This window comes from Coregonus lavaretus (assembly GCF_964263955.1).
Source record: "Coregonus lavaretus genome assembly, chromosome: 23".
Lineage (NCBI taxonomy): Eukaryota > Metazoa > Chordata > Actinopteri > Salmoniformes > Salmonidae > Coregonus > Coregonus lavaretus.
Window position 1 is genome coordinate 36982185 of NC_140010.1, and position 72089 is coordinate 37054273.

Genomic DNA, 72089 nt, shown 5'->3' on the forward strand with positions numbered 1-72089 from the left:
TGTCTCGTTGTCAAAATAAATACAAATCATAAGTACATCTGTACCCCATGTTTCTTGGAGATCCTTTAAATGGTTAAGTTTTGTGATACTCTCAACTCATCCTGTGGTATAAACACATTCATCACTGTTTTATATTACCTGAAATGAATGTCACTTTACTTAAAGTGTCTGTGCACACTCTATAAGGGTATATGACATGGTTATGACGCCCATCATTCCATTCAATGTAAAATATAACACAGAGGTTGGTAAATGAAATATGACCTTGTTATAACATCTTGTATGTAGACTCTTATGTAGCATGTAATAACATATGACATAAGTTGTCATGCAGACTATGTAATAGCAGTTGTTTTTAAAAGTTGCCCTTAGAGCATATGACAACAGTATGAACAGTCATCTATAACACCAATTATAACTAGTTTTATAACATAATGTGGGGTTTCTCATAACTAGTTACGACAATTTATGATAGCTTATGACAAATGTTATGCTTTCTATAGCTGTTATAAAGGCATTATGAATGCATGCATAAGGACACCTGCAGTGAAGTGTTACTGAAGTTATCTTACATTATTGCGTTATTTGCTATCTTGCATTATGCAATGCATACTCAATAACTCAAATTCTTCACTTAGATGATCATAAGGATGCAATGCATAATTCCACCGGGCAATACAGTACAGTCATCTCCTACGAATGACATTCAGCCCAGATTATTTTGATTCTTAGAATCATATGATTGATTCTTAGAACTAGAACTCATTGTAAGTGTTCAAAACCACCAGCTCTCTGTGTCCACTCACCAGATAGCGATTTTGCTCCTTATATAAACGTCTTATTGACAGAGGCCTTCCTTACCTGTTTAGGTGGGGTTTGACCAGAGTGATCCCAACCAGAAAGTACATGAGTACAGAGAAGGCCATCATAGTGAAGCCCAGGAGCATGGCTCTGTCCTCCCCCACACTGGAGGCTGTCACCTGGGCCTTGGCCCTTTCCCCTCCGCACCCGTAATCTCCCAGCCGCCACACCTGCTCCCTCGCCGCCGACGGGTGGAAGATCTCCCTTTGTCATAGGCACACACATACACGCACATGAATGAATGCACACACAAATGAACACACACACACTCATAAATTAACACACATATATGGATGCCCTGAAGGCCAAAGCAATATTTTTTAAAGTAGACTCTTGAAATTATCTCATTCGAACGACTTAGTATGTCAACAAGATCTCATGTTGTGTACGGCTTAAAGTGGTCCTATGGACAGATACTCCAATCTCCGCTGTGGAGCTTTGCAGCTCCTTCAGGGTTATCTTTGGTCTCTTTGTTGCCTCTCTGATAAATGCCCTCCTTGCGTCCGTGAGTTTTGGTGGGCGGCCCTCTCTTGGCAGGTTTGTTGTGGTGCCATATTCTTTCTATTTTTTAATAATGGATTTAATGGTGCTCCGTGGGATGTTCAAAGTTTCTGATATTTTCTTATAAACCAACCCTGATCTGTACTTCTCCACAACTTTGTCCCTGACCTGTTTGGAGAGCTCCTTGGTCTTCATGGTGCCGCTTGCTTGGTGGTGCCCCTTGCTTAGTGGTGTTGCAGACTCTGGGGCCTTTCAGAACAGGTGTATATATACTGAGATCATGTGACAGATCATGTGAGACTTAGATTGCACACAGGTGGACTTTATTTAACTAATTATGTGACTTCTGAAGGTAATTGGTTACACCAGATCTTATTTAGGGGCTTCATAGCAAAGGGGGTGAATACATATGCACACAGCACTTTTCCGTTATTTATTTTTTAGAATTATTTGAAACAAGTTTTTTTTTTCATTTCACTTCACCAATTTGGACTATTTTGTGTATGTCCATTACATGAAATCAACAAAAAAAAAAATACAGGTTGTAATGCAACAAAATAGGAAAAACGCCAAGGGGGATGAATACTTTTGCAAGGCACTGTAAAGGGAAAACCAGCCGCTTCATAGACACTGATGCCTCACTCACAGATAAGCTGAACACCTTCTTCGCCCGCATCCCAATCTGCGTCCTCATGCGCAATCTCTCCCTATCCCAGTCTGTCGTCCCCACTTGCTTCAAGCTGTCCACCATTGTTCCGATACCCAAGCAAAGGTAACTGAGCTAAATGACTATGCCCTGTAGCACTCACTTCGGTCACCATGAAGTGCTTTGAGAGGCTAATCAAGGAACATATCACCTCCACCTTACCTGACACCCTCTATCCACTACAATTCGCATACTGCCCCAACAGATCCATGGATGATGCAATAGCCACTGCACTGTACATCGCCTTATCCCACCTGGACAAGAGGAATACTTATGTGAGGATGCTGTTCATCGACTAGAGCTTTCAACACCATAGTGCGCCCCAAGCTCATTATTAAGCTCAGGGCCCTGGGACTGAACCCCTCCATGTGCAACCCTCCTGTACTCCCTGTTCACCCATGACTGTGTGACTATGCACGACTGCAACTCTATCATCAAGTTTGCTGATGACACAACAGTGGTAGGCCTGATCACTAACAGTGACAAGACAACCTCTCCCTCAACAAAACGAAGGAGCTGATCATGGACTACAGGAGACAGCAGAGAGAGCAAGCCCCCATCCACATCGACGGAGCCGCAATGGAGAGGGTCAAAAGCTTCAAGTTCCTTGGCGTGCGCATCACCAAGGACCTGAAATGGTCTCACCACACCGACACCATGGTGAAGAAGATGCAACAGCACCTCTTCAACCTCAGGAGGCTAAAGAAATTCAACATGGCCCCTAAGACCCTAACAAACTTCTACAGATGCACCATCGAGAGCATTCTGTCAGTCTGCATCACCGCCTGGTATGGCAATTGCACCGCCAGCAACCGCATGGCTCTCCAGAGGGTGGTGCGTAGTCATAACCGCAGTCAAATTCCTCGTGACCGTTGAAAAATTTAAACATGAACTCACTCATATAAAAAGCTCTTTCCTGTATTCGTTGACAGTCTCTCTCTAGTCATGGTTTTAAAAGTTTTGAAATCTCACAGTCTCAACTTTGCTGAAGCTTTATTTTACGCCTGCTATGTTACTGCAGATACAGTCATCTGAGTCATCCGATTGGCCAGTGGTAGGCCTATAGTGCACTTGATTTGCTCCCCCCAGAAAGGCAGAGTTTGTACCTTCAGACATATGAAATGGTTCAAAATGGGAACACGTTGCCTACCCGGCTCGCAGGGCAGTGGAATCGGGTGCACCTACCGCCAACAGCGAGGCTTTTTGAACGCAAGGCTTATCGTTGGGTTTTTTACAGAAATGTTTGGCGATCGACTAGGAATGCTTTGGAGATCGACCAGTTGATCGTGATTGACCAGTTGGTGACCACTGGTGTAGGCTATATTCAATAGATGTATTATACTTTTTAAAATGTAGCCTAGGGATTCCAAAGGTCTGCATCAGTGGCTTGTAGGCTATGCGTGGAAGCCCGGAGATGCTAAACGTGTTTATGGTTGTGTTAACAGTCAATTACTGTGAGACCGACAGTTACCAGCTGACAAAATGTAATGACCGCCAGAGTCCTAGTGGTGTGGTCAGCCCAATGCATCACTGGGGGCACACTGCCTTCCCTCCAGGACATCTACAGCACCCGGTGTCATAGGACAGCACCCGAGCCACGGGCTGTTCACCCTGCTACCACTTAGAAGGCGGAGATGGTACAGGTGTATCAGAGCCGGGACAGAGAGACTGAAAAACAGATTCTATCTCCAGGCCTTCAGACTGTTGAACAAACATCACTAGCCGGCCACCGCCTGGTACTCTGCCCGACACCTTAGACACTGTCACTAGCCGGTCACCGCCTGGTACTCTGCCCGGCACCTTAGACACTGTCACTAGCCGGCCACCGCCTGGTACTCTGCCCGGCACCTTAGACACTGTCACTAGCCGGCCACCGCCTGGTACTCTGCCCGGCACCTTAGACACTGTCACTAGCCGGCCACCGCCTTGTACTCTGCCCGGCACCTTAGACACTGTCACTAGCCGGCCACCGCCTGGTACTCTGCCCGACACCTTAGACACTGTCACTAGCCGGCCACCGCCTGGTACTCTGCCCGGCACCTTAGACACTGTCACTAGCCGGCCACCGCCTGGTACTCTGCCCGACACGTTAGACACTGTCACTAGCCGGCCACCGCCTGGTACTCTGCCCGGCACCTTAGACACTCTCACTAGCCGGCCACCGCCTGGTACTCTGCACTGCACTTTAGAGACTGCTGTCTCATGTACAGTATATAGAGACATTGAACACTGATCACTTTATATGTATATACTGTATTCTAGTCATGGCTCATCCTATATAACTAATGCTGTACATATACTATTCTATTCATATACTGTCCATACTGTCTATACAGAACATACATACACATAGACACACACATATATATATATGCCAGACAGAAAGGGGGCTTTGATGTACAGTTTCGCTCACCCACCTTCCAGTTTCACTATTCCCCACCCATTGTATCTTCAATTGAATTCAAAAACATTATTTATTTAGGTAATCCCTAACCTGGTCCCAGACTGTCTGGGACCAGGTTAGGGATTACTTAAAGACCTGTTTGTGCTGTCTTGCCAACTCCTAGGGTCATTGGCAAGACAGCACCAACAGATCTGGGATCAGGCTAGGTAACCCCTGTGTCTCACCGTGTCTGTCGCCTCCGTGCACCCTGCAGGTTGATGTTAATGGGGACGCTAAAAGACTTCCGAGGTGAGGCTGTGTTCAACAACATTCCTGCTTTTCAAACACACCAACAACTTCCTGTAGTCTGGTAGCCCAGTGTTTGTCAACCTCCGGCCCAAGTACCAGCTCTGGTCCCTGGGATGATGCTTAGCAGTCCCTGAGATGTTCAGCTAGCTGATGCTGATTTTGTCATTTTTTTTGTGCTAGTTTAAATGTAAGTTTTCTCTAAAGGAGGAAACAATCTAGCTTGCCGGTCCTTGGCACTATAAAAGGTTGAGAAACACTGTAGTAACTTTTCCAACGGTCCTACAGTGCATTCTCCTATTTTCTCCTTAGCTCTACTCTTTAATGAAGCAGCATGATCACTGTATGATGATGTCCCTATGTACTGACAGAGATATACTGGAGAGAATTCCCTGTGTTTGCCATTCGCCAAGGCTGGAAGGTGAGCCTCTCCTCTCCACCTGCTCCCAGGTGTTTCTATAGAAACGGCCACAGCCAGGTAAGATGCTAATTATCTCCCATTGGACACCAGCTAGCAGCACCACACCTTGTTGTCCATGATAAGCTCATGTAATGGAAAGAGGTATACACTCATTTAGTTCAGTATTACTGCATGTAGCTGGTGCTAATGTATTTGTAACAGCCAAACTGATCCAATGACAATCTAAATATGTACACTGAGTAGACCAAACATTAGGAACACCTTCCTAATATTGAGTTGCACCTCCCCCTTCTGCCTTCAGAACAGCCTCAATATGTCAATTCGTCGGGGCATGGACTCTGAAAAACCCAGTAGCGTTGCAGTTCTTGACACAAATCAGTGCGCCTGGCACCTACTACCACACCCCGTTCAAAGGCACTTAAATCATGTGTCTTGCCCATTCATCCTCTGAATGGCACACATTACACAATCCATGTCTTAATTGTCTCAAGGCTTAAAACCCCTTCTTTAACCAGTCTCCACCCCTTCATCTACACTGATTGAAGTGGATTTAACATCAATAAGGGATCATAGCTTTCACCTGGATTCACCTGGTCAGTCCATGTCATGGAAAGAGCAAGTGTTCTTAATGTTTTGTATACTCCATGTATATTGATATGATCTACTGTATCACCCATGGAAAACAAAACAACTCACCAGTGACTTATTTCATATGTATTTATGGACTGACAATGAGAAATCAAGAAAAAGTGCAATACTCTTAATAACGTTCACAGAAATTGGCTGAAAAGGACCAAGTGTGAAAACACCCTAAATCTCATGACAAGACAACTTTAAAGACTGTGAGCTCTGCTTCCTGATTATAGTGATTTCCTGGTAGGGTGGTTATTTTTGAGACAACCGAGGCAGAATATGCTGCTTTAAAGAGAAGAGAGAATTAAGTAAGTAAAATTGAACATTACTAACAGAGCAAGACAGAGGTAATACTTACAAAATATAGATTTGTACATATTATTGATTAAAATTGTGGAACCCAGCTCACATTTCCCCGATTGAGGTTACTCAATATTACCTGAAGAGAAAATGAACCACTACTGAATGGAACATTTTTAACTTTGACTTCTGATTGATTAACTTTTTTTAAATCAGAGCTTTACATGTGTGTTATTTGTTCATCACCCATGGACTCGACATTGCGGACAAATCCCCCAAACCCCCTTGATTTCCTCTCAGCCAGTTTTACTTGCTGTGACCTAGCGTTTGAACGGTTTGGGCTATTACTATATGACCCCATTCCTGAAAGCTAAGACTCTCAGGTATGTTCCCGCAAAATATGACAAGATTCAAATGTTTGTCACTAGTTGTGTTCCATTTCAGGGTGAGCAATACTGCTTCTTAAAGTGAGTGATGGTTTTATACAGTAAACATACAGTATCTTGAGACAATTTCAAAGATAAAACAGAATATACTGATTTATAGAGAAGAGAGAATAATGTGTATGTTCATTATAGTAGGCCTACATGCCTCTTTCCACAGTTTGAAAAAAGACAAAAACATAAAGTTCCCCATCTTACTCTTTGTTCCTTAAACTGTTAACCCATTACAGTCTAAACCCTGTCTAAAAGGGGGGAATGGGCTATTAGCCCATACAAATGCATTGAATAACAGATTCACTACATTGAACAACAGATAGTCCCCCCACAAAAAAAAAGTGTCTGACCTATAGAGTACCACAGTATGAGTCATAATACCCATAAAAACTAGCGGTCAAACAAGGAAATGGTTCCAATCTTGTTTCCACCATTAATTTTCCCCACAGGGGATTTTAGAAACACTTAAATTAGGGCTGTGTTTCGTGTAGGCTTACCCTGGTGTGACATTTGGATAACCATGTAAATCTCTCTAGGACAAGATGATTTGTATCAAGGCTGTATTTACCCCCCCCAAAATGAAATGCTAATTTGCTGCTAAAATGGATATCATAAAGAACTGCAAATGCCATGATGATCTGGACGAGACTGCCGAATCGAGGGAAAGGTAAGAATCTCTGGATTAACTATCTAATGGCAAAATTTCTTTAAATGGACAATTCTGTGAAGTGTCTTGTGCAAGTTTTAAATTGACACAATACCTGTTAGCAAAGGTGTCAGCTAGAGATGACGTGCAGGAGCTTGCAGGGATTTGTAGTCTGGCATGATGTTTACGTTAATGCTAATTAGCATTTTCAAATCTGAGAGTAAATATAGCCGAATATATTGATAAAAGTCCCCGTGTCCTACAGATATTTACATGGTTATTAAAACGTCACGCCAAGGTAAGCCTACATGAAACACAGCCCTTATTTTAAATGTTTCTAAAATTCCCTATGGAAAAATGATTGGAACCATTTCCCTGTTTGACCGCTAGGTTTTAGGGGCATAATGACACCTCCACTGTGGGGCTCTATATCTGAGAGATATCAGAAAGATCAGGAAACATGCAAAAACATTTTTTTACATGTATTTAACATCTCATTTTTGGTTCTAAACAGTCTCCATATACAGCGCATTCGGAAAATATTCAGACCCCTTGATTGTTTCCACATTTTGTTACGTTACAGCCTTATTCTAAAATGGATTAAATAGTTTTTTCCCCCTCATCAATCTACACACAATACCCCATAAAAAAAACAGAAATATCACATTTACATAAGTATTCAGACCCTTTATTCAGTACTTTGTTGAAGCACTTTTGGCAGCGATTACAGCCTTGAGTCTTCTTGAGTATGACGCTACAAACTTGGCACGCCTGTATTTGGGGAGTTTCTCCCATTCCTCTCTGCAGATCCTCTCAAGCTCTGTCAGGTTGGATGGGGAGCATCGCTTCACAGCTATTTTCAGGTCTCTCCAGAGATGTTCGATCGGGTTCAAGTCCGGGCTCTGGCTGGGCCACTAAAGGACATTCAGAGACTTGTCCTAAAGCCACACCTACGTTGTCTTGGCTGTGTGCTTATGGTTGTTGTCCAGTTGGAAGGTGAACCATCGCCTCAGTCTGTGGTCCTGAGCGCCATGCTTCACAGTAGGGATGGTTCCAGGTTTCCTCCAGATGTGACGCTTGGCATTCAGGCCAAAGAGTTCAGTCTTGGTTTCTTCAGACCAGAGAATCTTGTTTCTCATGGCAAACTCCAAGCGGACTGTCATGTGCCTTTTACTGAGGAGTGGCTTCCGTCTGGACATTCTACCATAAAGGCCTGATTGGTGGACTGCTGCAGAGATGGTTGTCCTTCTGGAAGGTTCTCCCATCTCCACAGAGGAACTCTGGAGCTCTGTCAGAGTGACCATCGGGTTCTTGGTCACCTCCCTGACCAAGGCCCTTCTCACCCGATTGCTCAGTTTGGCTGGGCGGCCAGCTCTAGGAAGAGTCTTGGTGGCTCCAAACCTCTTCCATTTAAGAATAATGGAGGCCACTGTGTTCTTGGGGACCTTCAATGCTGCATAATGTTTTTGGTACCCTTCCCCAGATCTGTGCCTCAACACAACCCTGTCTCGGAGCTATACAGACAATTCCTTCGACCTCATGGCTTGGTTTTTGCTCTGACATGCACTGTCAACTGTGGGACCTTAAATAGACAGGTGTGTGCCTTTCCAACTCATGTCCAATCAATTGAATTTACCACAGGTGGACTCCAATCAAGTTGTAGAAACATCTCAAGGATGATCAATGGAAACAGAATGCACCTGAGCTCAATTTCGAGTATCATAGCCAAGGGTCTGAATACTTATGTAAATATGTTTTTGTTTTTGTTTGTATTATTTTTTATTTGCAAATATTTCTAAAAACCTGTTTTTGCTTTGTCATTATGGGGTATTGTGTGTAGATTGATGAGGAAAATGTTTAATTTAACCCATTTTAGAATAAGGCTGTAACGCAACAAAATGTGGATAAACTAATTACTTTCTGAATTGACCTCAATACAAAACCTAGGAGGCTTATGGTTCTCACCCCCTTCCATAGACTTACACAGTAATTTTGACAACTTCTGGAGGACGTTCTCCAACCTATCAGAGCTCTTGCAGCATGAACTGACATGTTGTCCACCCAGTCAATGGATCAGAGAATGAATCGAGTACTGAAAGCATAAGCTACAGCTAGCTAGCACTGCAGTGCAAAAAATATGGTGAGTAATTGACTCAAAGAGAGAGAAAGACAATAGTTGAACAGTTTTGAACAAATTAATTACTTCAAAAAATAAGGAGAAGCGAGAGAGAGAGCTAGCATAAAAAAATATATATATATATAATTGTTTTACTTTCACTTACTTAGCTAGGGAATGCAGCTAGCTAGTTTAGCCTGCTCAAACACCCGGCTCAAGCAGAGATGCTATGTTAGCTAGCTGGCTATGGCTATCCAACACTGGAACTCTTCCAAGTCAATGTAAGCTTTTGGTTTTATTAATTTATTGCCACCGGGGCCCACCGGTGTAACTGCTAAACTGCTTTCTGACTGTACACTGTACTGCATGATTGTAGCGGGTTTACTAACGTGTTATTTCTAGTAACTATGTTGACTATGACGTTCGTTAATATGGTGACACAACGATGGAGGCTGTGTGTAGTGGTTAGCAGTTATGGTACATTGTAAACGTTCATTCGTAGGCTAGATTGTAGCAGCCTCATGATGGGTAAGGGAAATTAGAGTATCATGTAGTAGCTAGCCTAAACCTATTAATGTTACATTGAGCTGGGTGAATGGAATATACAGTAAATGACAGTCATCTAATATGCTGTAATAGAAATAAGGCCATGCTCATCCAAAAATAAAAATCGTCCTCCCCAATTTTAAACGGCACCGACCGCCACTGCTGCATACTTAATTTTGCTTGTTCGAGTAGGCTATCCATCCCCATTTTGAAAGAACGCCCCTCGTCCAATTGCCAAAGACATGCGCCTCCAAACTATTCAGTCCTCCAATAATGCCATATTCAACGGCAGATTGACAAAATTGACAGTAGCCTAGTGTTTTGTATAGAGGTGGGAATGTTATATATAAAACTCTGACTTGTTCTGTTGTTTAATAGTGCCAAGTGATTTAAAATGGCCACCTCATCACCTTCCCCACCCACACCTGTTCCAGAGCGGTTACTAACTATTCTACAACAACTTACCAATGAGGAGTTGAAGACATTTCAGTGGTACCTGAAGCAGTCTGTTTTGGATGGCTCATCTCCCATCCCAGTTAGCAGGCTGGAAAATGCTAAAAGAGAGGACACAGTGGATCAGATGGTGCATAGCTATGGGGAAGCTGGTGCTCTGGAGATCTCACACCATATTCTGCAGAAGATGAAACGGAATGATCTAGCTGGTAAGTTAAAGACAGACTGTAAAATAGCTCAGGATTCATACTGTATGCTTGAGCCTTTAATCATTTTAAAATGCAAATTTGATTGAAACCAGACATGTTTGCCAACTTGGAGGGAAAGAGTTGTTATGGAGGGAATATATTTTCTTTAATTGCAGCACCACTACCTCCTTCTTTGGAGGACCACATTATCATACATTATTTAGTCCCTCCAAAATAAAACAAATGCAGACCTCATTGACTGATCAATACATCAATTAATATACATGTTGCTTTGTCTAGGTCCAATGTCAGGGACAGACCACCAAGCCACAGCAGGTGTATCAGCCACACCACCCACACCCAGCCTGAACACAAGCACCGTACCAGTTCAGGATGTTCAGGATGCTTCTGCAGATCTCTCCAACCACACTGAGCCTGGAGACCATGTTAAGGAACATACACTCACTGCTGTTAACTCTACAGATTATGGTAAATAATATAACATCTCACACTATGGAGAGAGGTATTCAATACAACTATATGTCTTCTAATTTCTTTAAAAAAATACTTTTGTTTTTTTGTCTTTGCATTCCCAGAATGTAGTATTAACGGGTCGTATTTTACAACTTCATATTAGATGGTTCCTCACCCTAAAAGCAGTGTATGGGCTAGGAAAAACTGTAATCTATGGTTCAGTTTTCTTTAAACAGCCACTACAAACTTCAGCTGACTTTCGCCACTGCTAGCAAAACATTTATGGGAGTGATCGGGGTATGCAGTGCCTTTTAATAATTTCATGGCCAAATCACTTTCATTGATGTTTAACTAGCGGTGGCTAAAGTTAGCTGAAGTTTGTAGTGGCCGTTTATAGAAAACCAAAACATGGATTACAGTTTCGTCTGGCCCCACGCATCTCAAGTTCGTATTCTGTCTTTAATAATAAATCAGTCCCTCCAGAATTTCGCACCATTTTTATAATATACATTTGCGGGCAAAAATGCTTGACTTCGCTGCAACAATTCTGACATTTTGCATGGCAATTTGCAATATTTGTGTCCAATTTGTCACAGAAATGCACTGCCAGAGGAAAGAGTTTGGAGATGTGTAGCTTTAGCAAACCATTTGAATGGAGGAGCATGTCATGGCTAATCTGATGTGAACCAAATGAACAGGGTGGACAGGCTTCAGCGTAGAAGGACGTCGGGAGGTTGAAGGCCGAAGAGTGTGATCGTATGAGATGGTCGGACTGCGATAGCATCTGGTTGTGGCGGAATCGTGGGGTCGGGTAGAAATGGTGACTGTGTCATGCATGGGAAATCCCGGTAGGAATCCAGACAAAGGCCGAAGATCAGGGAAGCTCTGGGACGTGGACGTGGAGGTTTCTCTGCATGATCTGCTGGTGGACCGCAGCCGAGACAGGAGATGGTTGGGACAGTGGGGCAGAGGAAGTTGCTGTGTTGGATGGAGGCTTGGCGGTGTCGAGGGGGTAGGTTGTGGAGGAAGCAGCAGAGGCTGGGAGGTACAGTTCAGGGAGAGTCGTACTGCTGGAAGCTGCTGGGCCGTCAGCGGAAGCTGCAGGGACGTGAAGTCTGTGTCGGATGCCAGGTCATAATCTGTGGAGGCTGGGTGAGAATCCAGGTCCGGAGCTGGTTTGGGCTGAGTTGGTGGTTGTGGAATGAATATGTGGCAGTGGAGGTGGCAGGGGATGACATCATGGTGGACCTCGGGAGCGTGGTGTCTTCAGATTGGTGGGCAACATGCGTGGAGGTGGATGTGGTTGTAGCCCCGGGCGGGAGGGGAAGCTGTAGTAAACCAATGGGAAAGAGGGAGAAGTAGTTTAGTGGAAGAAAAGGGAGGGAGAGAGCAAGATAACAAGAGAGGGAAAAACAATCATGGCAGAACATAATGATGGCAGAAAGCCAGTCTGAGTCTAAATAGTATGGTGGCCAATATATGGTTGGTTGAAAATAGCATAATGCAACAATCTGATGACATATGATACTATGTGTGGCCTGCCCTCACGTGGGCTGAAATGAATGGCATAATGAAATGTGCCAAACAGCAGAGCTTTTATCAAAAAATTACTCTTAACATGGAAGAAGGGAATACGGGATTGTAGGGAGAAATTCTTAGAACAGATGAGATTCTGCGTCAAGAGTAATTACTTTACCGCCGATGGATGAATATCCGAGACTCAGCTGCGATGGTAGGCGGCACGGCCTCTCGAGTCCACCGAGGAGTGGGGCATGGGGCTTGCATGTGGCCGGGAGATGTGCTGGTGCATTTGGGGAAGGGCCGTGAATAGCAGAGAAATGCGCTCAGGAGAGCATGCTGGTGCGCTCTTGAGAATGGGCCGCGGACGCGCCGGGGTGCAAAAATGTCTCTCAGCCTAATGGCAAAACATAAACAATAGCATGAGATGAGCTATAAAACAACGCCTTTTTCTCTCTGACCCATGGCAAGAAGTGTAGAATTGCAGGAAATTAGCTTTAAAACTGCAAAAAAATTGAGGTCGGTGCCCCGGGGCCCCAAATGGGGTAGTCCGGGCCTGGGGAGGAGTTCTAAATAGTTTGATTGTCAAGCGGGGAGGAAATGTAAATTGTTTCATTTGTGGTCTTTCCTCCTGAACTTTAGTTACGTTACACATGACACAATTTTGTAGTGTGGCTAGCCACTGGATGGCTCTGAATGCACTGTCAGCATGCAGTCAAAGCTACTAACCACTTGTGGACCTAACTAGTGCTTGCAAATCTTATCCTGATGTCGACAGCAGTTGAGAGTTATATTCATATATAGCTAACTTAGCTAGCTAACATACATTTCGAGAAGACAAATTATATTAACTGGCTAGCTAGCTAGCTTTAGCAACATTTTCAGTGGTGGCCAATGAGCTAGCTAACCAGCTAGCAAACAATGCAACAAAAGTATAATTTCAGATTTAAAAAATACTCTAACAAGCTCTGCATTTTAGTAATCAGTACCCCTTGTGCACTGTTAAATTATTAAGCCACTTAAACAATTACTTTTTTTATGAAAACCCTCAGTTTTTGCCATTGTCCGAGTCTGGTTGGATTTGAGCCTGGTTACCGACAGTTGCTATCCACCGGCTTAGCGAAGGGTAAATTGTTGATTTGCACACAAAAAATGTGAACGCAGAATCGCAAAATCATGGAGGGACTGATAAATGAATCGCTAAACACAATCAAACCTTGATTATACCTAATCCTAAACTGAAATTGTATATCCATTGTCAGGTCCTTCATATGAAGATGTTGAGAAGTACCAACATAAATTTCAATACAAACTGAAGGACAAGATTCAGCATGTATTTGAGGGGGTGCCAAAACAGGGAAAGAAAACACTTCTCAATAAGATCTACACAGAACTCTACATCACAGAGGGTGGACGTGAAGAGGTCAATAATGAACATGAGGTAAGACAGATTGAGATCGCATCCATGACACCAGCAGCAACACAAGAAACGTTGATCGAATGCAATAACATCTTTACATTTGTACGTGGACAAGACAAACCTACCAGAACTGTGCTGACGAAGGGAGTCGCTGGCATTGGAAAAACATTCTCTGTACTTAAGTTCATTTTGGACTGGGCTGAAGGAAAAGCAAATCAAGATATCCAGTTCATATTTTCACTGCCTTTTCGAGAGCTGAATTTGGTGAGGAAGAAAATGCTGAGTTTAGTGGATCTTGTTCATGAATGCATCAAAGAGGCAAAAGTGATTGAGAAGGAATTTCTCTATCAGATTTTCACAAAATTACAAGAATCAGGAAACCCAAACTACAATGAGAGCAAGTACAAAGTTCTATTTGTCCTTGATGGTTTAGATGAGTGTCGATTGCCTCTAGACTACAAGAAGAATGAGAGCTGGGATAAAGCTACAGAGCCAACCTTAGTGGATGTGCTTCTGAAATCCCTCATCAATGGGAATCTGCTTCCCTCTGCTCGCCTCTGGATAACCTCCAGACCTGCAGCAGCCAATCAGATTCCTTCTGGGTGTGTTGACCAGGTGACAGAAATACGAGGGTTCAATGACCCACAGAAGGAGGAGTACTTCAGGAAGAGATTCAGTGATGAGAATCTGGCAAACAGAATCATCTCACACATTAAGACATCAAGGAGTCTCCACATCATGTGCCACATACCAGTCTTCTGTTGGATCTCAGCTACAGTTTTGGAGCGCATATTGAGTACAGATAAGAATGGAGAAATACCAAAGACTCTGACTCAATTATTCCTTGGTTTACTGGTGTTTCATGCTAAACAGATGAATGAGAAATATAATGAGAACGGCGAGGGAGATCCACACTGGGATAAAGATAGCATTATGGCACTGGGAAAACTGGCTTTTCAACAGCTAAAAAATGGCAACCTAATTTTCTATGAGTCAGATCTGCAAGAGTGTGGCATTAATGCCAGAGAAGCTTCGGTTCGCTTGGGAGTGTTCACACAGCTCTTCAGAGAGGATTATGGGCCGTTCCAGGAGAAGGTGTACTGTTTCGTGCATCTGAGCATCCAGGAGTTTCTGGCTGCATTGTATGTATTTCTATCATTCAACAACAGCAATGTAAACCTAATGAACGAAGACCTTTCTGCCATCAGAAAAATTCTTAGGAAGTTTACATTAAAACCTGCCATCACCTTTCACAAGAGTGCTGTGGATAAAGCCTTACGGGGTAAGAATGGACACCTGGACCTGTTCCTCCGCTTCCTCCTGGGCCTCTCACTAGAGTCCAATCAGTCTCACTTACAAGGCCTACTGACACAGACAAGAAGCATGAGAAGCAGCTCTCAGTGCCATGAGCAAACAGTCAAGTACATCAAGGAGAAGATCAGAAAGAATCACTCTCCAGAGAAGTGCATCAATCTGTTCCACTGTCTAAATGAATTAAATGACCATTCACTAGTGAAGGAGATCCAAAACTACCTGAGCTCAGGAAATGTCTCCAGAGAAGAACTCTCACCTGCACAGTGGTCAGCTCTGGTCTTTGTGTTACTGACCTCAGAAGAGGAGCTGGTTGTGTTTGATCTGAAGAAATACTCCAGATCAGAAAAGGGGCTTCTGAGACTGTTGCCAGTAGTCAAAGCCTCCAGAACATCACTGTGAGTTGAAATCATACTATATTATAATCGTCAGTCAGAATTCAATTATATTATACATGTGAAGAGTTTATTTCCAAAACGCTATATCCACTAATTTTTCACATTTGTGTTTTTTCATCAGAAGTGATTGCTAATGGGTACCTTCATGTGTGTGTAAAATATTACTGTTCTCAAATTTTTCATTCATAGATTTTAGATGTGTATGAAAATGTTTTTTTTTTTATATCCATTGTTTAGCTGGAATGGAATGTTCGTATCCTGTATATTTGATTGTGATATGTGGTTGTCTCACCTAGCTGCCTTAAGATGAATGCACTTACTGTAAGTCACTCTGGATAAGAGCATCTGCTAAATGACTAAAATGTCAAATGTAAACATTTTACAGATCTCATATTACTGTATTGATTTTGTATATATATATTGATGTCACAAATGTATCATTTGTACATTTCTTTATAGAAAATTTATTTATTTGTTACATTTGACTGTGTGAAACCTAACAGTACTACTTATTTCTCTGAGAGTGAAGCGAATATATACAGTGCCTTCAGAAAGTATTCATACCCCTTGACTTATTCCACATATTGTTGTGTTACAGCCTGAATTCAAAATGAATTTAAAAATAACTGAATTTTTTCTCACCCATCTACACGCAATACCCCATAATGACAAAGTGAAAACATGTTTTTAGAAATGTTTGCACATTTATTGAAAATGAAATACAGAAATATCTCATTTACATAAGTATTCACACCCCTAAGTCAATAGTTTGTAAAAGCACCTTTGGCAGCAAGTAGAGCTTGTGAGTCTTTCTGGGTAAGAGCTTTCCACACCTGGATTGTGCAACATTTGCCCATTATTATTTTCAAAATTCTTCAAGCTCTGTCAAATTGGTTGTTGATCATTGCTAGACAACCATTTTCAGGTCTTGCCATAGATCTTCAAGTAGATTTAAGTAAAAATGGTAACTCGGCCATAGGAACATTCACTGTCTTCTTGGTAAGCAACTCCAGTGTAGATTTGGCCTTGTGTTTTAGGTTATTGTCCTGCTGAAAAGTGAATTCATCTTCCAGTGTCTGGTGTTAATCAGACTGAACCAGGTTTTCGTCTAGGATTTTGCCTGTGTCCATTCTGTTTCTTTTTTATCCTGCAAAACTCCCCCGTCCTTAACGATTACAAGCAAACCCATAACATGATGCAGCCACCACTATCTTTGAACATATGGAGAGTGGTACTCAGTAATGTGTTGTATTGGATTTGCCCCAAACATAACACTGTATTCAGGACAAAAAGTTAATTGCTTTGCCACATTTTTTGCAGTATTACTTTAATGCCTTGTTGCAAACAGAATGCATGTTTTGGAATATTTCTATTCTGTACAGGCTTCCTTCTTTTCACTCTGTCAATTCGTTTAGTGTTGTGGAGTAACTACAATGTTGTTGATCCATCCTCAGTTTTCTCCTATCACAACCATTCAACTGTAACTGTAAAATCACCATTGGCCTCATGGTGAAATCCCCGGTTTCCTTCCTCTCCGGCAACTGAGTTAGGAAGAACGCCTGTATCTTTATAGTGACTGGGTGTATTGATACACCATCCAAAGTGTAATTAATAACTTCACCATGATCAAAGGGATATTTAATGCTTGCCCTTTTTTTTTTACCCATCGACCAATAGGTGCCCTTCTTTGTGAGGCATTGGAAAACCTCCCTGGTCGTTGTGGTTGAATCTGTGTTTGAAATACACTGCTCGACTGAGGGACCTTACAGATAATTGTATGTGTGGGGTACAGAGATGAGGTAGTCATTCAAAAATCATGTTAAACAATATTATTGCACACAGAGTGAGTCCATGCAACTTATGTGACTTGTTAAGCTAATTTTTACTCCTGAACTTATTTAGGCTTGCCATAACAAAGGGGTTGAATAGTTATTGACTCAAGACATTTCAGCTTTTCATTTTTTATTAATTTGTAAAACTTTCGAAAAACATAATTCCACTTCAACATCATGGGGTATTGTGTGTAGGCTAGTGACAAAAAATCTCAATTTAATCAATTTTGAATTCAGGCTGTAACACAACAAAATGTGGAAAAAGTCAAGGGGTGTGAATACTTTCTGATGGCACTGTAGCATTTAGCAAAAAAAACATGATTATTTGTCTCTCTGAAATGAAACCATCAAGTGATAGTTTAAACAAATACATGTCTGTCATTGAACAACACCATGCCATGATTAGATAGTGAAAAAACACACCAATCTCTTTCATAATTTCTTTAAACAATCAAAGCTAATTTACCAACATTTCTGAAAATGGATATATAGCGTTTTGGAATTAAACTCTCCAATGTTCATTATTTTCACAATTTTATCAAATTATAAGCTACTTGTTCACTAGATTTGTATAACTGTGATAGTTTAGTATTTTACCTTTCATAGGCTGAATGGATGTAACCTCACAGAGAGATGCTGTGAAGCTTTAGCCTCAGCTCTCAACTCCTCCCACCTGAGAGAGCTGGACCTGAGTGACAACAACCTGATGGATTCAGGAGTGAAGCTGCTCGCTGCTGGACTGGATAATCCGTACTGTAAACTTCAGACACTGAGGTTAGTTTTCCTGTATTAGTTCACATTTGGATAGTTCTTCATATCCACATTTATTCCCCTTTCAGCAATATCAGACTAATGTGTTTGGTCTCAGCCAAATGTAAATGTCATAGTTAGGCTACTTAACTACATAAGAGAACATTTGATTTCAAATCTATTCTACAGTATACAATTCTATTTTCAAGATGCTATACTTATTATATTAAATAATGTGATCAATAATTGATAGGATTATTTAAAATATTCAAATATATTTTAAGGAAGACATACAAAGCTTCCATTTTCCCCTTTCACTACTCAAAGATTTAAACACATGATACACTCTGCAGGTTGTCATTTTGTGGAGTCACAGCGAAAAGCTGTGCTTCTCTGGCCTCAGTTCTGAAGTCAAACTCTTCAAACCTGAGAGAGCTGGACCTGAGTGACAATGACCTGCGGAATTCAGGAGCGGAGCTGCTCTCTGCTGGACTGGAGAATCCACACTGTAAACTTGAGACACTGAGGTCAGTATTCCTGCATTAGTTAACTAGTTCTTATGTTATCAACCATATGTATAGAGGACAACATCAGACTAATCTGTCAGCTGAATTTAAACTTCATAGTTATCTAATTAGATAACAGAATATTTGATCATAAATTAAGATGCAATATTTATTACATTCTAATGTATTTAATTATAATAATATTATTATTATTACCAAATATAATTATTTTTAAAATACAAATGTCACATTTTAAGTGATTGAGGAAGACATACTCAGCTACCATTTTACCCTTTCTCCACTAGAGGATGTAAACTCATGATAAACTCTGCAGGTTGTCATTCTGTGGAGTCGCAAAGAAAGGCTGTGCTTCTCTGGCCTCAGCTCTGAGGTCAAACCCCTCACACCTGAGAGAGCTGGACTTGAGCTACAATCACTCAGGAGTGAATCTGCTCTCTGCTATATTAGAGGATCCCTGCTGTAAACTGGAGAAACTCAAGTATGTTGTAACATTAGAGCATTTTCTCATGTATTGCTAGCCAAACATCCAGTAACCAGTATGAGAACAGACCAGTAAAGTTGTGTGAGAACAGCTAAGTTAGTAAAGTTATGTGTTTGAAGCTCTTTCTTTGTCTCTGTTGCAGTGTCCATAATGCACTTCATATATGCACATGCTTGCATTCATTTGTGTGTGTTTGTGCTTGTGTGCATGTGTGTGTGTGTGTGTTATTCATTTGCTTTTCCTACAGCATGGGATCCGGAGATTTCGCAACCCAACCAGGGCAAATTAAATGTGAGTGTTGATTGCTGGGACGAATAATAATATGCCATTTAGCAGACGCTTTTATCCAAAGCAACTTACAGTTTTTTTTTTGTGTATGGGTGGTCCCGGGGATCGAACCCACTACCTTGGCGTTACAAGCGCCATGCTCTACCAGCTGAGCTACAGAGGACCTTTATCCCATTCATTTCCATTGTACACTTGCTCTCTGAGCTTACTGATGGACACATCTGAATAAAAAAATATAACTGATCAAAGTGTTTGTGAAATACAGCCATCTCAATGTTTGATTATGTAAATTCAGCATTTCAAAGTCGCTCCTTCCCTCATTCACTATAGAAAATATCAACGTGACTTAAAAATAGGATAGGTTATGATGGCTATGGTTTTCGTAATTGCTCAACTAATCATTGTAGCCTAATGGCAAGCAGGAATTGGGCTTCAAGTAGGCCTACAGATATTATACAATCAAATAATAAAACAATTAAAAATAATTAAACATGAAGTAGCAAGTTAAGCGACATTACCATAGACCTAATATGTTGACCTTTAGGTTATTGGCAAGGCTACAGTGAAATCCGTGAGCTTTTAGATAAAACCTATAGGCCTAATATGAATATTGAAGCAGCTCAGATGTAGCCAAATGGCTTAATACTACGATATTTAATACCAATTTAGCCTAATAATTTTGTTTTTCCTTTCTTTTAAAAAAAATGCATCCTTGCTTCGCTTGTTTATAAAATTGCAAACTTTTTAGGCTATTTATATTCAACTATAAAGTTTTCGGTGGTCACAGAGAGACAGATAAACATCTTAATTCTATGTTTAGCTGAGATTTTATGTGTGTAAAGTGACGCGGGATTTAACGAGACATTTAGCTGTTTTACTGAATGGTCTGAGGCAGGCATTAGATTACGAGCGATTTCAAGTGCAGCGTTAATAAAGACGGTTTTGGGAAATGGCTCAGAAATGTCCAGATGCTCTTACGAAGGTTCTAACAATGAACTTAGCCTTAAGATGCTTTTGGGAAACCGGGCCCAGATCTTAATAATTTTTAGCTGGACCAATATCTACAAAAGGCAATAAAGAAAAAGAAAATCACTGACAATTACACACCTTATACACAGGGGTTAAATTGGGCGAGGCCCGGCACCTACAGTATGATCCCGGTGTCATGTAAAAATCTTCCCAGCGTGAAATAGTTCCCAATCGTTCTGACTGTGACATAATGCTGTAAAATTTCTCCCAGCGTGAAAATGTTCCACAAATTCAAACTTTGATAACACTGGAGGTATGATCAGGGATGTAGTGGAAAAACAATAAGTGGGTAAACGATGATTGCCGTTCGGGGTGAATTAAATTTCAATACATTTTTGCGCAAAAAGTGGTCAAACGTTCACGCAAAATAAAAACTGTGGTTTAAGGGTGTTTACGTGCATTTACCCTCCACTACACCACTGGGTATTATAGACAATAATACACTGTAAAAAAAATTAACTGAGGTAGCCCAACTCAAAAAGTTTTTTTTAACTAGTTCCACAGTCTTTTTGATTTACCGAACTTTTTTTTATTGTGGATAGTTGGGGGAAAGTTAAATCAACTCAAAACCATGTTTTTGTTTACTCATGAGACCGTTGGAATGTTCCACTTTGACTCCTTTCTAGTTTCCGTCATGATCCAGTTAATTGACTAGACAGTGGGTTCATTTAGATATTTGTATACTAAGCACAGACCAGATAAACAGGTACAACAATCTCACTAATGGTGAGAACAAATCCACATATATTATTATTATTTTTAGCTATATCTGGTTTTAATGCATAACATTTCAGCCTCTGAAATGTATGTTTTAATTGTAAACCGGTCCCTGACAAGTAAACTGAATAAAATAAAGTAAAATGTAACTGGGAAATATGTTTAGGCCAACACAATATTTTAAGTTGGGGTCTCTGCAAACTTAACTCGTTATGTGATCAACTCAGCCATTACGGTTAGTAATTAATGTTAGTTATAATTGTTTAATTCAACCAACATTTAGCAAATATCATTGAGTTAGTGGAGTATTCCATGTCTCTCAATATTTTTCTCAATTTTAAGTCCAGCCAACTTGGACATTTAAGTTTTTCTTAGTTGCTTTTTTTCATTGTTGGATAATTTGATGAATTGTGATCAGTTATGTCTTTATCTCCCCATTCAGATGCACGTGATCTCACACTGGACCCAAACACAGCACACAGACGTCTCTCTCTGTCTGACGGGAACAGAAAGGTGACATGGGTGGATGAGAAGCAGCGGTATCCTGATCACCCAGAGAGATTTGGGAACTGTGAACAGGTGCTGTGTAGAGAGGGTCTGACTGGGCCTGGGCCCTGTTACTGGGAGGCAGATTGGAATGGGGAATGGGCTGTTATAGGAATGGCATATAAAGGAATCAGCAGGACAGGAGGGCGTAAAGACTGTGTGCTTGGATACAATCGTAAGTCCTGGAGTTTGGAGTCCTCTAATCACAGTAACACTACCTGGCACAATAATAACTGCAATGAGTTTCCTGTCCAATCCTCCCCTTACTACAGAGTAGGAGTGTATCTGGACTGGCAGGCCGGCATTCTGTCCTTCTGCAGAGTCTCCTCTAACATACGGACACACCTGCACACATTCCACACCAAATTCACTGAGCCCCTCTACCCAGGGTTTTATGTTGGAAGTGGCTCCTCAGTGACTCTGAGGTAAAAACTTTGCATTAGGAAAGCGGGAGTCTTGTTATTATTGGTGTTTGTAAATAATGATATTTGTAGAGTGTTTTGTGAAATTGCTGACACAACAACTCTGCTTCTGTTGATCTCAATTACACTGAATGGCATTTTCTGAATGGAATTTTCATGGTACATATTCTTCCATGAACTCTGTGTGACCGATTATCACAAATTCAACATGACACTGGAGGTACAGTATATTACAGACACCAGGATTGCAACCCAACTACAGAGTAAAGTCAACCTGTTACTGGTGAGACAAATACACAGACAGAGACAGCTACAACTCCAAGTAGTGCTACTGGTTACACTCAGAACACTGTTGATGCACAAAAAAACTATACCTGATAGATTTTGAACATTGACTGTTGAGAGAAAGACAAAAAGACTCACTACCAAAGGGGAAAAAATACCATTGGATATATTATTTTGCAGAATGTATTGATATTATTAATTGTTGGAAGAGAGTAAGTATTGTTTATTAGGTAATTCTGACAGTTATCCCTGTATACACTGTGATCAGTGTGATTATACTATTTTTATGTTATTTGAAGATGTCACACTTGAAATAAAAAACTGAAAAAATTTACAGGTGTAGGATATTAATTTGATCACTCTTGTGTTGCTGCAGGATTATTTTCCTGCTGTAGCAAACTGGCTCAAATTAAGATCGCAGGATAGTTATTCTGCAACAGGGTGATCAAATTAAGATCCTACATCTGTACTACAGAACAGAATGAAACAGAACACACACAGAGACAAAAATACAGGTGACCAAAGGGTCACTGAAGGGTACCTTACCCGAATGGGTGTGTCCTGCCAAGCCTCCTTGCCATGTTGGTTGTTTCCCAAGTCCCTTTCATTTGAGGAAAGACTGAACAACTGTCTTACCACAGTTTATATGACAGCAACATCAGGAGTTTCGTAAACATACCTTTAGCAATTAATTATTCATGATTTTCCTATACTAAAACAACTTATATTATTCATGCCATGTTGATTATGTGAAAGGGAAACATGGAGATATTTGTTTAAAATTATATTTGTTTAATCCAACAACCCAAGGGCATCTGGCCCACGCTAGCGTGTGAAGGTATCCCGTGTGGCGCAGTTGGTAGAGCCTGGTGCTTGCAATGCCAGGGTTGTGGGTTCAATTCCCAGTATGAAAAATGTATGAACTCATTACTGTAAGTAGTTCTGGATCATCTGCTAAATGACATTTAACTGAGCAAGAGTAAGGCCTATCGTTTGTGAAATTTGAGTATTTATATTACAAAATGTTTGACCATCATGTGGATTGTATTTATGTTATGACATGTTTGACCACCATGTGAATTGTATTTATTGTATGTTATGACATATTTGACCACCATGTGATTGTATTTACTGTATGTTATGACATGTTTGACCACCATGTGAAGTGTATTTGACTCTTATGTGAACTATATTCAGATATCCAGGAGAAGGTACCTGATACTTTAGTATACATTCTAAAATGTAAATCCCAAATATGTTTCTGTGCTGGTATATTTGTGGAGAGGTTGCATGCAGTCAAATCAAATCAAATCAAATTTTATTGGTCACATGCGCCGAATACAACAGGTGCAGACATTACAGTGAAATGCTTACTTACAGCCCTTAACCAACAGTGCATTTATTTTAAACAAAAAAAAGTAAGAATAAAACAACAACAAAAAAAGTGTTGAGAAAAAAAGAGCAGAAGTATAATAAAGTGACAGTAGGGAGGCTATATATACAGTAAAATAAAGTGACAGTAGGGAGGCTATATATACAGGGGGGTACCGTTGCAGAGTCAATGTGCGGGGGCACCGGCTAGTTGAGGTAGTTGAGGTAATATGTACATGTGGGTAGAGTTAAAGTGACTATGCATAAATACTTAACAGAGTAGCAGCAGCGTAAAAAGAATGGGGTGGGGGGGCAGTGCAAATAGTCCGGGTAGCCATGATTAGCTGTTCAGGAGTCTTATGGCTTGGGGGTAGAAGCTGTTGAGAAGTCTTTTGGACCTAGACTTGGCACTCCGGTACCGCTTGCCGTGCGGTAGCAGAGAGAACAGTCTATGACTAGGGTGGCTGGAGTCTTTGACAATTTTGAGGGCCTTCCTCTGACACCGCCTGGTATAGAGGTCCTGGATGGCAGGGAGCTTTGCCCCAGTGATGTACTGGGCCGTACGCACTACCCTCTGTAGTGCCTTGCGGTCAGAGGCCAAGCAGTTGCCATACCAGGCGGTGATGCAACCAGTCAGGATGCTCTCGAGTGCAGGGGCCATCACTGCTAACACTGTACGCTACACTCATAAACCATTACTAAGAGGGCAATTTTCTATGTATACTGTAGCTCGTAGCCTAGGGTTAGGGTAGCACTTACTATTTCACCTGGATGGCTATTTTAAAGTGTTGCTTGTGTACAGTACCAGTCAAAAGTTTGGACACACCCACTCTTTCAAGGGATTTTCTTTATTTTTACTATTTTCTACATTGTAGAATAATAGTGAAGACATCAAAACTATGAAATAAAACATATGGAATCATGTTGTAACCAAATAAGTGTTAAACAAATCCAAATATATTTGAGATTTGAGATTCTTCAAATAGCCACCCTTTGCCTTGATGACAGCTTTGCACACTCTTGGCATTCTCTCAACCAGCTTCACCTGGAATGCTTTTCCAACAGTCTTGAAGGAGTTCCCACATATGCTGAGCACTTGTTCGCTGCTTTTCCTTCACTCTGCCGTCCGACTCATCCCAAACCATCTCAATTGGGTTGAGGTCGGGTGACTGTGGAGGCCAGGTCATCTGATGCAGCACTCCATCACTCTCCTTCTTGGTAAAATAGCCCTTACACAGCCTGGAGGTGTGCTGGGTCATTGTCCTGTTGAAAAACAAATGATAATCCCACTAAGCCCAAACCAGAGGGGATGGCGTATCGCTGCAGAATGCTGTGGTAGCCATGCTAGTTAAGTGTGCCTTGAATTCTAAATAAATCACAGACAGTGTCACAAGCAAAGCACCCCCACACCATAACACCTCCCCCTCCATGCTTTACGGTGGGAAATACACATGCTGAGATAATCCGTTTACCCACACCGTGTTTCACAAAGACACGGTGGTTGGAACCAAAAATCTCAAATTTGGACTCCAGACCAAAGGACAAATCTCCACCGGTCTAATGTCCATTGCTCGTGTTTCTTGGCCCAAGCAGGTCTCTTCTTCTTATTGGTGTCCTTTAGTAGTGGTTTCTTTGCAGCAATTCGACCATGACGGCCTGATTCACACAGTCCCCTCTGAACAGTTGATGTTGAGATGTGTCTAAAGACTTGAACTCTGTGAAGCATTTATTTGGGCTGCACTTTTTGAGGCTGGTAACTAACTCTAATGAACTTATCCTCTGCAGCAGAGGTAACTCTGAGTCTTCCATTCCAGTGGCGGTCCTCATGAGAGCCAGTTTCATCATAGCGCTTGATGGTTTTTGCGACTGCACTTGAAGAAACTTTCAAAGTTCTTGAAATGTTCCTCATTGACTGACCTTCATGGCTTAAAGTAATGATGGACTGTCCCTGAGCTCTGCAAATGCTCTTTGCTTATTTGAGCTGTTCTTGCCATAATATGGACTTGGTCTTTTACCAAATTGGGCTATCTTCTGTATACCCCCCTACCTTGTCACAACACAACTGATTGGCTCAAACGCATTAAGAAGGAAAGAAATTCCACAAATTAACTTTTAACAAGACACAACTGTTAATTGAAATGCATTCCAGGTGACTACCTCATGAAGCTGGTTGAGAGAATGCCAAGAGTGTGCAAAGCTGTCATCAAGGCAAAGGGAGGCTATTTGAAGAATTTCAAATATAAAATATATTTTGATTTGTTTAACACTTGCTTGGTTACTACATGATTCCATATGTGTTATTTCATTGTTTTGATGTCTTCACTATTATCCTACAATGTAAAAAATAGTAAAAATAAAGAAAAACCCTGGAATGAGTAGGTGTGTCCAAACCTTTGACTGGTAGTGTATATGCACTTTGGTCTGGAGTGGCGTGCGAACTCTAGTGTTTATAATGAAATGAGAGCTGCCTATAATGAATAATAGATATCATGTCCTGTGTGCTTTGCCTCACCTTGTAACACAAAACACCAGAAGAAGAACATTGGCTATACCTGCAATGGCATATGCAGAGCTCAGGCTTTTGGTAGTGATCTACAGTCCCCAATATTCTTGGTCAACATGCTGCCAATGACTGAAAACAAACAGAATTTACCTTGAGGTATTTGAAGAAATTAGGCTTGTCTGGGATATTTACTAATAGGATTATAGTGGATCATGGAGGACGAATGACTCTGGGGGATATGCTGATAAGGCTTGTCTTGTTTTTACCAGCTGTCGAGGCTGCTATAGTACCCATCTGTGGGGGCAACTACCTGTGGGGCAAAGGAGAGTTTAGAAACAACAAAACTGGCAACTTTATTTCCAAAATAAAGTGGAGTACATTCCAATGTTTACCAAGGGGAAATAGGCTTGATTGGAGTCATCATCCTCTTGTTTGCTAAATCTAATTTGATAAATTTGTCCCTGAACGACTTCGAAAATTGTCGGAGCAATATGAGGATGCAAACGTTGATGTGCAATAGCCAGAAAAGTCATTTTATGTGATGGATTATCGTCAGAAGAAGAATTGTACTTTTCTCACTATTGGATTGATATTTCTGTTAAGTGGCATTGAGTATGGTGAGTTGATTTCGACTGCCTAATGTACACATATTTCCACAATGAAATGAAAAATGTCTGACTGACTGTCATATAATTTGTATGTTTTTGTCCTATTCAAATCTAAAACATGCATAAAAAAACACGAAAATGTTGCTTTTTCAAATGGGATAGAATGGTAAATGAGACATACAGTATCTAATGCATCTCTCTCTCTCTCTCTCTCTCTCTCTCTCTCTCTCTCTCTCTCTCTCTCTCTCTCTCTCTCTCTCTCTCTCTCTCTCTCTCTCTCTTACCCCACTCGCTCTCTCCCAGCTGTCATCCTCCCTACAATATGGAGGTATCTCCAGATTTTGGAGGCACCTCCATACTTCCTGGGTCTGGGCTTGTCTGCGTTCAGTCTGAGTGGGCTGCTGACGGGCCCACTGTTCGGCCTCTGGTCCGACCGGACCCGAACTACAAAGACCATCATCCTCTACTCCAACGTTTTTGAGATTGTTGGTAAGCTTCACAGCTTATAATTGTTTCCAGGCACAGGAACCTGCTGTCGCAAGGCACATGAAGGCTGTATCCCAAATGGCACCATATTCCCTACATAGACCAGTAGTGAAAGTAGTGCACCATATAGGAAATACTGGCCATTTGGGATGCAAACACAGAACCACATTATTTATTTAACTGAAACATGAATGAATGACTTTGGAGTCATAAAGAAAAACATTAGATTCCATTCAACCCTCCCAGCTCACCTGCTGATGTGATGTTTTAGAGAGAGTGAAGAAATGGCAGGGACTTGGGGTTTGAGTCCTTGGAAATGGAAATGCCTTTTGTTATACATTTGATTACAGTAATAAGGGCAGACTTGCTTTCAGATTTGGTGGTGTTATGAAAAAATCTACCCAACCTCCATCTGCAGCAAAGTTGTGATAAAGTAAATGTGAATGACAACATCAGTAGGTCATTCATTCCTAAGACCAATTAAAAGAGTCCTAAGTGCAAGACATAGATGATACAACTAATGGTGAAATTACATATTTTCTCCCCTAGGTAGCTTCATGTATTTTATGGGATACTCAAAATGGCTGCTGTTGTGCAGTCGACTTGTAGCAGGTGAGTGTTTGTGGTTTTCTGTTTCTGCACTGTAGGCCTATACCCACTAATTTAAACGCTAAGTGAATTATTTACAAATGTGTGTGTGTATGTGAGAGAGAGTGATGGCATCCCAATCTTATGGTCCTGATATTATACAGCCTTTGATTTGGTCAGACAATCTAGACCTATTTAATACACGTGTTGATGCCTCCAAGGTATTGGTGCAGGAGCAGGCTCCTCCATCTTTGGCTTCCTCACACGGAGCACCCGGCCAGAGGAACGCGCTGGCGTTTTCGCTGCCATCATGGCATGTCGCCAAGCTGGCCTCCTGATTGGTCAGTCAGTTTTATCCTAATATTCCATCATCATCTTATTAGTACTATGGCGCACCTCTGTTTTTACAAGATGTGCATCTCAGTCAAAGTACCTTCCTGTCCTACACTAAGCTGCGGAAAGTAAGGGTGCTGATTCTGAAAAATCTGAATACAAAAATAATACTAATATTTAAATAACATTTGGGGAAAAAAAGACAAAAGTAGATTAGCAGATATATCTGTCTGCAGCGCCAGTGCAGGCAGTGCAGGCAGAAAGAGTTGTCCAGCCCATAGCCGCAGGAAGTAGTTTGGGGGTAGGGGTGCAGATATTTTTTTTTGGGGTGGTGGGAATTGCCCTCGCTGAAGAGGTCTATATCGGTCCACTAATACAGGACTAGTAAAGGCCCAGTGCACTACTTTTGTGAAATAAATGAAACAATGTATTTGAGTGTTTACCAGCATTTGTAACTTAAGTCTGATAATTATCTGTACAAAACAGTTAATCTGATAATACTTGTGGAATATAAAAATACTTGCTTGATATAATAGGGCTATCTTCTGTATACCACCCCTACCTTGTCACAACACAACTGATTGGCTCAGACACATTAAGAAGGAAATAAATTCCACAAATTAACTTTTAACAAGGAACACCTGTTAATTGAAATGCATTCCAGGTGACTACCTCATGAAGCTGGTTGAGAGAATGCCAAGAGTGTGCAAAGCTGTCATCAAGGCAAAGGGTGGCTACTTTGAAGAATCTAAAATCTAAAATATATTTAGATTTGTTTAACACTTTTTTGGTTACTACATGATTCCATATGTGTTATTTCATAGTTTTGATGTCTTCACTATTATTCTACGATGTAGAAAATAGTAAAAAAATTAAGAAAAATGAGTAGGTGTGTCCAAACTTATTTCTATATGAAAACTGAAATGGTCTATTCATTAATTTTCCATTTTTAGTAGACACTCTTATCCAGAGAAACTTACAGTAGTGAGTCCATAAATTGTCATACTTTTCCCCCGTGGGAATCAAATCCCGCGTCTATGTTCGGCTCTATTTACTCTCAGTTTTGAAAACGCAAATTAGCATCAAAGTAGACATCATACAAGACTACAAATCCCTGCAAGCTCCTGCACGTCATCTCTAGCTGACACCTTTGCTAACAGGTACTGTGTCAATTTAAAACTTGCACAAGACAGTTCACAGAATTGTAAATTTTAAGAAATTTAGCCAATTTATTCATTATTACATTTAGCTAACATTCTTCCCTTTGCCTTGATTCTGCAGTCTTGTCCAGATCGTCATGGCATTTGCAGTTCTTTATGATAGCCATGTTAGCAGCTAATTAGCATTTCATTTTCGGGGGGGAAAATACAGGCGAATATATTGATAAAAGTCACCTTGTCCTAGACAGATTTACACGGTTATCAAAACTTCACGGCAGGGTAAGCCTACAAGAAACATAGCCCTTATTTTAAGTGTTTCTAAAATCCCTTATGGGAAAAGTGAATGGTGGAAAAACTATTGGAACCATTTCCCTGTTTGACCATTAGGTTTTATGGGAATTATGACTCATACTGTGGTACTCTATGTTAATTTGTTTTGTTCATACAAAGCATTGGCACACAATCAAACTAAGATAACATGTTGTGAAAGGCAGAATTCCTTGGAACATTTAAAAACAGGCTAATGCCGCATTCACGTGCTAGTCGGAACTAGGAAACTCTGACATTTCTGACTTGCTAACTGGTTGAACGCAACAAGTGTATGACTACAACCAGTTAGCTAGTCAGAAATGTCCGTTTCCTAGTTCTGACTAGCACGTGAACACAGCATTTGTAAGATGATTGTCCCACCTACTTCTATAGACAGCCATATATGGATGGTAGCATGTATTCACTAGCTAGAAACCAAACGAAACCAAACGGAAGAAACTGATGCAAACAAAAGCAGACGGAACAAAACGGAGGGACCTACCTGAATGTGTCCAATGGAAACTCTAATGCAACTAAAATATACACTCCTGGGTACCAGTCTGTTTGTGCCATCATGCCAGTCCTTGCCGCTCCTTGTCATCCCGACAATGACAACTAATTGACAAGACAGAACAAACAGATCTGAGACCAGGCTATCAATGACTCTCTTATGTTAAGCAGACGTTTACATTCAAATGGCTGTATGCTTGTTTATGTTTAAGAAACTACATAGCCAAAGCACAGATGCATTGTTTACTCATTTGTATAGGCTACATAACACATTACTACATGTATTCGTATGTTTTCTATTGTTGAGTTCAAAACAGCTATATGATTAGAATTCACCACACAGTATTTGCTCATGAAAAGAAAAAAACAGCGGTCAATTAAATTTGTTTTCATTTATTGCAAACTTTGGAAAGAATTCATTTTTCCAATTTAAGAATATACTGTAAAATAGAGTGCATTATTGTCATCACATGTTTGTCCCTAAAATGGCCCTATCCCCATGATTCCCCCTTCAGGTCACTCATTAGGAATGGCTCCAGATCCATCAGGATATCTAACAACATATCTTTGTCTTTGGGCCCACAAGCTTTCACAGGGCCATCTAAGAGCTCCCTCATCATTTTCTGTCTGGTTCTTTCAGCCCTCACGTCACTGTAAGCATTTTAGTTGATGATTCTCCCCTCCAGGAGCCTATCCAAGATGGGTTCCACCTGGCTCACTCTGTTGATCAGGGCCGTCCGGTGATGGTCCACAACGTGTTTGTCTGAGGTAGAGATAGGACATGGTTTAGGACTTTTGAAGGTGATGGAATGCAATACATACATAATATATTTGATAGGGGCCTATATCTCTACACGTCTCCTTTAATGTTGCGTGTGTTTGTGTGTGTGTGTGTGTGTGCGTGTAGGGTGTGCAAATTGAAGGATAGGCGTGATGATGCACTTTCTGTAATTCAGACAGGATTAAATATGGGGAGTGAAAAATGCTGTTGAAGATTTAGAGGGCAGCAGTTGCACCTACAGTATCTTGAAGAAGAAATGAAAAGTAAGGACTTTTGTGATTGTTCATCAAGGTAGAATACTTTACGTATTGAATGTGTCCCTACATAAACCATTACTAATTACAGTAAAACATACATTTTAATAACGTATTTGAGACATTAGGCTATATAACACTTGCTTTAGTGTTTACCTTTGATGATGTTCTTTGGTCCAGATGCAGTTCCCTTTGCAGCACCCGATGTTACGCAAGATCCTTGAGCTGTAAAATAAGCTTCATGAGACACCACCAATCGAATACAAATATGAATAGTAGGCCTAAAGATATATCAAAATCAGCATGTAATAGAAATGTGTTTATTGCATAATGTATTAGGCCTATTTTTAGTTGCAAATGGAAATATGCTATAGGCCAGCAGTCAGCCCAGATGTGCAAAATTGAATGCACTCATAAGTGGTCCTCTGTAGCTCAGCTGGTAGAGCACGGCGCTTGTAACGCCAAGGTAGTGGGTTCGATCTCCGGGACCATCCATACACAAAAATGTATGCACGCATGACTGTAAGTCGCTTTGGATAAAAGCGTCTGCTAAATGGCATATTATTATTAAGTGAAAGTAAAACGGTCAACTTCCTTATAGTTTTACATACAGACATTTCAATGCAATTTATTTAAGCACCAAGTCTAATAAAGTTTTCTTCTAGAGTACTTTTGGGTTAACTGCAACTCCCCTCCAAGTCTCCGACCACTACTTCGTATCCTTTTCTCTCTCGCTCTCCTCCAACACTACTCACTCTCCCCTATTCAGATGGTAATGTGCCGTCGCAACCTTCGCTCTCTCTCTCCCGCTACTCTCTCCTCTTCCATCCTATCATCTCTTCCCTCTGCTAAATCCTTCTCCCTCCAATCTCCTGATTCTGCCTCCTCAACCCACCTCTCCTCCCTCTCTGAATCTTTTGACTCTCTATGTCCCCTATCCTCCAGGCCGGCTCGGTCCTCCCCTCCTGCTCCGTGGCTTGACAATTCATTGCGAGCTCACAGAACAGGGCTCCGGGCAGCTGAGCGGAAATGGAGGAAAACTAGACTCCCTGCGGACCTGACATCTTTCCACTCCCTCCTCTCTACATTCTCTTCCTCCGTTTCTGCTGCTAAAGCCACTTTCTACCACTCTAAATTTCAAGCCTCTGCATCTAACCCTAGGAAGCTCTTTGCCACCTTCTCCTCCCAGCTGAATCCTCCTCCTCCTCCCCCTCCCTCCTCCCTCTCTGTGGATGACGTCGTCAACCATTTTGAAAAGAAGGTTGACGACATCCGATCCTCATTTATTAAGTCAAATGACACTGATGGTCCTGCTCACACTGACCTACCCAATGCTTTGACTTTGAGCGTGCAGTCTATAGTCAACTCTCCTGCTATCTCTCTCAGAATTACCTTCTTGATCCAAACCAGTCAGGTTTCAAGACTGGTCATTCAACTGAAACTGCTCTTCTCTGTGTCACGGAGGCTCTCCACACTGCTAAAGCTAACTCTCTCTCCTCTGCTCTCATCCTTCTAGACCTTTTTGCTGCCTTTGATACTGTGAACCATCAGATCCTCCTCTCCACCCTCTCCGAGTTGGGCATCTCCGGTGCGGCTCACTCTTGGATTGCGTCCTACCTGACAGGTCGCTCCTACCAGGTGGCGTGGCGAGAATCTGTCTCCGCACCACGTGCTCTCACCACTGGTGTCCCCCAGGTCTCAGTTCTAGGCCCTCTACTATTCTCTCTATACACCAAGTCACTTGGCTCTGTCATATCCTCACATGGTCTCTCCTATCATTGCTATGCAGACGACACACAATTAATCTTCTCCTTTCCCCCTTCTGATAACCAGGTGGCGAATCACATCTCTGAATGTCTGGCAGACATATCAGTGTGGATGTCGGATCACCACCTCAAGCTGAACCTCGGCAAGACGGAGCTGCTCTTCCTCCCAGGGAAGGACTGCCCGCTCCATGATCTCGCCATCATGGTTGACAACTCCGTTGTGTCCTCCTCCCAGAGTGCAAAGAACCTTGGCGTGACCCTGGACAACACCCTGTCGTTCTCCGCTAACATCAAAGCAGTGACCCGATCCTGTAGGTTCATGCTCTACAACATTCGCAGAGTACGACCCTACCTTACACAGGAAGCGGCACAGGTCCTAATCCAGGCACTTGTCATCTCCCGTCTGGATTACTGCAACTCGCTGTTGGCTGGGCTCCCTGCCTGTGCCATTAAACCCCTACAACTCATCCAGAACGCTGCAGCCCGTCTGGTGTTCAACCTTCCCAAGTTCTCTCACGTCATCCCGCTCCTCCGCACACTCCACTGGCTTCCAGTTGAAGCTCGCATCTGCTACAAGACCATGGTGCTTGCCTACGGAGCTGTGAGGGGAACGGCACCTCCTTGCCTTCAGGCTCTGATCAGTCCCTACACCCAAACGAGGGCATTGCATTCTTCCACCTCTGGCCTGCTGGTCCCCCTACCTCTGCGGAAGCACAGTTCCCACTCAGCCCAGTCAAAACTGTTCGCTGCTCTGGCACCCCAATGGTGGAACAAGCTCCCTCACGATGCCAGGACAGCGGAGTCACCGACCACCTTCCAGAGACACTTGAAACCCTACCTCTTTAAGGAATACCTGGGATTTTTACATTTTACATTTACGTCATTTTAGCAAACACTCTTATCCAGAGCGTCTTACAGTTAGTGCATACATTATTCTTTTTTATTTTCATACTGGCCCCCCGTGGGAATCGAACCCACAACCCTGGCGTTGCAAACGCCATGCTCTACCAACTGAGCTACCTCCCTGCCGGCCATTTCCTCCCCTACCCTGGACGACGCTTGGCCAATTGTGCGCCGCCCCATTGGTCTCCCGGTTGTGGCCGGCTACAGCAGACCACTGCGCCACTCGGGAGACCCATGGGGATAGTATAAAAGTAATCCTTCTACCCCCCCTACCCCCCCCCCCCCCCCCCAGAAAAAAAACGACAATAGGATATTCTAAAAAATAACAAAAAATATAACAATATCAATATAAAACAAATGAAAGTTGAAAAAATATACTCTAAAAATAAAATATTAAATCATTAGAAAGAAAAAAAATACATATAAAAGACAAAATAGATTCAAAAATGAGACATAAAATAAATAAAATAAATTGTAAAGTGGTTGTCCCACTAGCTATCCTAAGGTGAATGCACCAATTTGTAAGTCGCTCTGGATAAGAGCGTCTGCTAAATGAAGTAAATGTAAATGTAAATGTAACTGAAGTGGTTTTTAAACCTTTCAAAGATATTAAATGACATTTTTTAAATATATATTAAATAGTCCAATGGACGTTCTTCCTACTATGTTCGACTTACATTTCTTGAAATCCGTTGTCTATAGGCTGCTGACTCTCTTCTCTTCAAGATATGCTACTTCATCGCACTGACGCACGTCATAGGCCAAGGGGAGGTCCATCAATACACTCCAGCATAAACAGAATAACCTAATCCCCATTATATTTGACAAAAATGTCATTTTGAATTTATTTTAACGAAATAATTATTAATTATTATATTGTTTGTATATAGTTTAGACTGCTCTTTTTTTATATATAGACATTTATACCTTTTGAAATAATAGGCCTACAGAAAATGGAAAATATATATTTTTTAATGTATGTACTGTTTATTTACAAACATCATTTGACAGACCACATTGTCCCCTACAATCATGTAAATCACACACATTATATTGAACCGAACAAGCATTGTCACTCTTCGGTTTATTTTGTCAGCAATAAAATAGGTAGATAAGTATTTGTATAAAAATAGACAGATCCAAACGTTGTTCAACAGCATGGGTGGTTAGTCATACACTAAAACCAAATCAAATTGAAGGATACAAGGCTACTGTATCACTTAGTAATAAAACCACCATCGAGCTGTAGGCCTAAAAGCGCATCCTGTTTAGTCTTAATACCATAACTTACTTAGGCCGAATGTTCCCTCTAAACTGCGCGCGTGCGCGGTTGCGCAGTAGGCCGGAAACTGCCGTGCAGCTCCCCTTGGACTGCCGCGCGGAGCGCAGAAGAAATATCAGCCAACGGAGAGAAGAAGCACGAGATTGAACTTCAGTCAACTTTCTAGTTTTCCCTGTTAGTTAACACTATCAACGTTGCCCTTTACTGTGTCAATTGTGATCGAATCAACGCAATATTACCCACTTTCAATGCTACATACCGAAACAGAACGAACTATGCAAGATATTTTGTTGTAGGCAGAACGCATCGGAGTAGGATTCCATTGCGCAAGACTTAGCCCGTACTCTACACAGACCATTGCCATAGATAGTTTCCTTCCATTTACTTTGAACTGGACTGTGTTTCCAGCTGTGGTATTGAGTAGATGCACTTTTTTGGAGATCAAAGCAAGAGCTGCATGTAGCCACATGTGCACATTTTGTTCATATCCTTTGCTAGTTAGTGAGTTATTAGCCCAGTTACAGATAATTTGTAGTCAGCAATAGGGGAGTGATTGCTTCCTACAAGAGTACAAAACGTGTACATCTCTAGACATCTTTGAAAAGCCAGTCAGGTGAATAGCTTTTTTTTTGTCGTAAAGGGGCAGTGTTATATTTTTGCTTGAATAAGCTAAGTAGCCAATAGGCAGAGGGTAGCATAATTTGTCTGATTCTCTGTAATAATGGTATGGGAATAATAATGCTTTTTATTTTTTGAAGTGGTTTCTTGCATGAAACAATACAACAACCATTTCAGTCACCTCCTTGTCTGAAAGACAAGTGGATAAACAGGTTAATGTCAAGCCCTGCATGTTTTTTTTCAAAAGTCTTATAGAATTTAGGCCTACATTGGCTGCTAATGTAGGCTGAATGAAAGAACAGCTATTTCCATATTTAAATGTTATGGGATGCATTTTCTACATTGTTTTTGAGGGTAGGCCACTCTGGTTGGTCTACATTATGATCAAATAGCCACAGTAGCCTACTTGACCACTGTTAAAACTGTAACTTAAAGTGGGTACAGCCTCAGCGTTCGCAGTAAAAGCGCGCTGGAAGTTCCACAGAATTTTCACAACCTGAAGTTTGCGCTCAGCAGACCTGAAATTTCCTCAGTGCCCAAAAATGTTTGAGGGAACATTGCTTAGGCCTATATTTCAATACTTATATAGGCTACTGTATCAATCAATCAATAATTTATTCGTTCATGTCATCACACAGAATAGCATTTTAGTTTTTAAATAAAATAACAAAGCTACCATTGAATATCTCCCGTAAACAACAAATAGGCCTAAACCGTTCCATTTCGGAAATTGCATTCACAAATGAATGCGACTGTTTTTAGTCTTTGCTGTAATAAAGGCTTTACAAAAAAACTTTACAACAGACTATCTTATAATTTATTTTGTGTTGTTTACATTGTTCCAAACGCATAGCTGCAGGAAGTAGTTTGGGGGTGCTGCGATTTAGGGGGTGCAGATGTCTTTTTTTGCCACTGCTGAAGATGTTTTTTTCGGTCCACTAATATAGGACTAGTAAAGGCCCAGTGCACTACTTTTGTAAAAAAAAAAGTAACTAAATGTTTTTGAGTGTTTACCAGCATTTGTAACTAGAGTCTGACAATTATCTGTACAAAACAGTTAATCTGATAATACTTGTAGAATATAAAAACACTTGCTTGATATACAGTACCAGTCAAAAGTTTGGACACACCTACTCATTCCAGGGTTTTTCTTTATTTTACTATTTTCTACATTGTAGAATAATAGTGAAGACATCACAACTATGAAATAACACATATGGAATCATGTAGTAACCAAAAAGGTGTTAAACAAATCCAAATATATTTTATATTTGAGATTCTTCAAAGTGGCCACCCTTTGCCTTGATGACAGCTTTGCACACTCTTGACATTCTCTGAACCAGCTTCATGAGATAGTCACCTGGAATGCATTTCAATTAACAGGTGTGCCTTGTTAAAGTTAATTTGTGGAATTTCTTTCCTTCTTAATGTGTTTGAGCCAATCAGTTGTGTTGTGACATGGTAGGGGTGGTATACAGAAGATAGCCCTATTTGGTAAAAGACCAAGTCCATATTATGGCAAGAACATCTCAAATAAGCACAGAGGAATGACAGTCCATCATTACTTTAAGATATGAAGGTTAGTCAATCCAGAAAATTATTTGAACTTTGAAAGTTTCTTCAAGTGCAGTCGCAAAAACCATCAAGCGCTATGATGAAACTGGCTCTCATGAGGACTGCCACAGGAAAGGAAGACCCAGAGTTACCTCTGTTGCAAAGGATAAGCTCATTAGAGTTACCAGCCTCAGAAATTGCAACCCAAATAAATGCTTCACAGAGTTCAAGTAACAGACACATCTCAACATCAACTGTTCAGAGGAGACTGCATAAATCAGGCCTTCGTGGTCGAATTGCTGCAAAGAAACCACTACTAAAGGATACCAATAATAATAAGAGACTTGCTTGGGCCAAAAAAAAATGAGCAATGGACATTAGACCGGTGGAAATCTGTCCTTTGGTCTGATGAGTCCAATTTGAGATTTTTTGTTTCAACCACCGTGTCTTTGTGAGACTCAGAGTAGGTGAACGGATGATCTCTGCATGTGTGGTTCTCAACGTGAAGCATGGAGGAGGTGGTGTGATGGTGTGGGGGTGCTTTGCTGGTGACACTGTCTGTGATTTATTTAGAATTCAAGGCACACTTAACCAGCATGGCTACCACAGCATTCTGCAGCGATACACCATCCCATCTGGTTTGGGCTTCGTGGGATCATCATTTGTTTTTCAACAAGACAATGACCCAACAATCCCCCGACCTCAACCCAATTGAGATGGTTTGGAATGAGTTGGACCGCAGAGTGAAGGAAAAGCAGCCAACAAGTGCTCAGCATATGTGGGAACTCCTTCAAGACTGTTGGAAAAGCATTCCAGGTAAAGCTGGTTGAGAGAATGCCAGGAATGTGCAAAGCTGTCATCAAGGCAAAGGGTGGCTACTTTGAAGAATTTGTTTAACCGTTTTTTGGTTACTACATGATTCCATGTGTTATTTCATAGTTTTGATGTCTTCACTATTATTTTACAATGTAAAAAATAGTAAAAATAAAGAACAACCCTTGAATGAGTAGGTGTGTCCAAACTTTTGACTGGTACTGTATGTTTTCCAGTTTGTTTTTTAAATATGTAATTCTATGTGAAAAGGGAAATGGTCTATTCATTTCTTTTCCATTTTAGTAGATGCTCTTATCCAGAGCAACTTACAGTAGTGAGCGCATACATTTTTATACTGGTCCCCCTTGGGAATTGAACCCACAACCCTAGCATTGCAAGCACCATGCTCTACTAACTGAGCTACATCATCACATCGTCACAAACCACTTGATGTCTCAATGTACTCAATTACTGTATTGTGAAAGTCTAGGTACAAACCTAAATGACCAGCCTATGTACAATACAGTAGTGTCCATTTACATTAAGTGGTTTATAAGGATGGTAAATTAATACTGCACAAAATGTGGTTGTTTTCCATGTTATTTGATCAAGAAAAATACTTTATTTGATGCGGAAGTTTTGTGTCTTTGCCCATAACTTTGCACCTTTTGATGTAAATGTTTGAGGACAGGGTTTTGTTCTTTCGGGATTCCATTAGAATGACAATCACAGAGAAACAGAGAGGGCAACAACTCTTACAATTCCAACTATTGAATCCTGCGAGATACTGTTCTTTATTATACAACTACCTTTTTTGCCAAGTGGAGATGCTGAAAATAATAATAATACTTTTTCCAAAAATATATTATTTAAATGATTATTTTAAAAAAATATTCTGATTTTTCAGGGGGGGTTTCAGCACCCCTACTCCCCGCGGCTATGGTCCAGAACACCCCCCGCCCCCGTTGGCGATAAAAATGTACAGCACCCCTCACCCCCAAACTGCTCCTACAACAAAAACATGTGTATCTTATCTTAAGTTTAGGTGGTGCCTCCCTGTTTTTTAGTCTGTTTTCTTCCGTTTGATGCCTAATGAATACGACCCTCCATTTTGCAGGGCCGGCGTTCAATCTGTTCCTGAGGTTGTGCGACTTCCAGCTGGGGCCGTTTGTGGTGAACAACTACACCTCTCCCGGGGTAAACACCAGCATCCAGATAATCTATCCTCTCAGGTTCTCCCACTACAGCTCTATGCTTCATGAATACTAAACCACAGACATCCATTTAGCTCCCATGCATGTACCTTCAATCTCCTGTTCAGAGTTAGCGGGTACATTAACACTGTAGCCTATACAGTATGATTTTATTGACATTGCATACTTACAGTGCATTCGGAAAGTATAAATAAATAAGTAAGGTATTCTTTTTATTTTTATTAGCAAACATTTCTTAAAACCTGTTTTCGCTTTGTCATTATTGGGTATTGTGTGTAGATTTATGAGGAAAAAAGAATTTAATCAATTTTAGTATACGGATGTAACGTAACAAAATGTGGAAAAAGTAAAGGTGTCTGAATACTTGCACTGTATATATACATATTTTATAAAACCAATGGAAACATTTGAGAACATTATAAAAATTCCTTAAACACTGCACACTCAACACACTCACAAATTAAAATGCTGACATAAAAATATTTTACTTGCTCTACCATCTCAACCATCTTACCCCCTCTCCCCCCCCCCCCCCCTCTTCCAGATCTTCATGTGTCTGATGTGGATCCTGCTCCAGTTTGTGGTGCTGGCTCTGTACTGGGACATACCACCTATCAGCTCCGGAGAGGGGGGTATCGCTGTGGGAGAGATCGAGGAGGAGGAGCCGCTGGTAGGGGCCGAGGAGACACTGGAGACCTACGGCACTGTCTGGGACGACCAGATAGAGACAACAATTTCCTCAGAGATCCACCATTTCCAGGACCCTTCACAGTGCCCTCCCTCTCCACCTTCCTCTCCCCCTCCCTCGCCTCCTCCTTCGACTATCTCAAACCCCCTCATAATTTTCAGTGCTAGTCAAGGTGAGTGGAGAGATCTGTGATGTGATTGGCCTAATTGACTTCCCCCAGAGTAGGATAGAAAACAGCACTTGAATCAGACTATTCTTTTAGGGATACTATGGTTGGTGCATGTGCCTTTATGTGTCTTAATGTGTTTAAAAACATTTTTTTTTAAATAATGTGTTGGTCATTGTTGTGTGTGCTGTCATTGTAAGTCATTGATGATGCATGCTGTGATTGAACAATTTCCCAAGTTGGGATTAATAAAGTAATGCTCTACTCTCTCTCTACTCTACTCTTTAGACATGTGTATTGTTAGTTTATCACCATCTTATCTGTTGAGTTGTCACTGTCTATTAGTGCATGTTAGTTGTCTCCTGTATCGATTCTGTCTCTCAAGTATATTTTATGTGCCAGCTTGTGTGTGTGTGTGTTCCCCATTCTCTCTATTGAGGAGTTCATGAAGGGTGAATCTTGTGTGGCATGTCAGATCAGATTTCCTCAGTATCGAGGAAATACTACACGCGTGTCATGTCTGGTGTATGTCAGCATGTGTGTATGTGTGTTTGTTTGTGTGTGTCAGTGTATATGTTTGTGTGTGTGTGTGTCACATCACTCGTATTGAGTCTCTCTCTCTGTGTGTATAGATGTTTGGAAGGAGAAGGTGGTATGTATGTTGGACTTCCTCTTTAATTGACTCTATGCCTGTGTTGAGTTTTGTGGGCGAAAGGGAGACTAAATTCTGAATGCTGCAATTATTCTTTATTATTGATTCTGCCTGTCTGTAGCCCATTCTGTAGTGGGTTTTAGGGCGATGGAAGGAGAGTTGTGAATGTAAAGCCTATCAACTTTGTATGTGGTAAATATTCTCACTCATGGCCTTTCCAGCTTTGTTGAGTTTTCGAGGAAGGTTGAAGTATGCCTGCATATGTGGTGAACATACATTTTTATGGATTCTCTTACTTCTCTCTCTCTCTCTCTCTCTCTCTCTCTCTCTCTCTCTCTCTCTCTCTCTCTCTCTCTCTCTCTCTCTCTCTCTCCTCTCTCTTTCTGTAGAGTTTCTGAGGGAGGAGGTGGTGGTGCTCCTCACTGCTCAGTTCATCACCCTCTTCAACCAGACAGCACTGGAGGTAAGAGCAGCTGCACAACTGTAGTTCTCGCAGCAACAGCCTAAACATAGACGCCATCTTTTTTTGTTGCATCCTAACCATATCAAATGCCTAACCCTAACCTTATTTCAAGACCTGAAAGCTTATTTTCATGTTCATAAGTTTTCACAATATAATTTTGACTTTACACCTAGTTCATAGAGTGGAAACTGGGAACTCTTTCCCATCAAGAGGTAAACAAATAGTGATGTAATTCCCTGTCTTCCTCTCTCTCCCCAGAACATGGTGACTACCCTGACATAGTGATGTAATATCCTGTCTTCCTCTCTCTCCCCAGAACATGGTGACTACCCTGACATAGTGATGTAATATCATGTCTTCCTCTCTCTCCCAGAACATGGTGACTACCCTGACATAGCGATGTAATTTCCTGTCTTCCTCTCTCTCCCCAGAAAATGGTGACTACCCTGACAGCGATGTAATTTCCTGTCTTCCTCTCTCTCCCCAGAACATGGTGACTACCCTGACATAGTGATGTAATTTCCTGTCTTCCTCTCTCTCCCCAGAACATGGTGACTACCCTGACATAGTGATGTAATTTCTCATGTCCCCATTCCCCTTCCTCTCTAGACCATGGTGACACCTCTGACCCAGCGCTCCTTTGGCTTCGGAGAGCTTGCCAACAGCCTGATGTACAGCCTGTGTGGCGTTGAGGTGATCCTGGGCTTTTTCTTGGTGCGCTGGCTCAGCCGCCAGGTGGAAGACCGCGTGGTGCTTGCCGTGGGGCTGGTCATCTGCAGTGTAGCCTGCGTCTGGTGCCTCATCTTCCTGGCCAACCCCCAGGGTGAGTGGGTGGGAACCTAGAGGCTGATCTTGGGTCAGTTTAGCATTTTCCCCACTAATGGTTAATGTTAGGATTGGGGGAGGGGAAGCTGATCCTAGATCTGTACCTAGGGTAAACACCCCGGAGCGAGTGGCTGAGAGAGTATGTACCACCACCGTCTGTGTATGACATGTCATTCCGTACCCAGGGTTGGTATGAGACTCCTGGGGTGGATAGGGTGGTGAGGTGGCTATGAAGGTATTAATGATAGATCTGTAAGTGATATACAACCCACCACTTGGAGGCACATGAAGACCACACATATAAGCAAGCAGACACACACACACACTCATGCACACACACACACACACACACCTCTTTTCCCAGAGGGAGTTGAGGTAGTAGAATTTCAACCATGTCACCAACGATCATCCATCTGACTGAGGTTGTGTCTCTTCCTGTGTCCAGGTGGGTACTCCTGGGAGTTGACAACGTTCATCATCGGAGTGTTCCTGCAGCTGCTGGGGCTTCCCTTCGTGGCCGTGTCCCAGGTGTCTCTTTTCTCCAAAGTCACTGCAGAGAAAACACAAGGTGGGTGTCTGACTTACATGGCCACCGTTTGACTCATGACATATCAGTTTGACAGCGAATCACTCCTGTTAGGTCAGCGAATGTGATCATTGCATGTATTGGTTCATTGAGCTGGACTCACCGTAGTGCTAATTTATGATGACGTTTAGACATGTTATTTCTAGAAGGAATACAAATATTAATATTAAAGATTGATTTAAATAAGATAATGAAATATTTTAGCTTTGTTTTTGTTTTATTACCTTCTGAAAATAAAAGGTGCCAACAATGCACTTGTGTGAAGGCTTAGTTAATCATAGTAAATCAGGCTCTTTGACTAACCCCCCTAGGCAATGAGGCTGTGACTCATAGCAATGCTGAGAATGATTAGGGGAATGATCATTAACTATCACTAAATGGCCATTTGTTTTACAGGAAGGAGAGGTCATTAATCATTCAAATGACTGGGATTGTGTTTGTGTGTGTGTTCCTGGTGGTGTCTAGGGTTCAGTCAAGGTGTGAGGCGCTCTGTTGGGGGGCTGGCTACTATCCTGGGGCCTCTCTGGGCTGGAGGACTGACCGGTAACTTATACCTGATGCTTGGAATGATGCTGGCTCTTCTCCTCATGATCACAGTGAGTAGTCACAGTGTGTGTGTCTATTCAAAACCCATTATACATTTAAAGAGGTTATGATCTATCAATCTATGAATTTCATTCACTAGGATTTAGCACCTCACTACTTTTTCAAGTGGCGCATGTTAGCCACATTTGATTATGCTTTTTGTGGTTAGCATGGACACTTTTACAATTTAACAATGGATTGTTATTTCCAGGTGATGCTGATACTATCCTATGATCGCCTGGTTGAACCCAAGGTAGTGCAGCACGCCCAGAGCTCAGACAATGGAGAATAGACCAGGGTCATGTTCAGACGGGAGAAAATGTTTTGAAATGAGGAGGCACTACCTGAACTTGTCCAATAAGAACACAGCTTCTGGGTTTCCGTTGCAACACATTTTGCTACAGTGTACACTACTGAACACGTCCCTGCTGTCAACTTGAATGACAACTGAAGCCCTAATAAAGGTCAAAGGTGAGGTGGTGTGACACATACAGTATATCTCCCAACTACTATGAGAATGTCAATGAATGCACATGACAATGAAGGTGGTGTGTGTCTAAACGCCGCAATGCAGAAGAGATCCAACCAATGACCTATAGGCTTATCTAACCCACTTTAAAGCTCTGTGGAGTCTATTTTACGGTCACACTTTATTTGGATAGTCTGGTCATACTATCAACAAACTATCTGTTGATAAGCAACTGCTTGCTAAGGTTACGGTTAGGGTTAGGTTTAGAATAAGGGTTAAGGTAAGGGTTTGGGTTAGGGTAGGGGTTAAGTTTAGGGTTAGGATAAGGGTTAAGGTTAGGGTTAGAGTTAGTACATAGTTAGTTGAAATGTTACTGATAGTCTGTAGATAGTCTGTAGACCATCTACAGATGGAGTATTCAAATAAAGTGTTACCCATTTTCCTATCCCAACATTAATCTTTGCACTATTTAGCAAACTTGTTTGAAATATAAATGTAGTTGCTTGTAGTGTTTCTGTAGTAGATATAATATTTTATATCTAGCAAAAGATGTAAACATAAATCTAAAACATGGTATTAAGGATGTACACAAGGGGGCACCGTTGCTCTCTGTTTAAATGATGTTAATGATGTTGAATAAATCAAGTTTTCAAAACCGCTATTTATAGTGGACTTGTTAGTGGAGAACATTTGTGTTTTCATATACAGTTGAAGTCGGAAGTTTACATACACCTTAGCCAAATACATTTAAACTCAGTTTTTCACAATTCCTGACATTTAATCCTAGTAAAAATTCCCTGTTAGGATCACCACTTTATTTTAAGAATGTGAAATGTCAGAATAATAGTAGAGAGAATTATTTATTTCAGCTTTTATTTCTTTCATCACATTCCCAGTGGGTTAGAAGTTTACATACACTCAATTAGTATTTGGTAGCATTGCCTTTAAATTGTTTAACTTGTGTCAAACGTTTCGGGTAGCCTTCCTCAAGCTTCCCACAATAAGTTGGGTGAATGTTGGCCCATTCCTCCTGACAGAGCTGGTGTAACTGAGTCAGGTTTGTAGGCCTCCTTGCTCGCACACGCTTTTTCAGTTCTGCCCACAAATGTTCTATAGGATTGAGGTCAGGGTTTTGTGATGGCTACTCCAATACCTTGACTTTGTTGTCCTTAAGCCATTTTGCCACAACTTTGGAAGTATGCTTGGGGTCATTGTCTATTTGAAAGACCCATTTGAGACCAAGCTTGAACTTCCTGACTGATGTCTTGAGATGTTGCTTCAATAGATCCACATCATTTTCCTTCCTCATGATGCCATCTATTTTGTGAAGTGCACCAGTTCCTCCCTCCTCACAGCATGATGCTGCCACGCCCGTTCTTCACGGTTGGGATGGTGTTCCTCGGCTTGCAAGCATCCCCCTTTTTCCTCCAAACATAACAATGGTCATTATGGCCAAACAGTTCTATTTTTGTTTAATCAGACCAGAGGACATTTCTCCAAAAATAACAATCTTTGTCCCCATTTGCAGTTGCAAACCTTAGTCTGGCTTTTTTATGGCGGTTTTGGAGCAGTGGCTTCTTCCTTGCTGAGCGGCCTTTCAGGTTATGTCGATATAGGACTCGTTTTACTGTGGGTATAGATACTTTTGTACCTGTTTCCTCCAGCATCTTCACAAGGTCCTTTGCTGTTGTTCTGGGATTGATTTGCACTTTTCGCACCAAAGTACGCTCGTCTCTAGGAGACAGAACGCGTCTCCTTCCTGAGCGGTATGACAGCTGCATGGTCCCATGGTGTTTATACTTGCATACTATTGTTTGTACAGATGAACGTGGTACCTTCAGGCATTTGGAAATTGCTCCCAAGGATGGACCAGACTTGTGGAGGTCTACAATTTTTTTTCTGATTTCTTTTGATTTTCCCATGATGTCAAGCAAAGAGGCACTGAGTCTGAAGGTAGGCCTTGAAATACATCCACAGGTACACCTCCAATTGACTCAAATGATGTCAATTAGCCTATCAGAAGCTTCTAAAGCCATGACATCATTTTCTGGAATTTTCCAAGCTGTTTACGGGCATAGTCAACTTAGTGTATGTAAACTTCTGAGCCACTGGAATTGTGATACAGTGAAATAATCTGTCTGTAAACAATTGTTGGAAAAATTACTTGTGTCATGCACAAAGTAGATGTCCTAACCGACTTGCCAAAACTATAGTTTGTTAACAAGACATTTGTGGAGTGGTTGAAAAACAAGTTTTAATGAACGGAAACCTCAGACTTCAACTGTATGAGCAATGTACCCATGCTAGCTTCCTTTAATCTTTCCTTTATAGATACTGTTGTGCCAGGAGGAGTGCCCTTCACCTCTCGATTTTAGTCCTCTTAGATCAGTGCATATGTAGATATATATTCAAGATAGCCAAGGGTATAGGGAGGAAGGAAGAGAATGGAATAGCAAGTACCATTAGTAGTCAGGCAACCCAGAGGTATCGTAGATCAGAATAAATAACAGAAGAAACTCTATGTAGAGAGGAAGTGCATATTTGTATCTGTGTTTTGGATATTTGAACATGTGCTTCGTAATGTACATTTGTAAACATTTACAATGGTCAACAAACTATAGAGTTTCACATATACAGTGAGATTTACTCCATAATGTTTAGCAATCAAAACTAAAAAACAAGCATTGTTCAATTAGTGGTGCTACTGCAGTGAAATACTGTATAGTCTATTTAAAGGGATACTTCAGGATTTTGGCAATGAAGCCCTTTATCTACTTCCCCAGTCAGATTAACTTGTGGATTCAATTTGTATGTCTCTGCATGCAATATGAAGGAAGTTCACTAGTGTTAGCGCAATTGCTAAGTAGTGTTAGCACAATGACTTGAAGCAAGCTAGTAGATACTATAGACTTCCAGTCGTTGCGCTAATACTAGTTAGCATTGGCTCACTGAACTACCTCTAACTTCCTTCATACTGGATGCAGATACTGTACATAAAAATGGTATCCATGAGTTCATCTGACTCTGGATTAACAGAGTATTGTCAAAATCCCGAAGTATCCATTTAATCATAAACTGTCCAAAATGTGCCACTAGGGAGCACTGTGTGCTCTGCAGAAAAGCAGAATGCTTGGAGCACTATTGAGGAGAGGATCTGTAGATCTGCTGTACACAAATGCCCATGGTCTCCCATTTCCGCTGAGTTAGACCATGCTATCAGATAAGGCTTGGTAACCTTTACAATGTTCTAATACTGCTAGCATGGCGTGTTTAGCATATGTCAGGGGAGATATTCATGAAATGGGAAAACATAGGCAAACATTATACAACCATGTGTTTACTGTAGGTCTAGTACTTCTAGACCCTGCTCAGGACAGGCAATGTTCTTGACCTTTGAATAAAGATAAGGGGGGACAAATTCTTTGTTTTAGAACAAGATAGCCTTGTCGACAACATCATGTTTGGTAATTGTCACATCAATGCATTTACTATGGAACTTAGGCCTGAATTCAATCAATTGCAGGTAGAGGAAAAAACGCAGGTTCCGTCAGAATGTAATCACTGTAATCATCGATTGGAGGTGTAATTACCCGCATTAAAAACACAACACACCCAACAAGCTGTTCCGCTCACAGACATTATCATTGAATATTGATGCGAAACCATACCTGTCCTTAAAGGGATAGTTCACTGTTTTGAAGCTAAAACAAAAAAGTGAACTATCCCTTTAAAATGTATTATAAACATTATGAGTGAATGCGCAGGGTAGTTTCCTTTTTTATTGATTTGGGGCCTTAGTTTTAAACAGATACATCCAAAAATAGATCCAGTTACCTTTACTTATTGAAACAATTCATGAATACAGATGAAATGCCACCATATTTAACTTTTGTAGCCCTTTCCTGCAGTCAAATGACCAAATCGCCCTCTAGTGGGTGGAATGTTATTAATATTTTTCATAATTTCATAATTAATAAACATTATTAAACAAAACAGCTGAAAATCCAGTGTTACTATGTCAAACAGTTTTATTATATTTCAGTGTTCTGTAATGTATATAAAGCGTAATATTGGGACACAAACTCAAAATGTAATACATTTCAACTCTATATCTGACTTGGTACAGGTGTCTTCTTTTTTAAGCCCTTAACCATGTGTGTGAGGTGTATACTTTTGTTTCAAAGTAGATTTGTTTAAGACTACCAAGAAACACTCTGTGTGACCCTGATTTAGCCTACTGCAGTAAAAGGTTAAAGATAGATTGTACTTTCCACTCCTCAAAATGTGAGGGAAATCCGCTCAAGTTTTAATAATACCTGGAAGAATTAGTGATGCACAGGTGTAGGCTATAATCCTGTGATCAGATTTATGAAATATTTGTTGTTGTTTCCATCTGGACTCTATAACAGTCTACAGGTGACTAAAATGGGAAAAGTCCATGCCCTTGTGCTTGAATCTTACATTTACCCTGATGGATTCAAAGTTACTTGAGTTATGAATTATGAAAGGGCCTACACGGAAGAGCCATTTGAGGCTCAGAACGAAAGTGATTTGTTTTTACAGCACATGAAGCTGCTATATGCTGAAGTTAATATTTTAGAATCTAGACAAGGGGAAGGCAGAACAGTTAGACATAATCGCTGCGTATATCGCAGAAATACAGGTTTCATGACATAACCTACTCTAATATCAGCATATCTAGAATTACCTAGTAACTACCATGTGACTACTGTGTCACAAAGGAGCAGGCCTAAGTACATTTATGGAGCCATTTTAGCAATGATGGTGAAATGTGGTTGTTTTACCTACATTTGTTGACTGATGGTAATTCATTCCGGATAAAGCGTCTGCTAAATGACCAAAATGCAAATGTATTTACTGCCTAGTACACCGTAATTACACAATTTAGGAATAGATCTCCTCTAATACATAGAGTTATCTCAGTCTCTAAGCATTGATTTAGAGTCATGTTGGCATGTCTAGAACGAGCATGTCGGGAATATTCTACCTTGAGCGAATCCGCTCTGAGAGTAAATTAGCTTTTAGTCATCTGACAAAGATAAAGGTAAGAATAACATCATTTGACGTCAGCTGATATATTACAATTATCTCTTTGGAAATACATTGGTAGGCTACAGGACCCTTTCCCTGATTGTATTATTTGTCTTGGAGAATGATTGTTAATGGGCCGTGGATGATTGATGAACGAGTCAGAAGAGAAATATGAAAGAGACAAAAACAGACCAGGGATATTTCATTCATTCCATAACTCATTTTAGTCTTGGCTATAGAGAAACAGAAATATGTGTTTTTAAGATACACTTATGAATAGATTGCATTTTTATGAATACATTGTCGTGAATTAATACGATTTTGTTGGATTCGGTTTGTCTATTAAATGCTTTGAAATAGATATCAGTACTCGCAGTCATATACCATCACTCTTAGTCGAAAATATGGTGTGCTGTTGTTGGCAGTGTTCTTCAACCCTGGTCCTATTTTTTATATGGTTTGCAGGCTTTTGTTCCAGCCCAGTACTAATACACTAGATTCAACCAATCAGTTAATCATCAAGCTCTCGATTAGTTGATTCATCTGTGTCAGTAAACGACTGGAACAATGCCTACACACCCTGTGGATCCCCAGGTTGGAAGTCCAGGATTGAAGATCACAATAGCTTATTAGGATCTTACAAGGATCTTAGAAGGATCCTTGTAGCTTGTAAGGATCAGGTCAGCCAGCCGCCATATTGTGACTGTATCAACTGTTGGGTCTGTGGGAGAGATTATATGGCAGACCTATGATCAGCCAGGATGATCCATTTTTGAAATGTCTGCCTGGATGGTTACTCCATTCCTTGATGTCTACATTGAGTGTACAAAACATTAAGAACACCTTCCTAATATTCCCCTCAGAAAAGCCTAAATTCATCGGGGCATGGACTCTACAAAGTGTTGTGTCAAGTTGGCTGGATGTCCTTTGGTTGGTGGACCATTCTTGATACACACGGGAAACAGTTGAGCGTGAAAACCCAGCAGCGTTGCGGTTTTTGACACAAACCAGTGCACCTGGCACCTACTGCCATACCCCGTTCAAAGGCATTTAAATATTTTGTCTTGCCCATTCACCCTCTGAATGGCACACATACACAATCCATGTCTCAAGGCTTAGAAATCCTTCTTTAACCTGTCGCCTCCTGTTCATCTACACTGATTGAAGTGGATTTAACAAGTGGCATCAATAAGGGATAATAGCTTCCACCTGGATTCACCTGGTCAGTCTATGTCATGGAAAATAGCAATGTTTTGTACACTCTGTGTATATGCCTTGATTAATACACAAGAGCCTATATTCAGCGCAACAAAAGTGACTTAGCTAAGGAAGAAATACTGTATACATGAATCTATGTAGGCATCCTCTTTTCTATTGGCCAGTGCCCTGCAGTATACGCTACAGATCATTCTATTAAAATGTGAAAATAAAAGAGGCAGCGAGGGGCAACGGTTCATGGCTCACTATCAACGAATAAAAACCACATTTATATTTGCATTACCTCATAAGCTGCTTAAGTGTGTGTGTGTGTGTGTGTGTACGTGTGCGTGTGCGTGTGCGTGTGCGTGTGTGAATCTGAATCTGTATTCTGCGGCACAACCTAAGATATTGAATCAATCGCCTCCACCCACTCCCCGGCTCGGCTCTCCACCCCCATACACTCATATCTGTTCCTCTGTGAAAATGAATACCCCAGGGAGATAGCCTGTGTTGGGTTGGACGCACGGTTCATTGATACTGCCACTTGTAGTATATTGCCAATTTAAATCCATCCAGGCCTTTTGCTCAGCCAATTAGTAGGTATACCTATTGAGAATTGGATTGAATTGGACATCTGTGTCGTGTTGCTTTCTGAGGTGAAATACAGTGATTTAATGTTATTTTCTGAAGTAAATGTAGTCTAGTATTTTGATGTAAGGGTTATACCACTTGTATTTTATGTAGAATAAGGAATCTGTTATGACAATGTCCTGTGAAGGGTTAAATCTATAGTCACGTTCAAGGATCTACCCAGTAAAAAAAAAAACTTGACTCATGTCTCTCTGCCTAATGCATTTATCTAGTAACGCAACATGTCAGAAGTGGGATCAAAACCTTTTTTTCTGTTGTGTAACTTGACCAGGAAATACTCTGGCCGCTAGTCAGAGATTCTCTCCATAACATATGCCCAGCCCAGGTCACATGGTCTGGAACAACTCATGGCCTTATGAAATAGGGAAAAATGATAGAAAATAGGAAAAACCTGTGTTAGCACCTCATTCCAAAAGCCAAAGGTGTTATAGATGGATGCTGCACCTCAACCCTCCCACTGTTCAGCAATGATGAGATACAGTATCTAATAAGAAAACAACCATACGTGTAACATGCACTCCCATCTCACCTCACAACATTGCCTGCAAAAGACAGTTTCAACCATGAAAACAAAGTCAAAACAAAAGTGCAACAAATCGATAACCTCTTACCCCGGACATATGAATAGAATCAATTAAGCCTAAACATCCAAAGGGGCATGACCAGCGTTCCTCATATTGCATTTGATTGAGTCTTATTGAGAATTTAGCTCCCCTCAAAATTCCCAGTGGATAGTACAGTAAGTGCATGGTCATGGATTTTTCTGTAGCGCTTTCCGCAGGAGAGCATTAACGTCATTAATAACAGTGTGTGTGGAAGGATATTATAAAATTATGAGCGCTTCATAGGTTACCCAGGGATCAATATTAAGCCCGCTCTCATTTCTAATCCTCAGGGCTGCAATGCACCGCAGGGCTTTGGGCGTTTAAACAAGGCTGCGTTTATCTATTCACGGTTATGCTCAGCGGGACGAATACATTGAACATATAATATAATATACAGTACTGTTGTGGTGCTTTATTGTGGGATATTTTGTGTACAATAATACACAGACACAACAGACAGGCATACAACAGACACAGTGATACACACACACCGATCCCATACTGTAGGCTACACATGCATGCAATGCACACAGGTATGAAGTGTATACAGTCATGCGCGTACTGTACAGTGTGAGACTGCTAGAAAGGACTGCTATTACTCCAAACTAAACTCAATGAGTCAATGTGAGTATGAACAATTTATGCATTAACTAACTGTAAGTCACACTGGATAAGAGCGTCTGCTAAATGACTAAAATGTAAATGTAATGTATAGTTGACCCATAGGAGATATTACTTTTGGGTCCTGCTTTAAATGACGTGCAGCTTATAAAGGCTTCATAAAGGCTTCATAAACCCTTCATAAACACTATATAAATGTGTCACATCATCTATAACCGTTTGTTATGCTCTATAAAGGGTTCATAAATGTGGCATAACTGTGTGACATAACCACCAATGTCAAATGTGCTATAACCCACTATGTAAAATATGGCATAAACCTGTGCTTTATAAAGGGTGGCATAAGCACTGCTTAATAAAGGCTTTATAAATCATAAATTGAAGCTTCACATAGCATTTATAACACCAGGATAGTGGGTTTGATTGCCGGGGCCACCCATACTTTAAAATGTATGCACGCATGACTGTAAGTCGCTTTGGATAAAAACGTCTGCTAAATGGTTTATATTATATTACTCTAAAACATTTCTGGGAAGGCCCAACCTATTTCCCTCTTTGAAAATGACACACCCACTAAAGTGCAGTCATGCGCAGCAAAAAATGTTAGTAGGGCCCTTTAAAATCTGTTATTTTTTTTTGCCTAATTCTGTTTTTTCCAAAAATTCCAGGTTTTGGATTTCCCCAATTTTGGGGGGGTTTTCCCCCAGTTTCTTCATACTTTTTTAATAGAAAAACAACAAAATTAGATTTTATGTGTTCTCAACAATGCTTAAGCTACATCAGGGGATGACTTTGGAGTTTTGGGAAAAATCTAAGAAACACAGATTTTTTTTGGGTAGTTTCCCTTTAATTTTTGATTGGTTGTTTCTGTAGCGCAATAAGCGCACATGTGCCCACTTGTGGTGCCACTGGACATCGAAAAACTAGCAAATTAACCTTTATTTATTGTCATTTATATTCATTTGTAGTAGTTAAGTGTTGAGTTAGATTACATAGCTACCTCATTCGTTACTTTTAAAAATGTTGGTGAATTCACAGCAATTGCTAGCTAGCTAGCTAACAATATTTAGCTAGCTAGCAGGCTCAGCTAAATAAAAATCCCCCAAGATACAGCCAAGTTTCATAGTCAGGTCATGAGATTTGGAAATTAATATAATAATACGAATCGAATGGAGTTTCGTATCTATCCATTTCGAGTATTTCTGGCGCAGCACAGAAATGCCCTTATCCAGATGGTGTGACAAAGGCATTTCCTAACAGACCTGCTAACTTTCTTTGTTGATACTTTTAAGGTTGGAACCAACATGCAGTACCTCCAGCAGGCAGAGAGGCAAGAACCCTTCATCCACCAGCTCAGAGACAAGCTACACTATTCACAGCCCGGTGTAATGTTCAATGTAATTGCATTGCTGTACTTTTTGAAACTTAATGTATTTGTATTGTTTTAAAAATGTAAAGATAAAAAGACATGTATATACTTTAAACAAGTCTTTAATGTTTATTTGTTTTAGCTGTTAATGATAAATCCCTAAGTGTTAATAGATTTGTGTTTACGTCATTAAGCCTTTATGTGTTATGAATGACCAAAGGGGTCTGACTTTAAAGTACGTACATCGTCATGCAATAGACAGTCTTTATAGATGTGTTATGAATGACGGCAGGTGTCTCACTTCAAATAAAGTATTACAGGACGCTACATAAAACATAAATAAGTAGGTTATTCATGTTCTGCTGATTTATGAAGGTTCTCTCATGATCCACTGGTTACTGTAGGGTGTGAGAGGTATTTAAATGTGTTGATGGACCTGCAAAGCTTGTGTTTGTGTGTGTGTCAGAGCCAAGATGATTTGGAGTAGTCCAACCTGAGACTACCACACCAGGCATTAATCTTCTGTTCCCATGCTGGAGACCAGGGCTTGAAGACAACCTGTTACAATGGTGCCGACAATTTGTGGCTGATCTTTCAGCGAGGAAGTGGGTGAATGTGTCAAAGACCTGACTGGGCCCAGCACCCCACGGTATGGCTTGCTATATTGTTGTATCAAAGACCTGACTGGGTCCAGCACCCCACCGTATGGCTTGTTATATTGTTGTGTGTGTGTTTGTGTACTGAAGAACATGTAACTTGGTTCCAGAAGAATGCCACTTTCAATTTCCTTCTGTTGGGGGCTTTCATCAAGGTAAGTGTTTCTTAGTGTAATGTCGTCCCCAGGCTATTGTGCACACAGCACATACAGTGCATTCAGAAAGTATTCAGACCCCTTGACTTTTTCCACATTTTGTTACGTTACAGCCTCATTCTAAAATGGATTAAATCGTTTTTTTCCCTCATCAAAACAGGTTTTTAGAAATGGTTGCCAATTTAGTAAAAATAAAAAACAGAAAGTATTCAGGCCCTTTACTCAGTACTAGAAGCATCTTTGGCAGCTATTACAGCCTTGAGTCTTCTTGAGTATGACGCTACAAGCTTGGCACACCTGTATTTGGGGAGTTTCTCCCACTCTTCTCTGCAGATCCTCTCAAGCTCTGTTAGGTTGGATGGGGAGCGTCGCTGCACAGCTATTTTCAGGTCTCTCCAGAGATGTTAGATCGGGTTCAAATCCAGGCTCTGGCTGGGCCACTCAAGGACATTCAGAGACTTGTCCCGAAGCCACTCCTGCGTTGTCTTAGCTGGTTCCAAACTTCTTCCATTTAAGAATGATGGAGGCCACTGTGTTCTTAAGGACCTTCGATAATGCAGACATTTTTTGGTACCCTTCCCCAGATCTGTGCCACGACACAATCCTATCTCGGAGCTCTACAGACAATTCCTTCGACCTCATGGCTTGGTTTTTGCTCTGACATGCGCTGTCAACTGTGGAACCTAATATAAACAGGTGTGTGCCTTTCCAAATCATGTCCAATCAATTGAATATACCACTTGTGGACTCCAATCAAGTTGTAGAAACATCTCAAGGATGATCAATGGAAACAGGATGCACCTGAGCTCAATTTTGAGTCTCATAGCAAAGGGTCTAAATACTTATGTAAATAAGGTATTTCTATGTTTTGTTTTTAGTACATTTGCAAAAACTTCTAAAAACCTGTTTTTACTTTGTCATTATGGGGTATTGTGTGTAGATTGTTGAGTAAGAAAATTAATTTAATCCATTTTAGAATACAGCTGTAACGTAACAAAATGTGGAAAAAGTGAAGGGGTCTGAATTCTTTCCGAATGCACTGTATAAGCCTGGGTGGGATATCAACCATTCAAAGTTGGCCTTAACGGGAGTGACCATAGAATTATATGGGAGTGACCTTACTAAGTAAATTATTTTTCATCAGGCTATGTCCTTTGCTAACAAAAACATCCCCCCTGATCGTTACCAGTTAATACAGCCACAAAGTCATAATTATGGCTAAACCCTGCCCATTTCCACAATTTATCTGCTTAAAATGTGATTTTAAACCTAACCCTAACTAATGAATGCCAAATTTGATGCGTTGGTCCATAATACCTTCCGCGCATTTGGGCGGAAGTGTCTGTGAACGAGATTAGCTGTAATACACACAAAAAATAAAAAATGTATGCACGCATGACTGTAAGTCGCTTTGGATAAAAGCGTCTGCTAAATGGCATATTATTTATATTATATATTATGTAACTAACATGACTTCACTTTAGAGTGTGTGCCATCGTTCAGCACAACCTCACCCTTTATAAAGCACATGTTTATATCATATTCAATATTAACATTGGTGATTATGTCACACAGTTATGCCACATTTATGAACCCTTTATAAAGCATGACATACGGTTATAGATGCTTTGTAACAGATTTATGTAGTGCTTATGAAGGCATTATGATGGCTTTATGAAGCCTTTATAAGCTGAACGTCATTTAAAGCGGGACCGACTTCTGTCTACAAAAATACCCCACACATTACATTCAATCTTTGAGACACCAGTCAACATTTTACTTCTCATACTGTAAAATAGGCACAATTACCCCCCCCCCCCCCCCAAAAAAAAAAAAAAAACATATTCCTCACAAATCTTCAAGTGGGATGTCCCAAAACTTCCGTATAACCATGTTACAGGTTTTTTTATCCCATAAATTGCTTATGTCAATCAATATGCTGGTATGCTGATTGACATTTCCTATATCAATTACAGCAGATAGGGGACTTTTGACGTACAGTACTCAGTAGCAGGCACCATGTTGTCTGTAAGGCCCCAGACATCCTTAAGTTAAGGAGCTTTACGTGCCCCTGTCGGCCTGCCTATCTCCACCCTCTCAGACACAGCATCCTCAGTTCAAGGATTAAAGTAGTTAATATACATATCAGTTCAAGGATTACCCCCTTCTACACTGTCATTCTCCCAACTAAACCTTGAATGAATGGGTATCAGTATAGATGTGTAAGGGTTAGCATGATCATTTTGATCAAGTCTCAGTGCTACTTTCCATAAAGTGCAGAGACGGCTCAAAAGAACTCAAAAGCCCCAAATCAGAGAATGTAACATTATATCTGATATGTTTTCTGGGCCAATTAAGCTGTGAGGTTTGTTTGAAGTTCTGCATTGAAGGGGGGAGGCTGGCTTTCTAGCCCGGCCCGAACTCACCAGCGATGGGGAATAGAGGGGAAGACCCCAGGGGTCCCGGTTCCCAGAGCCTGGGTGTGTAATCCAGTCTAACACGCATGCAAATCCCATCTGTGCCCACACACAATGACTTGTCTGTGTTCGAGGCCTGGGAGGCGAGCGAGGTGGACCTGGTGGATGTTCTCTGTGTGCCAGAGATACCCTGATAGTCATATACAGGTAACTGCCAAAATAAAGGAAACACCAACATAAAGTGTCTTGCACCTTGGCATAGATTCTACAAGTGTCTGGAACTCTATCGGAGGGATGCAACATCATTCTTCCACGAGAAATTCCATCATTTGGTGTTTTGTTGATGGTAGTGGAAAACACTGTCAAAGGCGCCACTCCAGAATCTCTCATAAGTGTTCAATTGGGTTGAGATCTGGTGACTGAGACGGCCATGGCATATGGTTTACATCGTTTTCATGCTCATCAAACCATTTCGTGCCCTGTGGATTGGGACATTGTCATCCTATGGGAGCATAGCCATGGTAGCCAAAATAATGGCCTGTCCAGCATTTTTATACTTCACTCTAAGCATGATGGGATGTTAATTGCTTAATTAACTCAGGAACCACACCTGTGTGGAAGCACTTGCTTTCAATATACTTTGTATCCCTCATACAGCATAGATTCACAAACAAAGCAGACCTGGGTTCAAATAGTGTCTGTTTTCTTTGGAAAGTGTTGAGCGTTTGAACGAGCCTGCCTTGAATGCAAGATGGGCGGGGGTTTGCACTTTTAGGAGTATTCCATTGGTTCCATTGTCCCAGGCTGCCAGGCGAGCTCAATCAAGTGCAGCTCACATATTTGAGAGACAATAAAAATAAGCATGCCAAATAAATACTATTTGAACACAAAGAATGGTTCAGAAACTTCCTTAGGGGCTGTTACCCAAACATCTTGCTAATTAGCCAGACATTATTATTGCTAATGGCGTCTGAAGATAGAAGATACAGCATTGCCAATAGAGGAACAATGTGCGGATAGCTACTTGGCACTTCCCGTGACACGGGTGTCTGCAGGCAAACGAAGTTGGCAAAGCACATCTCTGGGGGAATTAAAAATCATTGTTTTTTCTGGCCAATTACATTGAATCCCCTTTTCAAAAATGGTCTGCGGCTCCTCCGAATCTATTTCTTATTGGTGTGTTCTGGTTGCCATGTCTATCTAGTCCAGGGCTCTCCAACCCTGTTCCTGGAGAGCTACCATTCTGTAGGTTTTCATTCCAACCCTTATCTAGCGCACCTGACTGTAATATGATTTATAAGATGAATCAAGTGAAAACCTACAGTAGGGTAGCTCTCCAGGAACAGGGTTGGAGAGCCCTGGTCTAGTCCATGCCCATTGTTGAGCTTCATTGAGTTTCCCCACGTGGAACGGTGTGGGAGTTGGGAATGGGATTGGATGAGAGGGTGTAGGGAATTAGATTTTTCCCAGGGTTCCAGATCAGAGGCAGAGACACAGGGAACTCTGTTTACATCTGTCACTATTTTATAGATTTATAGGATTAGGCCATATGCTCTTCAGCACACACTGTGCCTCCACTCTTTCATTTTAAACATTGGATTAGATGGTCCTGTGTGAGCCTTTATGCATAGATGTGTGTGTTGTGTGTGTCTCTGTCCCTTTGAATTGATATGGTGCCTTATCCCTTTATCCCCTTATGCTATTGTGTGTGTCGGTTTGTCTGTATGCATGCCATGTTGCCTTGAACCCCCCAACCCCCCTTTCATTTGGATAGCATTGTGTGTGTGTGTGTGTGTGTGTGTGTGTGTGTGTGTGTGTGTGTGTGTGTGTGTGTGTGTGCGTGTGTGTGCATGTGTGTGCCTGTGTTTATTTTCCCCTAGCACCTCTTCCATTGTGATCCCAGTTGGCAACTATAGCTCAGCGGGGGGGCTCCACTCCAATTTGCCATCGTTTGTCACCATTTGTTCGCCCAACAAACAAATGTTGGCACTCAATCTCTCCTGTTTGCCACAGTCACACACATCACTGAATTCCTCCTCTCATAACATAACAATGAGAATCCAGTCAGTCTATAACATTTTTAAATAGCATAGGGCGACATTGAATTTCCATACTGCTCTTTGTAAGTATATAATCTGACATTAAAGTGTAATTCAGTAATTGTCTTTGCATTATTAATGAGAGTTTATCAAAATACTGTTAATCACAAGTGAGTAAATGCTATGACAGTTCCATTGTCCCTATGGAGACTGTGGGCTTTATCATGAGATCCTCAAGCTCAGTCTCTTCTCCTAGTCCATTGTGCATTTAGTTTGCCGTTTCTCATCAACCAAGGCAGACATTGGCTGCTTCCCAAAAGGCACCCTACTCCCTATACACAGATGTAGGATCTTAATTTGAGCGACTTTGCTACAGTGGGAAAGTAATTCTGCAGCAACAGAATGGACATTTTTGTAGGGGTTGATACATTTTTTGTAAGGGAAAATCAAGTCTCAAACTCCAGAATACTTTTTAAACCTCGACACACTACAAGTGTTACATTTCCTGCATGGCGGGAAAGTTCTACTGCAACATGGTGATCAAATTGAGATCCTACATGTGTAGTGCACTACTTTTGAGCAGAGCCATATGGGAATAAGGTGCCATTTGGGATGCAGACATTGCATCAGGGAGACACCTCTCTATTACCAGACCGATGGACCTTCGTATTCCAGACAAATCATGTTATGCTGGCCACCGAGTCAAACACTGTATGATAGTCGTACTTCGCTAAAACTACTCAACTTTTCTCATGCAAAATCTCAGATTGTCTTTGCAGGGGAAACATGAGAAGACTCCATGTCATCCGATTGTTACTGTTGGTTTCAGTTGGTGGTATTATCGTGGTGTTCACATCTCGACTGCTGTCTGTGGTGAATCTGAAGCATGTTAAAATGCCAGCGGAAAGTCAAAAGATCTGTCCTGGCTGGGAGGCAGCCTGTAAATGGCTGGGCCATAAACTTTAGGTGACTGGGAGCTTAACGGTCAGGAATGAATCCTGTCAGTTGGAGAGATTCAGTTTTAAAACTCATTCTTTACCAGTGCTGGAAAAAGTACCCAATTGCCATACTTGAGTAAAAGTAAAGATACCTTAATAGAAAATGACTCAAGTAAAAGTGAAAGTCACCCAGTAAAATACTACTTGAGTAAAAGTCTAAAATAATTTGTTTTAAATATACTTAAGTATCAAAGTAAATGTAAATGCTAAAATATACTTAAGTGTAAAAGTAAAAGTTTAAATAATTTCAAATTACCTTATATTAAGCAAATCAGACTGCACAATGTTCTTATTTTTGAAATTACAGATAGCCAGGGTCACTCGACAAAACTCAGACATAATTTACAAACAAGGCATTCGTGTTTAGTGAGTCAGAGGCAATATGGATGACCATGGTTGTTCTCTTGGTAAGTGCGTGAATTGGACAATTTTCCTGTCCTGCTAAGCATTCAAAATGTAATGAGTACTTTTGGGTGTCAGGGAAAATATATGGAGTGAAGAGTACGTTATTTTCTTTAGGAATGTAGTGAAGTAAAAGTAAAAGATGTCAAAAATATAAATAGTAAAGTATAGTACAGATACCACCAAAAACTACTTAAGTAGTACTTTAAAGTATTTTTACTTAAGTACTTTACACCACTGTGCTTTACCACACTATTTCAACACTATTTCAACACCTATTCCCTCCCACATGGATCTGATGTTATGTGTCATTATGTTTTAGAGGTGAGTTGTCAGATGAAGAGAGAGGGAGAGAGAGAGAGAGAGAGAGAGAGAGAGAGAGAGAGAGAGAGAGAGAGAGAGACTTTTGTGAGTGTAATGTTTACTGTTAATAAAAAAAAATATATATTGTTTATTTCACTTTTGTTTATTATCTATTTCACTTGCTTTGTCTATTAATGTTCTAATTCTAAGTATCTAAGCATGCAAAATATTGCTAGACAGTCAATGAGGTGTGTCACGCCAATAAAGCCCTTAAATTGAAATTGAAATTGAGAGAGAGAGAAAGAGAGCGAGGACTGTTCCATTTGGTGCTTCACTGTGTCTGCATTTAACAGCCATAAAAGGACAAGTCAAAGCAGGGTGATACCTAGCTAGGCTACCACTTCAAAGAGAGGAGATTCTGAGACTTTATGTGTTAAAATTGTTTAAACTCTTAATGAACTTGTAACTAGGAAGCAATTGTTGTCAAAAGCATGTACAGTATGTTGCACATATTTAAAATAGCATAATAAATGTGTCCTTCCTTTAACTCCTACCCATAGTCCCTGATTATTAAATCTCTCATTACATCTGCTATTGTGGATCTACTCGGAAGGCCATGTGAGCTCAGGCAGTGGTTAGTGGGTAATTGTAGATAGAGATGTTGAAATAGTAGTATATTATCAGCCCAAAGTAAATACCGACCTTGCAACTTTTATGTTTCTTTGCCTTTTGGGCTTTTGGGGTGGAGGCATATAGCTCATGGGATATTTATTGCATACATAAATCCAATGTTTAAAGCCTATTTACAAATGTGTTCAAGATGGCCTTGCTGATACCCTATGTTGTTGTAGGAATGAAAAACTGTTTACATATGTATGATATTCCATTAAGTTTATTAACACGGTATCCCTCTGATAATTGTGAGAACTGTAGCTTTGTAATATGTTGAAATTAGGAAAATATATTTTGTTCCCAAGCAGTTATGACCATATGCATATTTGTCAGAGATATGGGTATTTCGGGTCAATAAAAATGCAATGGGAGGAGTCAGGGGGAAAACAAGCCAATCACAGCTCACCGCCAGCAAGACCCTTCTTCTTAATCGAATCAGGTGTCCCCTTAACATTAACTCAATTTTCATGTTCTCGTATGTTGGCCCATTGAACGCTCAGCGTTGTCCACTAAAGGACACGGCACTGTGACTTGGCTGAGGTTTGAAAAATAAACCCTGAATTGAGAATTCCGGAATTAGATTAAATCCTGGGCCTTACAGTATTCATCAGCTGGTTAACCGTCTAAAAGGGAAAATCCACTCAAAAAATATTTTTTTGTATTTTTTTAATTAGTCCACTGTTGATACGGTCCCAAAATGTTTTTCATGTCAGCAGTCACGTTTTCAAGATATTGCACTTTTAAGAAGCAAAGTGTCACCGGCCACATCATCATGAAAGTCCATTATCTTGAAAACTTGACTGCTGACATGCAAAACATTTTGGGACTGTATCAACAGTGGTTTTGAGTGGATGTTCCCTTTAACCTTTTACTGCAGTGGGCAAAATCAGGGTCACAAAGAGTGATTCTTGGTAGTCTTAAACAAATAGACTTTGAAACAAAAGTAAACACCTCATATAGAGTTGAAGTCAGAAGTTGACATACACTTACAGTGAGGGAAAGAAGTATTTGATCCCCTGCTGATGTTGTACGTTTGCCCACTGACAAAGAAATGATCAGTCTATAATTTTAATGGTAGGTTTATTTGAACAGTGAGAGACAGAATAACAACAAAAAAATCCAGAAAAACGCATGTCAAAAATGTTATAAATTGATTTGCATTTCAATGAGGGAAATAATCATTTGACCCCCTATCAATCAGAAAGATTTCTGGCTCCCAGGTGTCTTTTATACAGGTAAGGAGCTGAGATTAGGAGCACACTCTTAAAGGGAGTGCTCCTAATCTCAGTTTGTTACCTGTATAAAAGACACCTGTCCACAGAAGCAATCAATCAATCAGATTCCAAACTCTCCACCATGGCCAAGACCAAAGAGCTCTCCAAGGATGCCAGGGACAAGATTGTAGACCTTCACAAGGCTGGAATGGACTACAAGACCATCGCCAAGCAGCTTGGTGAGAAGGTGACAACAGTTGGTGTGATTATTCGCAAATGGAAGAAACACAAAATAACTGTCAATCTCCCTCGGCCTGGGTCTCCATGCAAGATCTCACCTCGTAGAGTTGTAATGATCATGACACGGTGAGGAATCAGCCCAGAACTACACGGGAGGATCTTGTCAATGATCTCAAGGCAGCTGGGACCATAGTCACCAAGAAAACAATTGGTAACACACTACGCCGTGAAGGACTGAAATCCTGCAGCGCCCGCAAGGTCCCCCTGCTCAAGAAAGCACATATACAGGGCCGTCTGAAGTTTGCCAATGAACATCTGAATGATTCAGAGGAGAACTGGGTGAAAGTTTTGTGGTCAGATGAGACCAAAATCGAGCTCTTTGGCATCAACTCAACTCGCCGTGTTTGGAGGAGGAGGAATGCTGCCTATTACCCCAAGAACACCATCCCCACCGTCAAACATGGAGGTGGAAACATTATGCTTTGGGGGTATTTTTCGGCTAAGGGGACAGGACAACTTCACCGCATCAAAGGGACGATGGACGGGCCATATACCGTCAAATCTTGGGTGAGAAACTCCTTCCCTCAGCCAGGGCATTGAAAATGGGTCGTGGATGGGTATTCCAGCATGACAATGACCCAAAACACACGGCCAAGGCATCAAAGGAGTGGCTCAAGAAGAAGCACATTAAGGTCCTGGAGTGGCCTAGCCAGTCTCCAGACCTTAATCCCATAGAAAATATGCAGAGGGAGCTGAAGGTTCGAGTTGCCAAACGTCAGCCTCGAAACCTTAATGACTTGGAGAAGATCTGCAAAGAGGAGTGGGACAAAATCCCTCCTGAGATGTGTGCAAACCTGGTGGCCAACTACAAGAAACGTCTGACGTCTGTGATTGCCAACAAGGGTTTTGCCACCAAGTACTAAGTCATGTTTTGCAGAGGGTGTCAAATACTTATTTCCCTCATTAAAATGCAAATCAATTTATAACATTTTTGGCATGCATTTTTCTGGATTATTTTGTTGTTATTCTGTCTCTCACTGTTCAAATAAACCTACCATTCAAATTATAGACTGATTATGTCTTTTTTAGTGGGCAAACGTACAAAATCAGCAGGGGATCAAATACTTTTTTCCCTCACTGTAGGTTGGAGTCATTTAAACTCGTTTTTCAACCACTCCACAAATGTCTTGTTAACAAACTATAGTTTTGGCAAGTCGGTTAGGACATCTACTTTCTGCATGATACAAGTACTTTTTCCAACAATTGTTTACAGACAGATTATTTCACTTATAATTCACTGTATCACAATTCCAATGGGTCAGAAGTTTACATACACTAAGTTGACTGTGACTTTAAACAGCTTGGAACATTCCAGAAAATGATGTCATGGCTTTAGAAGCTTCTGATAGGCTAATTGACATCATTTGAGTCAATTGGAGGTGTACCTGTGGATGTCTTTCAAGGCCTACCTTCAATCTCAGTGCCTCTTTGCTTGACATCATGGGAAAATCAAAAGAAATCAGCCAAGACCTCAGAAAAAAAATTGTAGACCTCCACAAGTCTGGTTCATCCTTGGGAGCAATTTCCAAACACCTGAAGGTACTACGTTCATCTGTACAAACAATAGTACGCAAGTATAAACACAATGGGACCACGCAGCCGTCATACCGCTCAGAAAGGAGACGCGTTCTGTCTCCTAGAGATGAGCGTACTTTGGTGCGAAAAGTGCAAATCAATCCCAGAACAACAGCAAAGGACCTTGTGAAGATGCTGGAGGAAACAGTCCTATATCGACATAACCTGAAAGGCCGCTCAGCAAGGAAGAAGCCACTGCTCCAAAACCGCCATAAAAAAGCCAGACTACGGTTTGCAACTGCATATGGGGACAAAGATCGTACTTTTTGGAGAAATGTCCTCTGGTCTGATGAAACAAATATAGAACTGTTTGGCCATCGTTATGTTTGGAGGAAAAAGGGGGTGGCTTGCAAGCAGAAGAACACCATCCCAACCGTGAAGCACAGGGGTGGCAGCATCATGCTGTGAAGGTGCTTTGCTGCAGGAGGGACTGGTGCACTTCACAAAATAGATGGCATCATGAGGAAGGAAAATTATGTGGTTATATTGAATCAACATCTCAAGACATCAGTCAGGAAGTTAAAGCTTGGTCGCAAATGGGTCTTCCGAATGGACAAGCATACTTCCAAAGTTGTGGCAAAATGGCTTAAGGACAACAAAGTCAAGGTATTGGAGTGGCCATCACAAAGCCCTGACCTCAATCCTATAGAGAATTTGTGGGCAGAACTGAAAAACCGTGTGCGAGCAAGGAGGCCTACAAACCTGACTCAGTTACACCAGCTCTGTCAGGAGGAACGGGCCAAAATTCACCCAACTTATTTTGGGAAGCTTGTGGAAGGCTACCAGAAAAGTTTGACCCAAGTTAAACAATTTAAAGGCAATGCTACCAAATGCTAATTGACTGTATGTCAACTTCTGATCCACTGGGAATGTGATGAAATAAATAAAAGCTGAAATAAATAATTCTCTCTACTATTATTCTGACATTTCACATTCTTAAAATAAAGTGGTGATCCTAACTGACCTAAGACAGGGAATCTTTACTAGAATTAAATGTCAGGATTTGTGAAAAACTGAGTTTAAATGTATTTGGCTAAGGTGTATGTAAGCTTCCGACTTCAACTGTACATGGTTATGGGATTATAAAAAGAAGACACCTGTACCATGTCAGATATAGAGTTGAAATGTATTCAATTTTGAGTTTGCATCCCAATATTACTCTTTATATACATTACAGAACACTGAAATATAACAAAACTGTTTGACATAGAAACACTGGATTTTTGTGAAGTTCTTTTTGATTTTTTAAAATTAATTATGAAATTATGATAAATATTAATAACATTCCACCCATGAGGCCAATAAGGGCGCTTTTGGTCATTGGCAGCAGGAAAGAGCTACTGGAAAGCACACTACTCCTGTTTTGAAAACAGTTTCTGCAGGGGGGTTAACACAGACGGTCCCGAGTTCATGACCTTGAACAACAGATTGACTCCTCCCCTTAATTTACAATAATGTAAGTTACAGAACATCTGCTGCTGGGTACTTGATTTAGCTTAGCCTACACAATCAAAAAGGCTTATAAGATGTCAATGACACTCTTTTGCACTGTCCTAGTTATTTCTGCATTTAAAGGATGATGAAATCTTGACATTAGAATAAACAGGGCAAAATCACATGGTTATGTGTTATACTGGCGGCAAAGGTCTCCGATTTCTCCATTTAAAAATGTCAGGTTTTGTTCTATTTTTAACTAAGACAAATGTGCAGGTGCAGCTCTTTACATAATAGCAATGCAATAGTTTTTATCAAAAGACTAAAAAAGGTGCAGCATTACCAAGAAACTAATACCATTGTATTCATTCACCCACTAAAGCAGTATTGCCAGTATGAATGAGAATGAGAAAAAAAAAGAGGGGGAAAAAATTTAACTCTCTTTGCCACCTGTTCTGAGTGGGCCTCAATGTGTTCGTTAATCATTCATCTAGCTACATCTATTAATGATTATTATTACTATTATTAATTATTATTATTACTATTAAGTTACGTGGTTAAAAGCAATAATGAATAGACTAGTTTCAAACATTAATCAAAGTTAAGATTAAGTTACCACAGTACACACAGTCAGTCTTCTTTTTATAGTTAAACTATGTGTGTATCTACCATTAATTTCTGCAGCGCCCATCCCATAAAATGACTCACCATTCATGAATTTAAGATACAGGTCCTCGTAAAAATCCATCTCCACCCGCCTCTCAGCCCAAAACCCCTCCCTGGCGTGTGTCTCAGGTGTGCGTGCCAAATGGCACCCTATTTCCTACATAGTGCACTCATTTTGACCACTATATAGGGAGTAGAGTGCCATTTGTGCCGCAGCCTCCGTTTCTCCTTTACTGTCGAGGGCTTTGTTTGCACCAACTCCTGCAAAGGCTTCTTTGTGGCTCTAACTACAAAATCAGATTAGAGAGAATTCACAGTTTGGTCGCATGCCAACACTTTGATGACCAAGCTACAAGAGCTGCAAAGAACATCTAATCTTCCAAGAAGTCCAATGCCAACTGATTTAACTCATGGGGGTTTAGTTCAGTGGAAATGTCAGTTTTTAAATCTGTTTTCTGTGAAATCTGGGAGAAGGGCATGTTATCTTCAGTCAGCCCTAAGAAGCTGTGCAGATGGATCCTTTGAAAACGATGCATTGAATCATTCATAGTTTTGTTTCCTCAAGTTCAACCCGCCAGTAATCCAAAGCATCTAATCATCTCTGTCTTTTGCAAACATGAAAGTTATCTTAAGTATGCCATTGAAATATGTATATTTAATATAGCCTACATACATGGTTTTGAAAATCCTTCCTTCATTTTCAAATATACTTGCAGAACTACATGTTGCACCAGCTAATAGCGAGCCCCAAAGTACAGTATCCCTCCCTACTGTACTCCAGTCTATCTCCCAGCACTCATTATCCTTACAAATCTCTCACCATGCTAACAAGGTGCTATGTTCTGCTGTGAATGAACAGAGGGAGCTCGGGGGGAGGAACAGGAATAGAGGAATAGAGGATGAGATTCTCGGAGCTCGTGGCGATGGTGGATGTGTAGAAGTAGATTCACATCTCTTTACATACAGCTGGGGCTCAATTAGCAGCCATTTCGCCTAATTAGGTACATTCAGCCCAATTCATTGCTGGGAAAACAAATGTTGTGTGTCCAATCCCGCCCCACATCTGTCTAGCTGCCTCCGAGGCAGCCTGTAGGCCTGACATACAGAAGCACACAAGCAGCTTCATTGGCTGTGTGAAGACTCTAAGGAAAGGAAGTGAGGAGCTATAACGATTCCAGTAGCTTCTAAGCCAAGGTAACTTTGACTCTGAGTAAAAAAAGTATTTGGTGTACCCAAATTCACCTCACTGTTGTTTTTGTTACTGTTTATGACTGCAAATTATACCTTGACAAATGAGTTGTATCATGTGAAGTAGGTTTGCTTTAAAAGTGTGTTTCTAATAGTGAGTGAAAAATAAAGTAGTGGCAACGTCACTCTAAATGAGGAAAGTGAGAGAAACCCATCTAGAGATTTGTGAAAATCGTCTCAGAAGTGTCTGTGTATTTAACACTCTTGTCTCATGATATGTGTTAAATTGCCCCCCAAGGGAGTTTGGGGGCCCAAACTGTCAATCCCCATACTCCAACTGCGTACGGTATTAATTTACCAGACGAGACAGGTCCTCGGCAGAAGGCTCAGTCTTCTCCAAACCATCTCTCCACCCGTTCTCTCATCCTTTATCATCGGCGCACTTCCCTCCATCTAGCTGTTGCCATGGCTACCGTTCGGCAGGGAGGAGGGAATGAGAAACGCACTGGAGTTCAGCGAAAAATAACTCCTATCCTCTGTTATGTAGGATTAAATCCCTTCTTTGGATCCTCCTTTGATGGAGACATTAAACTTGTAAGAGAGAAAGGTGTACCTTACAACCTACTGTAAAGTTAGACTAGCTGAGGTATTCAGCTCAGAATGTTATAGGTAGGTCTATATCCAATGGTTATTACTCCCTCATTTTCCACATTTTGTGAATGGGTTCTTCCATATGCAATATTTTAAGTTATATATTTATTTCACCCGATACCTGGAACATATTTTTGGGGGCTCAACCAGGAGTTTAATATCTTACACTCTGGGACGAGCCCCCAAAAATGGAATGTTAACATGTACAGTATGAAATCACTTTTACTTTGGTATAGTAGGTAGGAACAAAGCTAATTTAGACTTAACAAAAGGTAAAAGGTCACTCATAGTACACTATGATGATATTTTTAGGTCAAAGAGTATGAAGAATAGAAGAGACAATTGGATGACTTCACCATGAGGAGGTTTCTATCCTGGCCCAATGGCGGAATGACTATCCTAGCCCTCAGAGGGAAACATCAACATCACTGACAGATCGTTACACACACACAGAGAACAATGAACTCTGCAGAGGTCTGTGAGAGAGCATTGTGCACTGCTCACCGCTACTACTCTTACTCACAAAGAACGAGTTCCATTCTATTATAGAGGTGAGCATCAACATACAATGTACATCAAAACAGACAACAGTACTAAACGGTCGTCATTGGTAATAGTATTAATTTCAATCGAGTACAGGCTTAACTGAACGACAACAGAGACAGAATACAATATGGAATTTTGTTGAAAAGTTTGGGGTAGGCCTCGTCTCCAAGGAATGCTCCTCAGAGCCAGATGCTGCATCGAATCCCCCCCCCCCCCCCCCAGGGATCCGATGACGGGGCTTCAGTTGGTGGTGTGGGGGGGGGGGAAGACTGTTGCTGAAAAACAGCAAGTGGGATACACAAGGTTTGAGTTGACATATAAATAGATTCAAGCCCATTGGTTGAAAGAAAGGAAAGTGATTATTGCACGTGTGAGCCTATAGCTTAATCAGCAAGCTTAGTGGAATTGCCTTAGTGTGACATGCTCATACACTGAAGTTAATAGGTGAATGATATTCCACACACTTGCTAATAGTAAAGTAACATTACTAACACTACCTATAAATACCTGCTATGCTGATGAGGTAACATTATTAACACTACCTATAAATACCTGCTATACTGATGAGTGAGATAGGAAGTGATATGTATTATGTGAGTTTACTAGATGAATGAAAAGTGACGATCCATTCAGACCAGCCTTACTGATTGAACTTTCGTAAACTACATCACATGCCACCTGGCACATTAATTTATAACCTCTCATGTCCATCAATAACAAATGATGCATCACACGCAGTGGCATACGCCAAACACATTAACAAGGTCGTTGTGATTTGATTGGACTAAGCCGTTTGCGTTTTACTCCCGTATAGTCATTTGTCAGCTGAGGGTTATAAAAGTTAAAACAGGTGTTGTGTATATGCTAGCTGGAGTTTTATGGGCTAGACTGGAGTATTATGGGGTATGTGATGAATCGTTGATGTCAGGCGTTTCCATGGGGATGATAACTTGAGAGCAAGACAAGAGAGCATAAGCATGTGAGATTTCAAGCAAACCCATCAAACGCTCAACAGGCTCATTTATTTCACATACACCAGGTAGTTTCAGATAATAAGAATCTGCCACGGTATGCCTTTGTGTTTGTCAGTTAGTCATCGGAGGTGGCTTTGTTGCTATGGTAAACGCGTCTCAAAATCAAGACTTTTGTGTTGGTTAGGGAAATCTGTTTGCCTGTCTCTCCTCATCGTTTCAGATATAAATCTTGTTGAAATGTTCCCCAAAGCTGTGCCAGTCGGTTCTTACTCCAGTGTCAACATGCCCTAGGGCCAAAACAAGGCCACTCTTGAAATAATAATTTAGAACTACGACTGCCTGCTATGACTACATTGCACAGATATAGCTATTTGGGTGAAAAATTCCAAGCTTTAGATCTTGCAAACCCTTTCACTTTCTCTCTTTCTTCCCAAATGTTCACCATCTGTTCAGAGACCTCATCACCCCCAGTATCAAACAACCTCCAGTAAGTTTGCTCAAAGGCCTATGTTACCCATCTATCCCTCTTTTCCCTCCCTGGTGGGGTTTGTAATGCAAGTAGGAGGTTTGTGGGACCTTCCAATCCCATCAGCAAACACACAGACACATAATCAGGCTAAATCTGCCCTTTCTCCCTCACCCATTCACATGTAAGCTAATTGTCTCGGTAGGCTCTTCTCTTCAACCAGTGTCCATCACTGTGTCGGGATGACTGCTTGACACAGGAATCAGGCCTTCTTTCCTAGGATACACTTGGGTAACACTTTACTTAAAGCCGACAGGTATAATGGGTTATTACATGTTACATAAGCATGTATGTTCAAAATAGCTGTTATAGACAGGGACATTGTGAAATGATATAGGACAATATAATGGGGTCATACATACTTATGACATGTCTTAAAATGCATTATAACTGCATCACAATACATTATACCTAGAAAATGCATATCGATTCCCACGGGGGGCCAGTATGAAAAAATGTATGCACTCACTAACTGTAAGTCGCTCTGGATAAGAGCGTCTGCTAAATGACTAACATTTTAATGTAGAAATCACCATGTATCTGCGGAATATTATTGGAATTAGAGATTATTATATTTTACTTTTTTATTCAAGGGTTTAGATCTCTACCTTGAGAACCAATAGTGGTACATGAGCGGGACTGTATTTAAAGAGAACAATCAAATTCCAATATTTCAGTGAAAGATACTATATTTTTGACTGTCGCCAATGGCTTAAATCTCTGCTTTGAGGTCTTTGAGCTTGTGTGATTCCAATTAAACCGCATATTCCCGTTGAGTGATGTCAGACTCAATCATCTCAAACTCACATCAGTGGATTGGCATAATTGTGATGGGGCTCCACGTGATGATGTGTAGATCAGTGAATTAGTGTCATCCCGTGAGCCATGATGAGCAACCGTCAATTAACAAACCACATAGGTTCACTTATATTTAGAGACCAATGATCGAGATTGATCTACTTTTACTTCTACCACAAGACCACTTCATCCTCCTCTCTCCTTTCTGTTTCTGATACCCCCTCCCCCACCCATCACCCCCCACCTGTGAATGCTGCCAGGCACATTCTGATGCGCATCCTGCACCCTGTCCATCAGACTCAGGCCCTCTGGGGCATTGACACCAGTTTAATCAATGGTAGGCTTAGGCTGCCTTTCAGTAGATCACATCACACTGATCTATACAACACAGACACACATGCCTCATGCCTCCTCAGCCTCACCGGCCGAACACAAAGTGCACTGTCATGCTAATGCAAAAACATTGGACACTAATGTAATGATGTTAATGACAAAGGCTGCTGGGAGTTGCCGAGTTGACTTCAAGGCAGGGAAACAGGGAAATGTTTAGCTGCATTGATTAGGTTATTTTTGTTATTATATTTTAAAAATGATTTGAATTATTACATTTCAATTGAGCAATAACGCGGATCTTCTGCGATACTTCTGCGATAAGGTTTGAATCCATCCCTATGTTCATTAGCGGTATGAAGGCTCACCTAAACAATGTTTTTTGTGTGTGATGTGATTCATACCGCAACATCATTTTGTAATTTCCCAACAACTTCGCCTGTCAACTTTTCCCATCCTCCTTGATACAACCCTTCATCTGCTGTGTTGAGGTTTCCTCCGATAGAGAGATAGCAGGCACAATTATAAGGCAGATATTTTTGTAACTATCCCAGCAGTTTTCAGTCGAGCAACCTTTCGCTTTCTACATAAAGGGGGTCGTTTTCCACTGATGAGGCCATACAGACACCATCAGCTGCCCCACCACCAGCAAATCACTACTCTGTTAAAATGCCCTGATGCGTAGCAAACTCTGGCTCTGGCCTTGGCCCAAATCTGCCTGCTTGCAGAGCCTCCCGTAATTGGAGACATTAAACTTGCTTTGGA

At 41.0% G+C, this 72089-nt stretch overlaps 3 protein-coding genes across 3 annotated transcripts in view; 2 read left to right on the plus strand and 1 right to left on the minus strand.

Moving 5' to 3' along the window:
• The window catches only part of kcnmb3 (potassium calcium-activated channel subfamily M regulatory beta subunit 3), a gene marked incomplete at both ends in the record, with an annotated part of 9602 nt that extends 4820 nt beyond the window's left edge, over positions 1-4782 (minus strand). The window contains 2 exons of the mRNA XM_084187997.1: positions 862-1065; positions 4697-4782. Of these exons, the coding sequence (XP_084044123.1) occupies positions 862-1065; positions 4697-4782 (290 nt within the window). The remainder of the gene's footprint in view (positions 1-861; positions 1066-4696) is intronic.
• A 5468-nt stretch (positions 4783-10250) lies between these two features.
• Positions 10251-23715, plus strand: LOC311098609 (NACHT, LRR and PYD domains-containing protein 3-like; the record flags this gene model as incomplete). The annotated part of the gene is made up of 8 exons (XM_084139141.1): positions 10251-10518; positions 10798-10986; positions 13752-15618; positions 18057-18224; positions 18554-18727; positions 19041-19205; positions 19456-19499; positions 21685-23715. The coding sequence occupies 8 exons, from the start codon at positions 10251-10253 to the stop codon at positions 22215-22217; spliced, it is 3408 nt and encodes a 1135-aa protein (XP_083995267.1). The 3' UTR covers positions 22218-23715.
• Positions 23716-26910: 3195 nt separating this feature from the next.
• mfsd8l2 (major facilitator superfamily domain containing 8-like 2) lies at positions 26911-43805 on the plus strand (the record flags this gene model as incomplete). The annotated part of the gene is made up of 11 exons (XM_084187998.1): positions 26911-26986; positions 27281-27466; positions 28013-28075; positions 28273-28392; positions 39452-39531; positions 40093-40408; positions 41444-41517; positions 42127-42340; positions 42788-42910; positions 43394-43524; positions 43725-43805. 11 exons carry the CDS (start codon positions 26911-26913, stop codon positions 43803-43805), a joined length of 1464 nt encoding a protein of 487 aa, XP_084044124.1.
• Between the last annotated feature and the right edge of the window lie 28284 nt (positions 43806-72089).